At 38.4% G+C, this 60948-nt stretch overlaps 3 protein-coding genes and 1 long non-coding RNA gene across 5 annotated transcripts; 1 reads left to right on the plus strand and 3 right to left on the minus strand.

Annotated features, from left to right (window-relative positions):
- Positions 1-4298: 4298 nt before the first annotated feature.
- On the minus strand, positions 4299-9484 carry LOC130745442 (rab GTPase-activating protein 22-like). 2 transcript variants are annotated; one of them, XM_057597718.1, is made up of 5 exons: positions 9063-9484; positions 7023-7158; positions 6883-6932; positions 6256-6309; positions 4299-6119 (listed from the first exon to the last, which is right to left on the minus strand). In XM_057597718.1, the coding sequence occupies exons 1-5, from the start codon at positions 9251-9253 to the stop codon at positions 4874-4876; spliced, it is 1677 nt and encodes a 558-aa protein (XP_057453701.1). In that variant the 5' UTR covers positions 9254-9484; the 3' UTR covers positions 4299-4873. The 2 variants fall into 2 exon arrangements, with proteins under 2 accessions (XP_057453701.1, XP_057453692.1); XM_057597709.1 differs by having other exon boundaries at positions 8735-9484.
- Positions 9485-16944: 7460 nt separating this feature from the next.
- On the plus strand, positions 16945-28992 carry LOC130744636 (protein FAR1-RELATED SEQUENCE 5-like). The gene is made up of 4 exons (XM_057596806.1): positions 16945-18915; positions 28315-28572; positions 28658-28726; positions 28825-28992. Exons 1-4 carry the CDS (start codon positions 16945-16947, stop codon positions 28990-28992), a joined length of 2466 nt encoding a protein of 821 aa, XP_057452789.1.
- Positions 28993-48025: 19033 nt separating this feature from the next.
- On the minus strand, positions 48026-49236 carry LOC130745505 (uncharacterized). Its single transcript, XR_009021795.1, has 3 exons — positions 48861-49236; positions 48353-48420; positions 48026-48267 (listed from the first exon to the last, which is right to left on the minus strand). It is a non-coding gene; the product is annotated as an uncharacterized LOC130745505 (long non-coding RNA).
- Positions 49237-49334: 98 nt separating this feature from the next.
- Positions 49335-51045, minus strand: LOC130745487 (transcription factor MYB8-like). The gene is made up of 2 exons (XM_057597784.1): positions 50809-51045; positions 49335-50254 (listed from the first exon to the last, which is right to left on the minus strand). Exons 1-2 carry the CDS (start codon positions 50939-50941, stop codon positions 49560-49562), a joined length of 828 nt encoding a protein of 275 aa, XP_057453767.1. The 5' UTR covers positions 50942-51045; the 3' UTR covers positions 49335-49559.
- Positions 51046-60948: the final 9903 nt, after the last annotated feature.

Below are 60948 nucleotides of genomic sequence, written 5' to 3' on the forward strand. Positions count from 1 at the left end.
CTCAGGGCGTAACAAGCTAACACCAAGCTGGGAAGGACCTTTCTGAATCAAGGCGGAAGTGGGCGCCAGAGCTTACAAACTGGAACAGCTTGACAGCGGCCAAGTTCGTCACACATGGAATGCCTCCAGGTTGAGGCAATATTTTAGTTAAGTCAAGAAAGTCGCACTCTTTTTTCCTCCAAGAAGGTTTTTAATGAGGCGACCTATGTAAATGAAGGGAAGAAACTCCCATGTAGAGATCAATAGATCTCAGTTTTATTTTAAGTAATGGAGAAATTGTTTTACAGTTTGATGTTTGTCACAAGTGGCGAGATTTAACTCATAAAATTTTCTAGTTGACTTTATTCTATGGCATGACTTAATATGGCTAAAACTTTCGCAATTAGAAAGTGTCGTCACTGAGCAACACAGCCTTGCCACTAGAATCCAAGCCCCGTCCGTAAAACGACTAAGGCCAGTAAAATGTGCCTAAGCCTTGGGAAATAAACCGAGCAATAAAAAGCCCCTCCGACGGCGGGCCAAGTCTCAGAAACATGCCAAAAGTAAGTATAACATTAAAGATATTCAAGATATTTAAATTAAAAAAAAGGGGCAAGGCCCATTACAGAAAAAGGGGCGGAGCTCGAAACAACATAGTCCAAAACACAAAAATAAAGGAGGGCGAGGCCCATAACAAAAATAAGGAGTACAAATTCAAACTTGATCTTTCTTCGCCCGCCAGGGTATCCTCCGACTGTTTCTTAGCAATATCAACACGCTTGGCAGCGCTCTCGGCATCGGCTTTCAGGCGAGAGTAAGCAGCCTTCGCTTCTTCAAGCTTCAGCTGGGCACGTGATTTTTCAATCTCCATGCCCTTCAAGAGTGGAAGAAGACCGGCGGCACAGCTGGTAGCGGCGAGGGCTTGATTCACAGCAAGGGTCACAGCACCCTGGACCCCCTGGTGGGCGACCTCGTGAGGAATTTGGATATTGAAATTCCTCTACATAAAATGAAGGTTGTTGTGTTGAACTTGGCGTCAAAAACGCTATGAAGGGTTCCAGGCTCACTCCCGGGCACAGTATCCCTCGCCGACTGAGGGAGAGGACTCGTCGCTGCAATCAAATTGGTGAACGCCCCAGGAGTCTGATGTTTTGACGGGGGAACGTTGACACTTGATTTCTTTTCCCTTTGAACTTTAGGCATAGACTCAGTCAGAGTTGTCTGCTTCATATCACTCTTGGAGGCGCTGGACTTGTGGTGCTTGGGTTCCCGGTCGTCAATCAACGGCGACTTCTTCCTTTCGCCTTTGGTTTCCTTCTTTTCATTCTTCCTGTGCCCCTTGGCAGTCTCAACTTGGCTGGAGATGAAGGCAGCCATGCTGGCAGGATTGACGCCACCCTTGTTCTTGCCCATTTCAGCTATACATGATATAAAAAAAAAGACGGTTAATAAAAGGATCAGATGCGAGAAGAAAATTTTCCACAAATTCTTTGGCAAATTCAAACTTACTAAAAAACTCTTGAAGTTTCTCATCCTTGGCGGCTTGGAGTAGGTTGCAACAGGAAATTTGAGGAAGGGTTAAGATGTACAAGGCGACACGTTGCTCAGCCTCGGTCAATGCCTCGAGCACAACGGTGATGTTGCGGCGAGGATTGACGGTCCAATGTAGGGGGAACAAGGGGCGATCCTTCGAATCGAGGATGAGATTGGAAATATCAGGAGAATGAACGACCTTGAAGAATTTCTTTTGCCAATGTTTGAAATTACTTTTCAGAGGCTTAAAGATGGCCATGTTATAGCGGGCCGACAAGGGGACGAAAGAGACCACAGAAGGTTTGGCGATGCAAGTTTTGTAAAAGAAGAAGAATAAATGGTAAGTAAGCATGACACTCAGTTGTTCACACAACAATTCGAAACAACGAATGAAACCCCATGCGTTTGGGAGGAGTAGACAGGGGGCGACATTCAGAAAAGTAAGAATATCATAGATAAAAGGAGAAAAAAGGAGTTTTATGAAAAGCTCGGTAAAAATAAAGCCATGAAGATAAAACCAAGCGGGCGAGCCATCAGCTCCCGAAGGTTTGAGTGTAACGACATCATTGTCATCACAAGGGACGATGTTCAGGGATAAGTCGTCATTTGCGCCAGTTATGCGGTTCACTTTGGTAAAACCTTGGGCGGTAAGGCGATTGTTATTTAGTGATTGAATACTATTCCAAATGGAGCGAAAAAGGCATTTATCATCCATACACTTGGAGTTGGTTCGCCACCCGGGCGAGGTAGAAGGGTTGTCAGATGAGATGTGGGAGGTTATGGAACGAGTTCTCTCAACGGAAGGGCTAGGATTAGAAGGCGAGTTGGAGTACTCAGAGTCAGAATCGTCCAAAACGACAACTTCATGACTAACGTTAGTCTCTTCATCATCAGAAGAGGAAGAAAAAGACAGAGAAGACAAGGTTTCACTTTGTGTAGACATTCTAGGAAATCTCATAGAATGAGGATGAGGAACTAAAATACAAAAAGAGAGGGCAAAAAAGCAAAAGTAGGAAGGGAAAACTGACCGAAAGTGAGGGAGGTAGTAGGAAAGCAGCTAGCAATGGTGGCAGAAGAAGCACGGAAGTCACCGGAGCAGAGAGGAAGAGTCACCGGAGACGGAAGAACTTCAAGTACTCACGGAAGGAGGCAAAAATTTAAAAGTAAGCGAAAGTGAAAGAAGAATATGCAACTCAAGTTTGTGGGTCTTATAGAAGAAGTGAGAAAGGAGAGAGAAGAAAAGAGGAAACGGCACGTTCGGGATTCGAGGGTTTTCACGAACCGAGGCAATCCCTCGAATCCCGCATGAAAAGACAGCGACAGTTAATGCTAATGATGGAAATTTTTTGAAAACGGTGAAACGTGTGTCAGACAAAACGATGTGGATTGATGACGGCGGGCAATATTAGCGGGCGAGTTCGGTGCCAATTTCTAAAAAGACATTTCAGCCTCAAAGAAGTTAAAGCTTCATATCTTGTGGGCTTGTGGGCTAGGTGAGCGCCTATGGACAGCAATGATTCAATTCTTTTTTCTGACTAAAAGACATTTCAGCCTCAAAGAAGTTAAAACTTCATGTCTTGTGGGCTTGTGGACCGGGCGGGCTAGTACAAGCCCATAGCTCCACCTGGTAAGGTAGATACCCTTTGGGCGGGTATCTAAGGCAGCGAATGGATGCAAAGTGAAGGTGTGGGCCCCGACTCATAGATGTGGTCCCAAGTTCATTTGTCTTATTTACACTTGTATTATATGTATTTATCTTATTTACATTGGGATTTGGGCCTTGGATGTAATGCCCAAGTCCAAGAATATTCTAGATAAGGACCACTACCACTATAAAAGGGGGGTCCTCACCTTGTACTAGGGACATTTTTTATCATTAATGAGATAATTCATTTATTCTTACATCATTCACATATTTTAGGCTCTACTAGGGTTTTGTAAGGACACTTTATATCCCCTTATACCTTAGACCAGAACATGGATGTCAAAGAGCATAATAAAAAGTTGTCCTCGCGCCCAAGAGAATTGAGCCTCATTGGCCCAACGTAGAGCAAATTGGTGGATTTGCCCACCCCCCGCCTGGGCCAGGCTTGTTTTTTTGCTGAAACTTTCTTTTATTTTTGCACCTTACCTGAAAACTCCTTATTTTTCACATGTTCACCGTCCAGCCTTAAAATCTCTGTTTTTGTTGAATGTGTTTGCCTACCTTGAAACTATAAAGCCTCATTTTTATTACCCAAATACAACGAATTGATTTTCGCAACTCAGCTTGTTTTGTTCCAGGTTCTTATCGTGGTGTTGTTGCAGCTGTCAAGGTTGTTGTTTGGCGTCCAAATATCAAACAATCAACGCTCCCTTTAACACGTTTTCAACCATTTCCTCTATTATAATTATTTTGGTGTAATTTTCTCTATTATTGATTCCACGTTCGGCTAAAGTATATAGGACTCACTATCAATTTAATAGGTCTCATTAAGTTTAATGAATAAAATAGTATGTGAAAGAGTGTTATTAGATAAGACATATGGCACGAAAAGAAGCAATCCACAACAAACCTAGGCCGATTAATAAACTAAATTGCCAAAGTATGACAATCAAATTTATGCGGCTACCATTAGAGCAGGGTGTTATGCACGTTAAATAAGCTTAGTGGCCAAATTATGGGGCCATTGATTTGTACCCCTAAAGTAACTACATATCCCAATGAAATCCTCTGATCCTCTCAAACTCGCATGACCTGTAACTTGGTCAGCACCTAAAAGAGTCAAAGGATTCATGAGTTCAGATTCAGTCAAAAAGGACAACATTTCATAATTGTCAATGCCTCTCAGCCTCTTCTAACAGTTACATGCACCTACCCACCTGCTTTATGGAAAGGTGTGCTCATAGATGTGTCTCAATTCTCAAATCAAAATCAAAAACAGAAAAAGGTGGAGCCAAACAGAGAAGAATAAATAAAAAAGAAGCAAGTAAATCTAGGTAGTAGTAGTTTACTTCAATCTCCACACTGTCATAAATATGAAGTGGCAAATTTCAGCAAGCTGCAGGCTTCGTTGTAACAAACCAAGTATTTGCAGTGCTTATTTTTTAGATGCAAAGGAGAAACCTGACGGTCTGAAAATAACTATCTTCTGACAATATTTAAACTAGCTTGTTCGGTAACATGTTTTGATTGGCGGTGACACAATCCAAAACACGGTTACTCCAGAAGTAACACTTTGTAACTTCTATGTGTTTTGATTGGTGGTGACACAATCCAAAGCACGTAATTCCAGAAGTAACACTTCGAAACTTCTCTTCATAAGTGATTATGGTATTTCCCACCGGAAAACCAAGCGCTATCAGTTAACAACTGCAGTCATCAGAATGATGCCTCTATTTTCATTTTGTCATGAAGGGTGACCACCAAGTTATGGGCATCATCCAGCAGCTTCCAAACATCAAGATGTCCTGCCATGCCATTGCATTCCTTAATGATCTCATCCATGCTACAGTACTTCTCAATGATCAATTTCCTCCTCTGTAACACTGAAGCTGCTATTGCAAAAAGCAACAAATCATCTGTTGGCGGGGCGCGCTGCCTGATTCTGCTCCATGCTGATTTTCCAATACCTGCCCTTATTGCTGCTTGATCTGCCCACATTACTTCCCAAAGACAAAGAGTCTGTTCAAATGTCAACTCCCTTCTAAACAATACAACCACCATCCGATATACGAAAAAGCAATCCTCGGCCTGGAGCTTCTGCAAATGCCTGAACAGGTGGCCATCCTTAAATTTGATTATTTTTGCAACTGTATCAAGTTGCCTCCTAATACCCACCTCATCAAGCCTGAAATTCTGCCTAGCCTTCTTCATAAATCCAACAAAACACCAGAAAGCCTCGTGATCTTCGGTCATAACACTAATAATGGGAGATAGCAGATCGCTCATACCCTGGCAGTAGCCAATTTCAGGGTCGTACAGTGCATATGCTTCAAGGATAGCAACTAGTCGAGCAGCATGAAAGATTCTGCCAGGTTCTAGGTGACCATAATCCTTCAAGCCAACAGCCTCAGCTGAACGACGTGCCCTACTCTCCGGTACAACAGCTTGGGTGGGATTGTACGACATCCATTCTGCATTGGCACGTACTGCATCAAGCCGGATGATCCGTTGCCATGTGGCGAAGTCTTCATTAGTTCGTAGTTTGGATGGGACTTTCATTTGAGAGGGAGAAGAACTTTCCTTAGAAACTGTCCTGGAATCATTCTCTTCCGGACCCTCATCAGAAGGAAATGTCTGAATTACCTCAGGACTTTCAGAGGAGTCTGAATCAGTGGAATCAGTATCCAGTGTAGAGGCATCAGCATTGCCGATGTTAGTAGCATCATCCCCTTCCAAGAGGCCTCTAGATGGATCATCTGAATATTCAACATCTGGGCTATGTTCCGCACTAGAAAGGGACTCTCTGGCACTTGTTGCATCTTCAGAACTAGGAGAACCAGAATCTTGAACAAGACTTCCACCATCACCTTCATAGCTGATTTCACCTATTTCATCAAACTTAAAGCTCCCACTAGACTTTAGCAGTTGCCGGCATTGTCTGCGGAGTTTCTCGTATTTCTTCCTGTGTTTGAAGAGGCAAAAGAAACATTATATTAAACCGAACAAACAGAAGTGGGAAGTACAAACAAAAAAAATCTAAATATTAGAGAAACATGATGGATCAAGCCTGGATTTGCGGATCAAACTAGCATACTCACCTATTTCGAGTTCTTATAACATCTCTTTCTTCTTTGGTACTGTCCAAGTCATAGCTGTTTAAATGTACCCATAATCAGTAACCACATAAAAGTTTGAGTAGGCAAATAAGTATACGAGGAAAAGAATGGGTGGGAAAAAATTTAACAATATAGAATAAATAAACTATAACGTGACCAAATATCCTGCCTAATGCATAAAATGAAGCAAAAGAATCAAGTTTGATCTATTGAAAAATGAAATATAAAAAAAAAAAATCAACCAAGCTATGAAGCAGACACTAGAAATTTCAATAGAGGACAATATGAGAATGACACTTCAAAACAGGAAACTTCAAATTTTGCTACATGTGTATGCCCATTTTGTATGTCATTTCTGTCTAAAACTCAGAAATAAAGATCACATTGAAATGAAACATGAAAATGATGGGCTGCTAATCCATATGTTAAAAAAGAAAAAGGCGTCTAGACAAGTAAGGACACAACAATGAAGGAAATGAAGCAGAATATGGGACACAACAAAAGAACAGAGAGTTTACAGCAATATTTCCATTATTTCCAATATAACTGTACTGTTCTTTGCTACTCAATAGATTTTCAGTTTCTATCAGAAAGATAAAACATGCTTACACTCCAAGTAGGAAAGGCCAAACTTCAGCTCTTACGCTAGGTTCAACACCCTGCATTAGACATTTAAAATGTAATTAATTCCAAGGAGAAACTCCATAAAGTACAAATTAATAACTAAATAAATAGATTAGTAAACTCACTCCACTGCGAACTTTTTTCAGGAACTTAAGTCCACCATCACGAATTCTCCCATCTTGGGTAAATAAGCTGTTCCATTGCTGAGGTGAAAGGGCGTGTTTTCTTTTCCTACGTGACCATGGTGATTTAAGACGACCCCTGAAATTTAGCCACAAAGAAATACCAATCAGTCCTTGCTTGTAAATGAGTTTCAGATTAGAGAACAGGCAGAAAAACAGCCATTTAAGAAATTAAGGGGGGGCAGAAAAGCACATAGAAAAATAGATTTTCAGATTAAAAGCACATCACAGTGCTCCAGTATAATAGATAAGCATATTCAAGCCAATTGAGGCCTATTTTCCTCATGGCCGAAAAACTCAAGCAAGCATATATCGACATCACTACCATTCTGTCACAGGATTCACACATATTTATGTCATGAGTGTTCATAGATTCTAGAGCAAAATGCGTTCTCACAGAACTATCTAATTTCCTTAATGCTAAAAGAATTAAATGCATCAGCACGAGAAACCCTGAATTATGTAGTTAATATTGTATCATGCTGATATAAATTTACATATGAAAATGAACAACATCAAATTTGCGTATAGCCAGGCTGCTTAATTCAACATTGGAGTTCTTGTCCAGTGAGCATTTCAGCTCTGACTTCAGTAATACTATATCTATATGTAATACTAAAGTTACTCAATCCAAACTTGAAAAATCAAAACATTTGATTCCCTTTCCAGTCAGGATATCACAGCATGACCATTGTTTGTTTAAATTTTAACTTCATAATTATTTAATTTATTCTGAAAGGAAGGAACCAGACTATTCCAAGTAAAAAATTTATGGGCATGATTAAAATTCCTTGAAATTTCAAAAAGGATAAAGGCAGAAGACATAAGTTTAAAAAATGGTCCTTGAAGACTTGAAAACATCAACATCCCTCAGACATATATCCAGAAAGAAATCTTGAACATCAAGGCCTCAAATTTGTAAAATTTGATTCAACTTTTAGATTGACAGACAAGTCCTGTAATATTTTCTACAAAATTTTCAGAAGCCAAAAACTTAATTATTCCAGAGCATCAATCAATTCCTTCTCCAAATGAACATATATATTCTAGCATAGATCTTCCTTTCTAGCTCAGCAAGACACACTTCTAGAAGTGGGGGCTTTGATAACTGATCAAGACCACCAAGTTAAATTTTCCCTAAGCAAGGGTGATTTCACAAGCAATTTGACATGAAAAATGGGAACCAGCAGATTTAAAAGTTCAAGCCAAGAGGAAAGGAACTTCAGATTGAAGAAACTTTCCAGGGGAATACCCCCATCAAAACCCAAAATAAGGATCTGTCTCCCTCTCCCTCTCACTATCTCTTCCGTATCAACCCTCCTCCTTCCTCATCAATCATCCTCCCCAACAGAAATCAGGGATTTTGGTGGGTTTTCTCTATAATTCCCACAAATCAGACTGAAATGCTGCCGGCTAAGAAACCCAAAATAGAAACACACACAGGGAAGTGTGTGTGCAGCAAGCACAAAAACGCAAAACACAGAAGCTGATCAATCTAAGCTGACACTGATAGCAAGATTGGGGATGCCCAGAAGTTGAGATCTGACACGAAATAAACAGAAAATGTAATAGAAATCTAAGAGCTTCAAAACAAAACCAAAAGAAGAAAAAAAAAAAGTGAGAGCAAGATGAAAGAGAGATGAAGAAGAACTCACCGATCAGTGGAGGAACAAGACGCTGGTGAGGAAGAACTAACAACAAACAGAACCGAACGCAAATGGATCCACGACGACGAAGATGATGATGATGACACCGACGACGCCGACGATTGCGACGACGACGATGAGGAAGGAGAGGAATTGGAAGACGACGAAGCTGAATTGATACTTCGCCTAAGAGGATTCATCTATGAATTTCGGAAAACAATGTCAAGTGAAGGAGAGTGAGTGAGTGAGCGAGCTAGGGTTTTTGCGATTGCGATGCTCTCTCTCTCTCTCTAGAATTCGCTCATTGGTTTTTGTTTGATTTTGATTTTGATTTTACCTCCTTGCACCGTAGAAGACGACGGCGACGAGAGCGAGGCCAGCCAAGGCCGTGAACAGCACCGTCTGAGTAGATGGCGCCGCCGTCGCGGCCATGAGGGAGGAGAATCTAACACCACCACCACCACCACCGCCGCCGGAGATGAACGGAGTGACGTTGTTGTTCGCGTTCAAGAGGGTGGTTATGCACATGGAGAGAAACTGCCTGAAATGCCCTCACCGCGATCCCTCTTTTCTTCTCCTTCTTCTTCTGATTCCGCCACAACTTGTTGTTTCATAGAAGGAAGAAGAAGGTTTGCTTTGTAATTGTGTCTCTCTAAACCGCCACTAAAATCATAGAGAGAGAAAGAGAAGAGGAGTGAGAAGCAATTGGAAGAAGAATCTACTATTCTCCTCACACTTTGTTGTTGTTGATAAAGGAAAAGAAAAGTGCTTTGGGCTTTTACTTTCATAGTTGGGGAAGGAGCCTTCTAAGCATTGCTAAAACGTTGCCGTTTTGGTTATCTTTCAAACCTCTCAAACTAACCAACCTCTTTCTCTTTTGAGTGTTGTTAATTAATGGAGGTTGGTTTGGATTAATTACTTAATTACTTATTAATAATTATGTTCAGGTAGTACATCCTTTCCATCATTACATCAATAATAAATTAGTAAATTACTGCTTTCTAATCCATTCCAGATTTCTAATCATGGGTCAAAAACTTTATTACGAGTAAAGGCAATTAGTGTTGCGTACCTATGAGAATTAAAAAAAAATCTTATCTTAATAAGATAAAAAAGTTGATCAAATATTTTTTATACAAGTAAAATATTGCCGAAATTTATCTTTAATTTAGATTTTAGATTTTAGATTAATAAGATAAATTAAAATAAGTAAGGAATGTTATTCAAAGGTTATATGAATGTTTTTGGTGTATATTTTACATTCTCACGAATATTTAATTTCTTTAAGAGTTTAATTTCTAGGCACCTTCAGTGTAAATTGTAAAGTTTTTTTACACCGTCAACCAATCAGATTTTAAGAATGTAAGAAAATCTCTATTTTTATTTAATTTCATTAATTGACGTGACTCATTCTTGAAATCGAATTGGTTGACGGTGTAAAAAAAACTTTACATTATCGGTGATCATTATTTTTCTCTTTCTTTAATACAAAAGTTAATAAAATTAAAATATAAAACATGTGATAGAATACGGTAGAAATGGAAAATTGTATTCCAAACAACGTTCATTAAAAAAATAGAACATTTTCACATAAAAATAGAACAAAATGTGTGTAATACATAAAAAATATGTGGGTAGATTCTTAATTTGTCATCTTTTACCTTAGAAATCCCCGAATGATAACTCAAGTGATAAAAAAACTAACTGAATAATGCAATTTATCTCTCTGATGTAAAAAAAAATTACCTTAAAAATAGAAATAGAACAAAATGTGTGTAATCCATAAAGACATGCAGAGGTTTTGAATATGACTTAGTCAGGAGCATATAGTTAGCAAAAAAATTATTTCTTGTTTTCTACTCATACTCATACATTAAAATTAGTCTTTTGCTATTGTTAAGGGCCAAGTTATTGAAGAGAAATTCAATTATTCAAATATTTGAATGAGGTTACCGGGCCATTGTTATAAACTACTCCAATAATAAATGCGTAAATTATGAAATTAATTTGCCTTCTTGCCAATTGTAAACCTCAATGTCAGTGCCATTTGTTTCAAAAAAAAAAAATTGTCAGTGCCATTTATTTTGTCTCACGCCATGTTCTTGATTTTAAAATTACATGCATGCTGAGAGCAATCATGCTTAAAATATTACCATAGCATGTGGTGCTTATTTTTATATGATGAGGGTTTTTAAGAATTTAACAATTAATTGAATGTAAAGTTTTTCTTGGTGTTGAATGTAAAGTTTTTTATATGAGATTAATGGATATGCACGTCAGTGCAAAGAATTTTTACACTGATGTCCAATCACATTATGCTATATAGGGTTAAGTGGTTACAAATCTTTTTAATTTTAATTAGTAAATTAATAAATTACTGTAGCGGAAATCAATTGGGTGCATGTGTAAAATAAGTTTACACTGTCGGTGCACCTCTCATTTTCTCTTTTTATATTGTGTTTCACTAACTGTTATAGGAGTTAATGTAAAATTGTTTATGGAGTTAAATTATATTTTTTTCTACAATTATAAACTATTATATAAGTGGATCTTGCAACTTTTTTATTGCGCATTTTAATAATAACATTCGGCATGTAATCTTATTCTTATTTTTTTTACAATGTAATCTTACTCTTAAATTTATCATCAATTATTAATATATACAATGGTGGTTGTGAGTTATCTTCAACTTATGTCCAAATAGGAGTGAAAATAAGTCAAAGCAGGTTTTGCGCGATCTAAGTCTAATCTGCATTATAATTTTATAGTCCAAACCTGACCACCTAGTCATAGACGGAGATTCCGATCTCCTCCGCTATGACTCCTCCAGGGCAAAGTGCATTTCGTTATGCACTATGGATTTCACGATTTATGCCAAGTTTCTAGATACCTAGCAATAATATCGTTGATACCCAAGTTGTTTTGTTACCGGATAAAGGAGGTTGTTGTAGTAGTGACCATTCTCGGGTCTGTTCTGTCATCAGCCACGTCGATGGCTTCAACATACGGAGGAATGGTAATCACGGTTGTCGTGGAGGCGGTGGCGTAAGTAGATTGTAGAATTGGTGAAGTGTGAACTAGCGATGGAGTGGTTGAAGTGGTACCCGAGGGTGGGGTATGTTGTTGCTCAACCTGCGATTGCTTGTAGGATCTCTTTAACGTCCGGACCATAATTGCATACACCAATTTCGATCGTGTGAAGGCAATAAAATTTAGCAATAGCGAGACAAGTCCCACTGGGCGTGCCAATTTGTGGGTTCACAAATAGTTTTTGGGGACTAGGTAGTCATTTGGGTCGGGTGGGAAACCAACGTAGTCATTTCCTAATCAAACGATTACTCGAGGAAGGGACTTTGTTCCTCAATATTGCAGGTTCCTAAGACACTCCAAAGAGCTCATAGAAATCTCTATTGAAGAATTTGTATCAATAGGATAAATACTAACTAAGGCTAGACGAAAATGGATAAAGAAAGGCTTAAATCGGCTGAAAATAAATGGCATGAATCTGAATAATTAATAAAGTGTTCGAAAGATAAATGGCTGAAAGGATGTAAATGAGACTTAAAGGGTGAAAAGTAAAGGCATGGAAATGTAAAGGATAAAAGGTACATGCGTTGTAGTTTTGATTGATTGATGAGTTGGGTGTTTTACAAATGACCCTTCCTCTATTTATAGATACAAATTCGGCTATCCTTCAACGGTTAATAACTTCTGCCACTACCCGCGTTTCCCAGCATAACTACATTTCGTGGGAATGCTTGAAGTTATTTCCTCTGATCAGTCTAGAAGCTTTTGGTTAAGCCGAGCTTCCTGCTTCGGCCAGTTCTTCAAGTTTTAACTGCTTCCCTTATCTTCAAGGGATGAACCACTGGATGATTTTTTGCATGTGCAAATCTTCTAGAACCCTTGAAAAATATCTCTTTTGTGGGCCTAAGGCATGTGTACCTTTCTCCAATTTTGTCCAAGTTCAAATCTTTAGACGATCTCTGCTTTGCTCAGTCGACTGCTTGCTTTCTTCGGCTAAAACCTTCCGCGGCTCACTTGCCACGCTGGCACGCGATATGGTTCGATTATTTTCTAGCCGTTACGCATTTTTTAGTGCAAACAGCGGCAATCAGAGCTTCTAGCCTTGCGACATGGAATGTGGTTGCTCGCGATCATCACAAGATCCTCATGGCTATAAGCACTATTTTCTTATCTTCTGTGGCTTATCCTATTTTCGCATAAGGCTAGTATCTTCATTGGGCACTATCATGGGTGAAGGACTTAGGTCTACTAGACATCATTGTTTTAGTCGGATTGTTTGGTGGTGTTTGAGGGATGACAAATGTGTGCTTCTAACGGTTCTTATTTCAAGACCATCAACAAAGATTGTCGAGCGTTAGCTCTTGATTTTTCTTCTATTAGTTTATCTTTTAAAAAGAGTGTCAATTATGCTGCTAATTTTACAAGCATTTTATCTCTCCAAATTGTACTTGGTTGGAAAAAGGCGTTTTGTTTTGGCTTCTGTTTTGTCTTCTAAATGTTTCAAATTTAAACTCAGAATATGTGGTTAGTTATGCTAACTAAAGTCGGATAAGAAAGATGAAAGAAAAAAAAAGTCTTAAAAGACAAATGAAATAGTAACCGAAGCACCGCAAGTATATTCTTCCAAGCCCAATATCTGGATATCATAGTTTGGCAAATATTAGCCATTATTTGTCAGTGCAATCCCAAGCCGATGAAAGGTACAAGGTACTGTCAAAATGTATTTGATTAAAGACAATGTACAATAATAGGAACATTTCACATCCAGTCAAAAAGGAGTTTGAATTGGTTTCATGAACACCACCGACTTGTCTAACAACCTTAGGCCACCTTTGAAAACAGATGACAGTGCCTTTTTTTTTTTTTATAAGCACAGATGACAGTGCCTTTGTAGAAAGGTTAAAATACTTGAAGATTTTTGCTTTTCAGTGATCTACAGCAAGTGTAATTAATAATTAGCTATGATAATTTGAAAATTAGCTGACCAAAATTTATTTGGTGGGGACTCTTTAATGAGCTAACCGAGTGATCATTTCATTCATTTACTACTTAAATTATTCTTAATCTGAAAAAGGAAAACTTTGTACTGTTTTGTTAGAAAAACATAAATGCATGGATAAGTTTCAACTATTTGTAATTGCCATTTAACTAACTAATATATTTAAAAAATTAATATATTTCCCTTAAAAAGTAACTAATATAAAAAAAACTAAAGAGATTAATTTCTATGCACCGACGGTGTAAATAAGTTTTACACCATCATTCAATCACATCCCTTCATTTTGTTATCTCATAATTAATTTTAAATTTAATAATATCTAAAATAGAAAATGGAAGGTTGTGATTGAATGATGGTGTAAAACTTTTTACACCGTCAGTGCATAGAAATTAATCTCAAAACTAAAATATTAGTCAACAAAATCATACGCAGTTTTAATTATTCAAAGGGAGATTATGTGAAAAAATGAAATAATCACATTTAAGTAAAATTATTTTCTGAGAAGACAAAACAGAAGCCAAAACAAAACGCCTTTTTCCAACCAAGTACAATTTGGAGAGATAAAATGCTTGTAAAATTAGCAGCATAATTGACACTCTTTTTAAAAGATAAACTAATAGAAGAAAAATCAAGAGCTAACGCTCGACAATCTTTGTTGATGGTCTTGAAATAAGAACCGTTAGAAGCACACATTTGTCATCCCTCAAACACCACCAAACAATCCGACTAAAACAATCCGACGTAAAACTATTTAATTAATAAAAACATTTCAATAATAAAAAATAAAATTAGTATTAAAATCAATTATGGCTCAAGTGGTAGATGTATGTCTTATTCACCTTAAGTAATTTTGATGGAAGAAATACAATGCACATAGTATATGTATATGAGGCTACTTTTTAACAACCAAACCATTAATTTTTTTTTATGGAACCAAACCATTAATTTTAAATGTGATAAAACTTATATAATTTTTCAAAAAAGTTGAGAAAAAATAATATATATCTTCATTATCTAATTTTTTAATTCTTAAAGAGTGGGTGAGGATATGATATTTCATACTCTCGCGTGGGTGGGCTCCAAAGTTTTCCAAGTTTATTGATTTCCCATCAATTGCATGCCACTTTGAGATCCGACAATGGCCTATAGAAAACTCTCTCCGAATGCCATGTATTTTGCATTCCATAATTTTATCATACTTGCTGTCTGCAATTTCATTTCTTCAATGGAGGCCTTTCGTTTGTTAGCCAAAGCAATCCAACATTGTCATGATGAAGAGACATCTTTAATTAAATTAAAATACCGTGTAGTGCCCTTTCTATACACAAATCTTTAGGATGACATATGACTCATAACCCCATGTTTTCTCTCTAATAACAGCAACAATGGCCATGACAATATATCAACCGGGGCAAGCTGAGAGGCAAGCTGAGAAGTTCATATACATAAACATATAGGACAGACACACCATACTTGTGACGGTTTTGACATATGATTAATTAAGGCGAACACCACTCTGACACACACGCATATATACGAAGATTTTTAACCACCACTAGGAATGAGAATGGGTAAGGTCTGGGTAGGGTACTATAGTACCCATTCCCATACCCGCATTTTAAAAAATTATCCGTACCCGTCCTCATACCCGCGTGGGTAGCAACTTGAATGCTCGTCCCCGTACCCTCTGGGTACCTATATGCCCGTACCCGTGCCCATTACTCGCAATTTAGCTAACCAAAATATATTTTTCACTATTTTTATTAATAGAAAACAAAAAATACAACTAACTTTTTAAATAAAAAACACTAATATAAATACAAAAGATTATCTACGTAACAAATAAAATCAAGCAACTAAGAATATATTTTTTTAGAACGAATAAGCAAGAAAGATATAACTTAATTTTTAATTTTTAATTTATAATATAGTCCTAAAGTTGTAGGTTATTAACTTACTTATTTAAAAAATAAATGGGAGTAAGTTAGCAATGATTATGAATACTATAAATAGTCACCTATTTTTTAAAATAAGTAAGTTTGAAAGCTTTGTTCATATAATTCTTTGTCAAGCAACTTTGTTTTATGAGTTATTAGCATAATTTTTTTTCCTCATCAAATTACTTTTTTTGGTTTATTCGTTTTGTTTTATTATTTTATGAAAATAAAAGATATAAATAATATGGAGTTGTGAGACTAGAGTAATAGAGCTAAAAATTACTCAAAGTTGAAAATTGGAAGTTAGAGCAAAATTTGCATCAATTACTTATGAGTTGCTTTGAGCTTCTTAACACTTTTAATCCACGTGCTAAAAACTAAAAGTTAAGATGTTAGTGATGTATCATGTATGGATACTTTAGATCACCTATTCATTTCACAATTATGATAATTCTCTTTTTAAAATTGTTTCAAAAATAGTTAGGTAAATTATGTGGTGCCTCCCTATTTTTAAGGGTGTGGTGCCTCCAACCCTTTTAGCAAATAATATGCTGCCATGTGTATTAGTATTTTCAAATTTTATTTTTCTGTTCAAATTTGAATTGTTTTTTAGAAAATCAAAAATGTTTTATATTTTATTTTCAGAGGGGTCTTTTAGCAATTGTTTGAAAGTTGTATATTATCTTTTAACCATCATTGAGAATTTTTACCAAGCTTATTCGTATTCTGAGTTCAACCCATTTTCTTCTTCTTCTTCCTTGAACCCTAAATAGTATCAGCTTCTTCACCTTCTAGCTTCTTCATCGTTCGTTTTTCGCACACGAGGACCATTGTCGTCATCAGCTTCTTCACGTTCCAGCTTCTTCATTGTCGTTCGAGCTTTTGTATCTTCCATCTCGATTTGCCGTCAACAATCAAATAGCACGGTCCGTTTCTGAATCTGGGTTTAGTGTGTTTTGGTTCTAAAATCGCATTTTCCTAATCTATTATTCGTTGCTGTTGTTTGATTTCAAATTCAGGGGTTCTTATATTTGTGGGTTTTGAATCTGGGTTTAGGGTTTAAATCGCATTTTGGGTATTGTGCTTTTGGGTTTAGGCTTTTGAATCGGTGGGTTTAGGGTTTAAAAAATCGGAATGAAATTTTTTTCGTTTAAGGTTTACAAAATTGATTTCGTTGTTTTCGAAAATCAGGTTTTGTTTACTTAAAATCTTTGTGTTGTACTTATTTATTGGTTTCGTTGCATAGGTTTGCTGCCATGGCAGATGTGAATGAATATTTCTCTATTGACTTGTCTAATGATGGAGGTATGAGTGAGGATGAAGATTCTGAGGCTGTGGCTGATGATGGCAATAATGAGAATTCTAATCCAGATCGTTGCAAATTAATCCCTGACTTGACAGCTGATGAGATAAGGGAGCTGGTGTTTTGTTCTGAGAAGGATGCTGTTGAATTTTACCAACACTATGCCCATTTCAAAGGTTTTGGTGCAAGGAAAGATGATGTCCGTCGTGATCGAAAGGGTAATATTATTAGTCGTCAACTGGTGTGTAATAGGGAAGGTGAGAGACATGAGAAGAATTTGAATAAGGTTAGCCGAGTCAAAGAAGCAAAGCCTATTACCAGAGTGGCTTGCCCAGCAAAGTTTCGTGTCCGTTTTCATGCAGACTCAAGCAAGTGGAAGGTTGTGCTATTTGAACCAGAACACAATCATGGGTTGACACTTGCATCCCACGTTCATTTAATGCCCTCATTCAGGGGATTGACTGATGGTGACAAGGCTCAAGTAGACAGTCTAAAGCTGTATGGGGTGAGAAGTTGCAACATAATGGGGCTTTTGATGGGTCAGAAAGGTGGGCATGAATCGGTGGGTTTTCTGAAAAAGGACTTATATAATCATGTTGATAAGAAGAAAAGGATAAGTTTAGGTGCTGGAGATGCAGCCAGTGCATTGAGTTATTTGCAGCGTAAGGGGGAGAAGGATCCCATGTTTTTTTTCAAATTCACAAGATCAGGTGAAGAAAATCTTGAAAACTTGTTTTGGTGCGATGGAACAAGTCGCCTTGATTACCAAGCGTTTGGAGATGTCATTGTTTTTTACAGCACCTACAAGAAGAACAAGTACAACAAACCGGTTGTTATCTTTTCTGGCTACAATCATCACAAGGAGACTACAATTTTTGCATGTGCCTTGGTTTGTGATGAGACCATTGAGACTTACAAATGGGTCCTGAAAGCCTTGGATGAAGCTATGTTTGGAAAGCAACCCAAAGCTGTTGTGACTGATGGAGACAAATCTATGCGTGAAGCAGTAAAGGTTGTGTTTCCTAATGCTACTCATAGGCTTTGTGGATGGCATATTCAGCAAAACTGTCTTGAGAAAATTAAGATTCCAGATTTCTTGAATGAATTTAAGACTTTGATTTATGGGAATTTCACTCCAGAACGTTTTGAAACTAAATGGCTGCAAGTGATTGAAAAGTATGGTATTGGTGAGGAAAAATGGATTAAACAGACGTATGAAACTAGGCAGATGTGGGCAACTGCGTTTATGCGAGAGAAATTTTTTGCCGGTATCAGGACTACCTCCCTATGTGAAGGCATTAACTCATTTATTAAGAGGTATGTGCAGTGCAAAAATAGCATCCTTGATTTCATTTATAACTTTGACAGAGTTGTGGAGGAGTATAGGCATAATGAGTTAGCCTCTGATTTCAAGTCAAGTTATGGTGAGCCTGTCTTGATTACTGCTTTGAGTCACATTGAAAAAGGAGCAGCAAAGTTGTTGACATTGAATATGTTTAGGGAAGTGAGACATATGATTCAACGAGCACTTAACCTTAATCTTGTTGAACGATCAGAGATTGGTACCACAGTGATGATAAAGTTTAGCATTTGTCGTCATCCAAACACTCAGTTCTTGGTCATTTATGACAAGAATCAGAACATGTTTGATTGTGATTGTGGGTTTTCTGAATATGTTGGCATACCTTGTTCTAACATTATATGTGCTATGAGAACTGAGAACATGAATGAATTCTCTGCTAGTATTGTTTCTAAAAGGTGGCTGAAGACTGCAAAGGCTGATTCATTACAATCTATCCCTGCTATGGAGGTTGATACTGATAGAATGAAAATGCTGCGTAGAGGTGCAATTTCTGCTGCATGCAACTTTCTGAGTGAATATGGTGCTGATGACTCTTCTGATTTCTCAAATGTTGTAATTCAGGTTCCCTCTGATACGATTGTCCTGCACGATGCTGGGACAAGAGGTTCGACAACCGCTTAACAGTAAAACAAAACTTAAGAACAGAAACAATAACACACAGTAATTGTTAACCCAGTTCAGTGAAAAACTTTCACCTACGTCTGGAGGGTTTGCACCCAAAGAAAGGAAATCCACTATCTCAAGATTCATGAATTACAGACACTCATGAACAACTCAGTTCATAGTTCACTTCCTAATCTACCCAGTGTATTTCTACTTAGAATCTCAACCTAAGTATGAGAGCCCCTCTCACTTTCTCTCAATCACTGCCACAGTGATTGGTGAACACAATGAACAATCTGAGTTTGAATGCAATCAAACAACACAGAACCCTTCTTTCCTTTATAGAATCAGTGAGCAAAGAGGATTCACAGTTAACAAAGGACAAAGCACAAAAACAAATCCTAAAACACTCGATCTCTCTCTCTATCAGCTTCAGTCATCTTCATGTTTTAGGTCTTCATCCTTTTATAGACTTCAGCAGCGGTAGCATGGGCTTTAGAGTCGGCACGGGCTGAAGAAACAGATTGCAGTAACAGCAATTCAAAACGCAATCTTGATAGATTCGGTTTCTTATTGCACAAGTAAAGATAGAAACCAATCTTTTAACAAAGATTATTTCAACAAATAACAACCCAACAAATAAAACCCTTCTGGAATAGCTACTTGCTCCTCAAGTAACTCAAAAACATATCTTCAGTAAATCTTCAGAGGGCCCACAACAGAAACACAAGTTGAGGACTGATGCCCTAGCTTCACGGAATCAGATGCCATGGCATCTGCTTCGACAATCGGTTGTTTTGACAAAATGCATGGCAACATGTTCCAACAATCTCCCCCTTTGTCAAATTTTGTCTAAAACAACTCACAACCAGAGAGGATAAAAACTAGAGAATCAATTCTCCCCCTTAAACATTGATCCCCCTCACATGATGCATCCATACCAACAACTTAGCATACTCGGAACAAAAACCACTTAGCATACAAAAACACTAACAGAAGTACTATCAATCCTTAGCATATGATGACTTCACAGTTGATCAGCTTGAACTTCAACAAACCAGAAAACTAACAGAAGTTACTTGCACATAAGCTAGCCTCATAAAGCTAAGCTAAGCTAGCCATATAAAACCAGAAGATGCAACTTGAAACAAACAAAGCCATTGTCTTGAACTTGTCTTCAGAACAAAGCTAACACTGGCAAAACACACAAAATCTTCACAGAAGCAAAGCAACTTCACAGTAGTAACATAGGTCTTCATAGCAGTACCACAAAATTTTACAGACCACATAGCAGATAGAATCTTCAATATCAAAAGAATCTTCAATCTCAAACTACTCCCCCTTTTTAGCACAAATTTGCAAAGGGTGCACGAATACATCCATAAACAAACGAAAAGAGCAAAAGAACATAGCAAACTAGTCTTCAGAACCGGACTCCTCCCCAGACCCATCTGCACTTTTCTCTGCACTCTCTTCAGATCCTTCCTCCTGAGCAGCTATAGCAGCAGCACTTTGCTCACCTTCATGGCGTTCTGCTTCCTGCAGCTTGATTAACAAAGCATCAACCTTGAGCTTCCTGCCAGTGCTCACCCTGATGGTCTCCTGCAAAGCCTTGGAGACTTCCTGTAGTTCAGCAATTATGGCCTGAGTGCTAGCTTCAGTCACAGGAGGGGCAGATGTCCTGCTGGTTAGCAAGGCAATGTCTAGAACATGTGGTTCCAGAAACAAGCATTGATCTAAGGTGATTGGAACTCCACGAGACACAGCCACATCATCAGCCCTAAGTATCTGAGGATGCTGCTTTAGAATGATCTCAGTAAGAAGTGAAGGAAATGAAACAGGCAGCTTCACAGCACAGGTATCAGCATGCTTCAATGTCTGCTCAAACACAAAAGTTCCAAAATCAAAAGCAATAGACTTGCCAATCCTATAGATCAATTTGGCAAGCGTTGCAGAAACACCAGAGGTATGCTGAGTAGGAACCCAATTCACAGCACCAATCCTGTTAAGGATAGCATACTTCACACTGAGATTTCCAGTAGACAACAACTTCTTGCTTGGCCACTTCTTCACATAACCAGCAGTAAGTTCCTTGACCACATCATCCATGGACACTTCTTCATCAACAAATTCAATAGCACTTCTGCCAAGTGCTTGATTGATCACAGCAGGTGAGAACACAACACACTCAGCCCTCACATAGACTTTCCTGAATTCTGCACTATCAGGAAGTCCAACATCAACAGAGAGATTCACCAAGAACTCTCTCACAAGCTTCTCATAGCACCTTCCAACATTCTGAATAGTCTTCATCAGACCTGCTTTCTCAATAAGTGCAATAACATCTCTGCATTCAAGAACATCAGAGTCAACTTCCCTTTCCTTGGCCATTCTCCTCTTGCAAACAAACTTCCACTTCTGAACATTCTCTTCTAAGTGAAAGGACACTCTATCAATAGGAACAGCAGGAACATTCTGAGGAATACGCTTACCAGAAAACTTCTTTTTCTCAGAAGATCGAATGTCCTGGACATCGACTTCAACATCTGACTCAGAGTCTTCAACTTCAACTGGAATCTTCCTCTTCTTCTTCTCATTTGGAGTCTTGTCTTCCTTTTGCTTTCCCTTACTCTTCACACTAGCCTGTCGTGACTTGTAGGTTATAGGTGTAGACTTGGATTTCTTTGATGGAGTAGGAGTGACTTCAGGAAAAGAAACCCTTCTTTTCTTCTTCATCCTCGCAGCAACACTATCAGCAAAGGACTCAGTCAGAAGAACATCATCAGAACCATCATCAGAGATGTCCTGAACAGAGGCTGGAGCCTGGATTGGTTCTTCAGAGTTGATACCCTCAGAGTTACCATTCTTTGGATCAGCATCCTTCGAAGAGGATGAAACAGAGATATCAGGCTGGGTAGCATCGCCTGAATCTTCATGAGAAGTGGAATCCTTTCCAGGATTTTCTTGAGCAGAACTTTCCTTAGACCCAGATGTCTCAACATCAGGCACAACATCAGGGGGCGATTTCACAGGAGAATCTTCATCATTGATTTTCTCTTCATCAGTAACTTCTTCAAGGATAGGAACATTTGTGGGTTTGTTGTTCTTGACCTGTGATTTGTAGACCTTACACGTTGGGTTTCTTGATCTCATCTTCTTGGGAGCTTTCTTGGACACAGAAGATGGTTGAGAAGAATCACTCTTCAAACCCATACACTTAACTCCTTTAGCAGTTCTTTCAATCTTGGCCTTGACAGATTCCTTCTTTCCTGAACTTTGAGACATGATGAATCGAGAGCAATTACAAACAGAGTACAGAACAACGAAACAGAATTGCAAATGAGAGATGACAAGTCTTGAAGAAGATAGATGCACAAGCGGTTGAGAGAACACAATTTGTCCGTTGGAGGTAGTTATAGGATAAGTGAACCATGAAGTAACGTTCTCTCTGCTGATGTCACAACGGCAGCTAATGATGACCAAGAAGAAACTAACCGTTAACACACTGGGGCACGCTAATTGCTGCGCATCAGAAAGACAAATCCCTAGACTTCCTCTTAATTTTTCAAAAGTGATTGCATCAAGGGGTTTTGTGAAAATATCAGCCAATTGCTTGTCAGTTGTAACATGATCCAAATTAACAACTTTATCCTCCACCAAGTCTCTAATAAAATGATGTCTAATGTCAATATGCTTGGTCCTGCTATGCTGTATGGGATTCTTAGAAATATTAATTGCACTGAGATTGTCGCAGTACAATGTCATGACATCCTGTTCAACATCATACTCCTTCAGCATTTGCTTCATCCACATGAGTTGTGTACAACTACTTCCTGCTGCAATATATTCTGCTTCAGCTGTAGACAATGAGACACAATTCTGCTTCTTGCTAAACCATGAAATCAAATTATTCCCTAGGAAGAAACATCCACCAGATGTGCTCTTTCGATCATCTGCACTACCTGCCCAATCTGCATCACAGAATCCAACTAAAGAGGAATTTGTATCATGAGTATAGAGAATACCATAGTCACTTGTGCCATTGATGTACATGATAATTCTCTTGACTTGTAGCAGATGACTTGCTTTAGGAGCTGCTTGATATCTAGCACAAACTCCGACAGCAAATGTGATGTCTGGTCTGCTAGCAGTGAGATACAACAAGCTTCCAATCATACTTCTATAGAGACTTTGATCAACATCTTCCCCCTGCGCATCCTTGGAAAGTTTGATGTGTGTAGCAGCAGGAGTTCTCTTGTGACCAGCATTTTCAAGGCCAAACTTCTTGACTAACCCTTTAGCATACTTACTCTGTGATATGAACATAGAATCCTCCATTTGTTTGACTTGTAGTCCTAGAAAATAATTCAATTCACCAACTAGGCTCATCTCAAATTCAGATTTCATTTGTCGGACGAAATGCTCCACCATTGAGTTCGACGTTCCTCCAAATACAATGTCATCCACATAAATCTGTGCTATCATGAGCTTACCTTTGTCATTCTTCACAAACAGAGTTTTATCAATTCCACCCTTACTGTAACCATTGCTTACAAGGAATTTAGTTAACCTTTCATACCAAGCCCTAGGTGCTTGCTTCAAGCCATACAAGGCCTTCCTCAACTTGTACACATGATCTGGATGATGTGGATCTGTAAATCCTTTAGGTTGTTCAACATAAACTTCTTCACTCAAATAGCCATTCAGAAAAGCACTCTTCACATCCATCTGATAGAGTCTGAACTTCAAGAGACAAGCAACACCTAACAAGAGTCTTATAGATTCCAGTCTAGCTACTGGAGCAAAGGTTTCATCAAAATCAACTCCTTCTATCTGAGTATATCCTTGAGCAACTAGCCTTGCTTTATTCCTTGTGACTGTTCCCGTTTCATCTGATTTGTTCTTGAAGATCCACTTAGTGCCAATGATGTTTACTTCTTCAGGTCTAGGCACTAACTCCCACACTTCATTTCTCCTGAACTGCTCTAGCTCCTCTTGCATAGCATTTATCCAGTATTCATCAGTGAGAGCTTCATTGACATTCTTGGGTTCTATCTTGGAGATGAAACAACTGTGAGCAATTATACTTCTAGATCTGGTAGTCACCCATTCTTGAAGATTACCTATAATGTTTTCTTGAGGATGATTCTTCTGAACCCTGATTGATGGAGCTTTGTTTGATGTGATATCTTTGTCTTCCTTTTCATCAGCACTTGTTTCTGACTCATTGTCGAGGGCGGTTACTGGAGCATCGGCTGGAACATCAGCACCATCATCATCTTCATTCAAAACTGCTTCTTCCTTCTTGCTTGGTTCATCATCCACAGTCACATTCACAGATTCCATCATGGTCCTTGTGCGAGAGTTAAAAACTCTATAAGCTTTGCTGTTCATAGAATATCCCATGAAAATTCCTTCATCACTTCTAGGATCAAGCTTCCTTTTAGGATCACGATCTGCAAGGATATAACATTTACTTCCAAATATGTGAAAGTATTTTACAGACGACTTTCTTCCTTTCCATAGCTCATACTGTGTAGAGGATGTCCCTGCCCTGATGGTGACTCTATTATGTATGTAACAGGCAGTACTCATAGCTTCAGCCCAGAACTGGTGTGGAATCTTCTTAGCATGTAACATTACTCTAGCTGATTCCTGGAGAGTTCTATTTTTCCTTTCAACTATTCCATTATGCTATGGAGTGATGGGGGCAGAAAATTCATGGCTAATACCTTTTGTTCCACAGAACTCCAAGAATTTTGAATTCTCAAACTCTCTTCCATGATCACTTCTGATTCTTACAATCACACAGTCCTTCTCATTCTGAAGTCTCATACATAGATTCTTGAATATTTCAAAAGTCTCTGATTTTTCTCTCATAAATTCAACCCATGTATACCTTGAAAAATCATCTACACAGACAAACACATACCTTTTTCCTCCCAAGCTCTCAACCTGCATGGGACCCTTGAGATCCATGTGAAGCAATTCCAGAACCTTTGTCGTGGTCTGATGCTGGAGCATCTTGTGTGGCACCTTGGTTTGCTTACCAATCTGACATTCTCCACATAGCTTTCCTTCTCCCAAGCTCAAATTGGGCAATCCCCTTATTGCTTCATCTGCAAGAATCTTTTGCATGCTCCTGTAGTTGAGATGTCCTAGTCTTTGATGCCATACATTCACCTCATCTTCTTTAGTTAACAAACATCTGGAAACATGAGCTTTTTCTTCTGATGTCCACATATAACAGTTGTCTTTTGATCTGACTCCTCTCATCACAACTCTCTCATCATCAGTGGTCACAACACATTCTATCTTATTGAACTTCACATCATATCCTTGATCACACAGTTGACTTATGCTGATTAGGTTGGCTGTTAAACCATTTACAAGTAACACATTGTTCAAGTTAGGAGATTCTGTGCTAACAAGCTTTCCTACTCCCTTGATCTTTCCTTTAGCTCCATCTCCAAAAGCAACATAGTTGGTGGAGTGACTTCTGATGTCTTGCAAGAAGCTCTTGTTTTCTGTCATGTGCTTTGAGCAGCCACTATCAAAATACCAATCTTCCTTTGATGATGCTCTGAAAGACGTGTAGGCTACCTGACATCTGACTTCACCCTTAGGCTTCCATTGCTTCCTCATCTGAACAGGCTTTTTATCGTGCATCTGAGGATAACCATATAACCTGTAACAGTAGGGCTTTATATGACCATTCTTACCACAGTAGTGACACTTCCAAGGTACAGTTTTGTCAAGCTTAAGCTGGGGTTTCACATGCAGAGGTATATGTCGAGGCAATGAATCTGGCAACTGATAATTTCTGGGCTTCTTGAATTCAGTTTCTTTTGCTGCAGACACAAATTTCTTTGAACCTTTCTGATTTTCTTTGTTTGCTGTTCTATAGTCAAAGCCAATTCCCTTCAAACTCCCTCCTTGCTTGCTAGTTTCTTTCAGAATTTCATCAAGCATGTCAGAACCACTGTTCAACATTCTAACAAATTTGTGAGTAGCTTCAAGCTTTCTTGTCAGAGTTGTCACTTCCTCTTGAAGTCCTGCATTAATCAATAGTAGATTAGCCTTTTCCATAACATCAGCATTATTAATCTTACTTTGCCATTCCTCCAGATCTTCCTTCAGCTTTGTGCTGAGCTTTTTCAGCCTTTCATTCTGAGAGACAAGTTGTTCTATCTCACTTTGCTTTTCTCTCACAAGTTTACATGCTTCTTCCCACTTGATGTGTAGCAGCTTGTGAGTCTCAGCCAGTTCCTCATCTGTAATGTCCTCATCACTTGTATCAGACTCATAGATGGTTCCAGAGAAAGCATTGACTTTGTTTGCAGATATCTCCTCCTCATCTTCAGTGTCTTCATCTGACCAAGTTACCATCATACCTTTCTTCTACTTCTTTAGATAGGTGGCGCATTCAGACCTGATATGGCCATATCCTTCACATTCATGACACTGCACTCCTTTATTCTGACCAGATCTTTCTTATTCTTTGGTCTTCCTCTGTGAATTAGAAAACTTGGGTTTGTTATCGAACTTCATGTCCTGAACATTAGGCCTGGTTCTTTTGTCAATCTTTCTCAATGCTCTGTTGAATTTTTTAGCTAGCATGGCCAGAGCCTCAGAAAGATTTTCACCCTCACAGTCTTCATCATCACCTTCATCAGTGTTCGACACAAAAGCAATACTCTTATTCTTCTTCTCAGATTTTCACTCAGTTTCAACTCAAATGTCTGCAAAGAGCCAATCAGTTCATCAACCTTCATGTTCTCAATGTCTTGAGCCTCCTCAATTGCAGTGACTTTCATAGCAAACTTCTGAGGAAGAGATCTCAAGATCTTCCTTACAACCTTCTCATCTGACATAGGTTCTCCCAAAGCAAATGAAGCATTAGACAAGTCACGGACACGCATGTGAAATTCTGAAATAGTCTCTTCTTCAGTCATCATCAAATTTTCAAATTGAGTAGTAAGCATCTGAAGCCTTGACATCCTTACTCGAGTAGTTCCTTCATGTGCAGTTTTCAAAATTTCCCAAGCATCCTTTGCCACAGTACACGTATTGATCAGCCTAAACATATTCTTGTCAACTCCATTAAAGATAGCATTTAGAGCCTTTGAATTTCCAAGAGCAGCTTCATCTTCAACACTGGTCTATTCTTCTTCAAGTTTTTTCCACAACAGTAGTAGAGGTGCCTTCAACCTCAGCCTTAGTGGGGTGCTTCCAACCCTTGACAATAGCTTTCCAAGTCTTGTTGTCAATTGATTTGAGAAAGGTTGTCATGCGAACCTTCCAGTAGTCATAGTTAGTACCATCCAGAATGGGTGGCCTATTGACTGATCCTCCCTCCTTGTTATCCATGAGAACTTGAATAAAACTCCCTGGAGCTCACCCAACCAGAACAGGGTGCCTGCTCTGATGTCAATTGTAATTCAGGTTCCCTCTGATACGATTTTCATGCATGATGCTGGGACAAGAGGTTCGACAACTGCTTAACAGTAAAACAAAACTTAAGAACAGAAACAATAACACACAGTAATTGTTAACCCAGTTCAGTGAAAAACTTTCACCTACGTCTGGAGGGTTTGCACCCAAAGAAAGGAAATCCACTATCTCAAGATTCAGGAATTACAGACACTCATGAACAACTCAGTTCATAGTTCACTTCCTAATCTACCCAGTGTATTTCTACTTAGAATCTCAACCTAAGTATGAGAGCCCCTCTCACTTTCTCTCAATCACTGCCACAGTGATTGGTGAACACAATGAACAATCTGAGTTTGAATGCAATCAAACAACACAGAACCCTTCTTTCCTTTATAGAATCAGTGAGCAAAGAGGATTCACAATTAACAAAGGACAAAGCACAAAAACAAATCCTAAAACACTCGATCTCTCTCTCTATCAGCTTCAGTCATCTTCATGTTTTAGGTCTTCATCCTTTTATAGACTTCAGCAGCGGTAGCATGAGCTTCAGAGTCGGCACGGGCTGAAGAAACAGATTGCAGTAACAGCAATTCAAAACGCAATCTTGATAGATTCGGTTTCTTATTGCACAAGTAAAGATAGAAACCAATCTTTTAACAAAGATTATTTCAACAAATAACAACCCAACAAATAAAACCCTTATGGAATAGCTACTTGCTCCTCAAGTAACTCAAAAACACATCTTCAGTAAATCTTCAGAGGGTCCACAACAGAAACACAAGCTGAGGACTGATGCCCTGGCTTCACGGAATCAGATGCCACGGCATCTGCTTCGACAATCGGTTGTTTTGACAAAATGCATGGCAACATGTTCCAACAAATGTTATCGAGGACATATACAAGCTTGTCATGAAATTTCAGAAACGTCGCCATCCCAATTCTGCTGCAACCAATTTATTTGTCATTGGTGACCCAGTTGTTGTCAAAACAAAGGGCGCTCCAAGGAAGAAGAAGTATAAGAAGACGAAAAGGCTATGCTCTAATTGCAGAAAAGGTGGCCACACAATCAGGACATGTCCTACATTATTTGAGGGTAATGAAGTTGGAGAAAGTTTTGCAGATGCTGAAGAAGATGAAGATTCATCTGTTGAAATTGATGGTGATAACACTGCTGATACTGTAAGTTGTTTGTATAATTTTTGTATTGGATTATTTTGCAGCCAATTACCATGTGTATGACATTAATATTTTAAATTGTATACAGCCTGTGCCATCATTAGGAGGAGATAATGGAGGACCCAGTTCAATGAGTAGAGTCAAAGCCAAAAGAAAGGCATGTTATATGTCATATTTACTATGTTGTATAAATTTGAGTGGCATGTTCTGTTGTAAAATTGTTGTTTATGGTTTATATTTGGCTGTGAATTTTAGGTGGGAGATAGAAGAACCCAAAAGGATGTTAAACGCAAGACTGGAAGTTCCCAAGCTATGGTGTCACCAACTATTGAGCAACCTCGAGCTGATATTGAAGCCCCTCCAATGAGTTTCCCTAGTGGGTTCAATTTGTTTCCCCAATTCCCTGCGAGCCAGATTTTATAATCTTTCCATCCTTTTGCTTCATACCAACAATCGCCTTATGGCACTCAGTAGAAGACTGAATATTGGATGTGGCTCTGAATTTTGCTTGGAATTGCTATTGCATTGTGTAGCTTAAACCATTAATGGACCTGTTTTTTTTATGTAATTTTTGCTGGGAACTAATATGGCTATGTTATTGAAGTCCTGGCTGATTTTGAAGTATTTTTTGTTTATGAAGTCTTGAACTTATTATGATTGAATGTTGGACCAATGAATTTTATTGCCGAATTATTAACTCATAGTTTTTGAGTTCTTTCATATTTGGACCATGCTTAGTTTAAAATATTTCAGGTACCATCTTTGTGCCATATTTATGCAATCCAGTACTTATATAAAAAAGACCAATTTTATAGTTTGTTTGCAATAATCTGTACAAAATGGGTTAAAAAAAGAAGAACATGAGATTTGAATCAGGGACATGTAGAACCAACATAAAAAATAATTAAAAACTGATTATATGAGGATTCGAACCTAGGACATGTGGGAAATATAGGATGCTACTAACCACTGAGCTAGAAGTAATTATTGATATGAAACTATAAACATATATATTTAATGAGTTAATGCGAGTATTTAATTGAGTTAAGACAGGTCAAACTTATTGCTCCGCCGCTCTCCATATTATGTCAAATTTAAACTTATTGAAGCTTCATATTAGGCCTTTATCCGTCTTAAGCTTTGCCGAGACTCTTATTGCTCCGCCGCTCTCCATATTAGGTCAAACTTAAACTTAAGTAAGACCGAAGCTTCATATTAGGTCTTTATCCGTCTTAAGCTTTGCCGAGACTCTTATTGCTCCGCCGCTCTCCATATTAGGTCAAACTTAAACTTAAGTAAGACCGAAGCTTCATATTAGGTCTTTATCCGTCTTAAGCTTTGCCGAGACTCTTATTGCTCCGTCGCTCTCCATATTAGGTCAAACTTAAACTTACCGAAGCTTCATATTAGGTCTTTATCCGTCTTAAGCTTTGCCGAGACTCTTATTGCTCCGCCGCTCTCCATATTAGGTCAAACTTAAACTTAAGTAAGACCGAAGCTTCATATTAGGTCTTTATCCGTCTTAAGCTTTGCCGAGACTCTTATTGCTCCGCCGCTCTCCATATTAGGTCAAACTTAAACTTAAGTAAGACCGAAGCTTCATATTAGGTCTTTATCCATCTTAAGCTTTGCCGAGACTCTTATTGCTCCACCGCTCTCCATATTAGGTCAAACTTAAACTTAAGTAAGACCGAAGCTTCATATTAGGTCTTTATCCGTCTTAAGCTTTGTCGAGACTCTTATTGCTCCGCCGCTTCATATTAATAAATAATGTTAATAAATAATTTTTATACCTATTTATAAATATTATTTCTAAAATAAGTTAAATATAAAAAATTAAAAAACATTTAACTTCCTAACCATGGTGCCATAAAGCTTCAAAAATGGAAGGTGAGGAGATGGTGAAGTTAGGCATTTTCGGTGGCTCCAAAATTGGAATATGGAGAGGCCGCATGCTTGATAGGGTTATGAGAGGGGGAGTAATGAGGAAAATTGATTGCAGCTTTGTTGTTTGAGCTTCCAGCCTCAAAACTCGTAAAGGGGTTTAGGGTTTCAATCAATTCCCCCTAGTACTATAAAATTGCTTCAATTATGAATGGGATTCAGAGTCTAACAAGCAGAGGAAGATTCACGGTCCAAAATCATCTGATTGATGTCTACCATGAAAACGAAAGGAGCCTCAGTTGTTCGACGAAGCCACCGGAAGCGAAATCGTCGAGAAGTGGATTGCATCTCCGTCAATTCTCCGGACTTGGATTTCACCGCCCCAAATCAGAACGCTAACCCTTCTTTGGTACTCATATCTTCGAGGTAATCGGTGTTACTCATCTAAAACTCTGTTTCTGTTCTATCGTGTTTATTTATTAGGTTTCGTAGGTTTTTGACATTCATATCTTATTTGCAGTAATCAAGATTCTGGGCTGCAGCTGAACATGAATCTTCCATATTGTGGTGATCAACAAGAAGATGACAAGAAAAAAAAGGTATGTTTTGAAGTAAAATGAATTACTTTTCACTTAAATCGCTTAAATTGCTCCAGTTGAATTTTCCGTATCTTATTCCCTTGCTTACCATAGTAGTATGCCAAATTAAACTTGATATAATGGATTCAAATTAGGAACCCTTGAATCCCTGCTTAAATTACAGCTGTGAAACCTATTCTGGCTAAAGGTTTAATTTTTTTTTTATATTTTACAATGCAGGGAGTGGTTAATGAAGAGAAATTTAATACGTTGGAGGCAAACATGGAAGCTATTATGGCTAGTATTGGGTGGTTGACACAGACAATGATAAAGTCCAAATGTGTCCAAATTCTTCCCACAGAAGGAACACAGTTAGATCCATCTTCATCAGTTGAACCAATACCTGAAGCGATAGAGAAAATCATGCAAAAGTTTGTTGCACCAACGGTTGAACTCGCAACACCTATTGCTGACCTACCAACACCAAATACTGAAATCCAAACTGAAACCGTTGAGATCGCACCAACATCTACAGAAAATCACAGTTCACTTGTTAGGAAGCTTTTCAGCCCACCTGTTACGTCACATGACACAAATCCAGGAAACCAAATTACCAATGATGACTTTCAATCCCCCAAAAACCTGAAAATAGTTACCCCTCATTATGTTCCACCGGTAAGTTATGTTTTTTCAAAATTTTGACCCATTAATTAATAACTTTACTTGTTAAATTGACTTTCATACATGTGTATCTTGTAGTTCCTGAACAAGATATTCAAGAATGAGAACACATGCCAACTATCTTATGCTGAGACGGTTGTGACATCTTATATCTTTAAGAAGGCCAATAAAGAGGACATGGCTTGGTAAAATGACTGAGTTTTTATTTACGTAGTTAAATTATTTTTTGATACTCAGTAGAAGAGCTAATTTAATATGCATGTTATGTTCATGGCAGGAAAGAGGCCTTGGTGAAGCCTGAAATCCCTTTCTCGGATGGAACCCATGGTGTGCTGCAGTGCCTGAAACCAAAAGGAGAGTAGGTGACGGATTTGCTTAATTTGCTCGCTTGCTTGTTGACCAAGAAGGAGAGGTCTTTTAATCAAAATCCACCCATATGGTTTTTCCCAACAAATGTTTCGGTAATATCATCTGCTCATTCTTAATGGCAAGTTCTGTTTAATTAAAATGAAATATATTGTTCACTGAAGTTGTTCTTTTCCACTGTAGCAAGCTATATTGTCATGGACTACAAACCCTACTTCTATGAAGATTTTAATTAAGGAAAATTTCATGGGGAAAGTAGACCTTCTTGAAAAGGTAACTCAATAATTGTGTAACATATTATTTCATTCAAAATGTAGCTTGTTTGAGCTTTATCTACATGGTTGCTTTCTGCCAGATATTTGTTCCTGTTAACGACGACAATAAGCACTGGTACCTTATAGTCCTGGACTTTAAGAATGAGCAAGTAGTGTATCTCGACAGCTATCCGGAAGAAGGCAGGATGCTTGCCAGAATTAGGCGTACCAAACTACTGGTATAACCTTATAATGAATTTACTTTTTTGATTACATGATTTGTGTTATTAATTTTGTTACTAACAGAAAACTTGTTGCTCGTAGTGTATTTATTTGGAAGAACTTCTGCAAGACCAGTCATTTTATCTCATCGATGATAGCCCTAAGCCTATTGTGTCTGAATTCAAAATGGTTATCCCAGAAGGGCTTATGGTTCAAAAGAAAGATTCGTAAGTTACATATAACAATTTAATTCTTTTATACTTTTGAAACCATCTAACTTACTGATTGAAAATTGTTTTCTGTCATGTAGAAACGACTGTGGAGTTTTTGTTGCAACTTGGATGAACCAGATGGGGATAAATGGATACAAGATAGAGGTTGATAACTTCACAAGATTGAAACTTGCTGTGGACCTTGTTCTCCATTCACATAATTTGCTTCAAGGAGTTATGCTATCAAAATCATTGGTGTACTACAACAGGATATCAGAAGCTGGAAACAAGAAGAAAGGGGTGCCAAAAACTTGCTGATTTTGTAATCTTGGTTATTGTTAGACACAATCTATGTTTTTTATTCCATGCTTTATCTTTGTGTATGCGCAAACGTGGACGCATTGAATCCTTTTTCAAGGCACTTGTAGTTGCCAAATTTTGTTGATCAGGTTAAGGCACTAGTTGCCAAATTTTCCTTGTTAAGGCACTAGTTGCCAAATTTTGCTTTTATAAATTTTTATGCGTTGGTTGTCTTATATCATGTTTATTAGATAATGTTTTCTTCAAATGCAATAATAGCTATAGCTTAAACAAGAACACAAGAGCGCAACTCAGTATTATATTTGGACCATTTTCTATTGAAAATAGAAACATGATTCATAGCAATAGAAAGATCAACCTAACTTAGACAAGAGCAACCTTATTTGGACCCATTTTCACTTAAAAACAGTTGAAAACATGTTTCATAGCGATAGTAACATCTTTTGTCATAGTAAATCATAGTAAAGTTTGACAAGAGCACTACTTACTCACTATTTTATTTGGACCATTTTTCACTTAATATAGCAAATGTTCTTGGTTCTTTTGTATGCTCTTTTGTCATAGTTTTATCATAGTCATTTTTGGAGTTCACTTTTAGGTTTCTCATCATCTACTTACACAGTTTCATTAAATTACTATGTAGACTAAAAATGTAAATTTAGATAAGTTAATATTTTAAAAAGAGGACTCATGTGAGCACTTCTCATAAAAGAGTTAATAATTCAAAAAGAGTACACATACATGTGACCACTTCTCATAAAAGGTTTTACATATCCAAGCTTGTGTAAATCACTTAAACAAAATAAGTAGCACAGCAACTACCAAAGAGGCAACAACAACGATGAAATACATTTGTTCCCTTCTGTAAGACCTGGATTTTCAGAACAAGTTAAGTTTCCGACTCACGCGTAGGATCAGTGTAAGCGTGACAGGAGTTTGATATTTGAGGAAGATTAATGAAGAAGAAAGTTCAGGAATTGCTTGAGGAATGTTGCGTAGTTGTTTTCGGAGTTAGTGCGAGTCGTCTGCACACTTGCCTTAGGGCGAGCGTGTCCAGAATAGGCTATTTCGCTCTTAAAGCAACGTTTTGAGTGAGATTTCGAACTCTCGGAAAATTTAAAGATTCTCTTTATTTTTCCATCGACCAGCGTTTCATTTCGGAACTCTGGACTGTACGCACGATAGGTTTCACTTTTCGGATGTCCGCCGACGCTAATTTCTTTGCTTCGAAACCCTATTTTCGAGCAATGGATGAAGACTTTTTCTATTCGGGACTTCTAACGAAGATTCCGTCCGCGTTGCCAGACTTGTTTCGACGTTTCCAATCTTTCTTCAGTAGGAAGTTTTGTCGTTCGGCGATCACAGCAAAAAGTAGTTTTTCAGGACAGATTAACCGACACCGCTTTTGAGTTTTTCGATATCGTTTTTCCCAAATCCTAGATATTTGTTTTGAGTTCTGGAATTCCGACGCCAGAATCTCTCTTAGAATTCCACGGTGATCGTGCTGCAAAAATCGGAATCGCGAAATTTTCATTTTCCCGCGATTTCGCCTGCCTATAAATAGGCGAAAAAGCAAATATCCTCTTCATTTTCACCATTTTGGCCGAGGATTGTAGAGAGAGAGGGAGAGGAGAGATTTTCGCGAAACCTTGACCAATCTTCGTGCAGTTCGTCCCTACTTCTAGGTATCAAGGTAACTAACACGATTCCTACCTCTGATTGTTGTTTCTGTTGCGTTTCTGAAGTCGTTTCTGTGCTCTAAGTTTTGAGCTTTTTCTAAAATTGTCCGATTTCTCTGATTTCTCGCTTGGGTTATGTTCCTTATGTTCCCCTGAGTCTAAAACCTCTGTCAGTAAACTCTGATTGCGATTCAGTTGTCCAGGATCTGAAAAATTGACTCAAAACTCTTTTTGTCTCACATTTCGAAACTTTATTGTCGTAAAGCTATAATCTGACTTCGTGCCTTTAGGATTTGTTGTCACGGATGTCATGAGGATCGTTGCTGTCAAATCTGTTTTCAGAACTGATAACTTTGAAGTTTTGAGCCTTTATTTTGGACCAAAATGCCCCTACGTAGTCGTATTTCAACCCGATTGTCCGAAAATTGTTCTGACAGTTTCTTTGCCTTAGTTTTACCCTAAAACTACCTTGTAAACTGATTTGATCGAAGAAAAAGAGCCGAAGCCCTTTTCTCCTTTTGGCCGTGGGTTTTCCTAAGGGGGGGGGGAGTTTTTCGTTTTCGAAAACTTGTCCTTTCGTACCCGTTTGTCGTATTCTGAAGCTTTGATGCTTTGTCTATCGTTTATGTATTGTTTTGCGATCGAACTAATCGATTTTGTTTGGATTCTGCTTTGTTTTTCTCCGAGGTTCGGTAGAGGGAACTTTGGAAGGCTCAGAGCAATTGTTTGGAGGACAACCTTGATTTCGAAGCTGGAACAGCTCGAGGTTAGGGCAACTTACTATATATTAGCTATGAATGCATGATAGGCGTCGATCAATTCGACTTATGCTTTACTTTGATGTTGATTATGTTGATGAACTGATGTTGTGATGTTGTGCTTTGTTGGATTGTGCGTTTTGACGCGACTTCGGAGTGGAGATTCGTTGATCTGGTGATCTTTGATGTTTCGGGTTGGATGAGCAACCCTAGGCAAGTTCAAACGAGGGGTTTGGGACTTAGCCATTTATTGGGATTCGTTGGTTTACTTAGACTTTCCCCGGGAAACTTCTTTTGGGTGGTTGGTTTTCGGAAAACCTAGAATGAATAGAATTTTATAAACTAGAGACTTTGGGAGACTTAGACTTTGAGAAATAAACTCATAACCTGACTAATTGAATTCGAAACGTTTTTACTAAATGAGTAGTTATAGGAGAACTAAAGGGGAAAACATTTACGAAAGACGGGGAAAAGTCGACCTTTGTTGTGGGTTGGGAGAGTTATCGGAATTGGGGAAAGCCACTAAGGTGAGCTATGGTGATGATTGAAAGTCACCGAGTACTCTAGTACTCTTGGGGAGTGTTGTGGAGCCGTGTTGCATTGACCGACACCTAGTGCTCTTGTTGTTTGGGCCGTGTTGTATTGACCGACACTAGACCCTTGTGTTTTCTTGTTGGAGTTGTGTTGTATTGACCGACACTTACTCCGAGTTGTGTTGTATTGACCGACACTAACTCATTGGGTTTGGTTGAGATTGGGTTGTGAGCTAGACACTTTCGTGGTAAGGACGATTCGTTGTTTGGCTAACCACGTTGCATTCAATCGGGTGAATAACGGGAATGGTTCACCTGTGCATATCATGGTGAATAACGGGAATGGTTCACCTTGCATATATGATGAATAACGGGAATGGTTCATCCAGGATGGATTTCATCCAGGATGGATAACGGGAATGGTCCATCCATAGTGAAAATGCTTCACTTGTGGCGAACGGGAAAGCGTCACAAATCCGGATTCATATTGTGCATTTCACGCATACATTCATGCTGACTGAGACTGTGTGCTGTTTGTTTATTGAAGCAATGTTAGAGCCATAACATGCTAGGATTACTTATATGCTTATATAACAACTTATATATATATCCTGTCACATGTTGTGTGTATATGTACTTATTGCTGTGAGTTGACCCTAGCGCCTTGGCTTTGTTTGTATGTTTGTCTTTGGGCGGTCGGCCTGCTGCCAGATGTCGATGGCCGACTGGTTCTCGACGGTCTCTTCCTCGGGGGGGATCACATATGAGTTGCTGGATAGGGATGCCCCCACCGCTTGGGTGATCGATGTGGCTGGTCACCGGGCGACGTATAGGGGAAGGGTCATGGAGGACCGGACGGATGAGCGAGGACGCCTGACGAGCGGAGTGCTACGGCGTATGGAGCTGAGTTTTGACTTGCCGCCCTCAGTTCATTGTGGACCAGGCACTGGACATGCACCACCTGCACCACCTCCGACTTCACCTTCTGTTGAGGAGGACCCAGAGGAGATCGAGCCTGCTGCTGCTGCTATATCTGTTGTGCCACCTCCGGTTACTGCCATCGCTTCTACCGACGTGGCGTCGTCCTCTAGGCTCGTACAGCCGAGGAGGGAGTCTGTTGTCCCATCTGTCTCACGTCTCTTATCTTTCTCTTCACCGCACGGCTACCGTGTGGACCCCTTGATGAGGGTGGAGGAGGAGGATGTTCTCACAGGAGAGGTGGATGTGGAGACCGGCTCGACTAGGGCGGTGCGCAGGACAGTGAGGAGGGAGGTTATGGATTTGGACACCGAATGATTACGGTGGATTCCGACTCTGACTCCGAGAGCAGTGGGGAGAGCTACTCGCCGAGCAGCGATGAGGAGGAGGATGATTGGTGAGCTGAGCTGGGAGGGTAGGTTAGGATTAGCGACATTTTTTGTGTAGAGCTCTGATCGTCAGTTTCTTTTTGGGACAGGGTAGGTTCCGATGTGTGGCTTTTTGTGTGGTTCTTTTGAGGAGGATCACAGAGAGTCTATCGGAGTATAGGGGTCTTCCTTTCAGGCCATTTTTGAGTGCCGACTTTCTCTTGGATAACTGTATTTTGATACTTTTACTCACAGTTCTGGGTTGTATATTTGCCTGCGGGCGTACTACTTTGGAGTCACTGCGGCTTCGCGTGACATGGAGTGCAGCCGAGGCTGTACAGATGTATATATTTGTATATCGGTTAGTTTAGTTGTTGGGTGTTGTCTCTACTTCTTTATCGCTTTGAATTTAAAGAAACAAAAAAAAAATTACCTGTTTTCCGCGTAAAGTTTATTTTTGGTTACTAAAGTGACACCTAGAAGTCGGGGTGTTACATTGTGGTATCAGAGCTTAGTCGAGTCTTTTGGGAGTCTTTGGGGAATAGGTCTTCTGTGCTAGGTTGTGTGACTCTGCAAAGAGTGAAAATTGATTGTCTGCAGGACGATTTTTCGTTCTAATTGATTGCATGGTTGTTTAACCATATGTAATAGTTTGGTGCTATTCTACGATTAGGACTAACAGTTTTCTTGGGGGTAACAGACGATGGTGAACACGAATCAGCTAGCGGAGATGATGGCCACTATGGCCCAGGCAATGACTAACCAAGCGAATGACAATGCTTTGAGACGTGCTGCGGAGGAAGCGCGTGATCAACATCAGCGTCAGAGGGAGGCGACTTTGGATCAGAACAAAGGTTTGAATGACTTCAGGAGACAGGATCCACCTAAGTTTTCGGGAGGTACTGACCCGGACAAAGCGGAACTCTGGATAGAGGAGATTGAGAAGATCTTTGGAGTGTTACAGACTGCTGAGGGAGCCAAAGTGGGGCTGGCAACCTATCTGTTGTTGGGAGATGTTGAATACTGGTGGAGAGGCGCCAGAGGAATGATGGAGGCAAATCATGTGGAGGTGAACTGGAATTCTTTTCGAACTGCTTTTCTCGAGAAGTATTTCCCAGACAGTGCTCGTGACGAGCGTGAATCACAGTTTCTGACTCTGAAACAAGGAAGCATGACCATTCCGGAGTATGCTGCCAAGTTGGAGTCTCTGGCAAAGTACTTTCGGTTTTTCCGTGATCAAGTTGATGAACCCTACATGTGTAAGAGATTTGTGAGGGGATTGAGGCTTGATATTGAAGATTCGGTGAGACCATTGGGGATCATGAGATTCCAGGCATTGGTTGAGAAGGCAACTGAGGTGGAATTGATGAAGAATCGGAGATACAACAGGGCTGGAACAGGAGGACCGGTAAGGTCGACACCACAGAGTTTTCAGGGAAAAGAGAGGTTTCAGGCGAGGAAGCCATATCAACGTCCTGCGGGGAGAGGGTTTACCCCGGGATCTTACAAGCCTATGGCTGCTGCTACTTCTGGAGGGTCGGGAAGCCGTACCCCAAACCGTGAAGTGACTTGTTTCCGTTGTGGAGGAACGGGACACTATGCCAACAATTGCACGAGGCCACCAAGATGCTACAACTGCAATAAATCTGGGCATCTGGCTACGGAATGCAAGGCACCGAAGGTTGAACCGTCTGTGAATGCTGTTAGTGGGAAGCGCCCAGTGGCTAAGGGAAGAGTGTATACAATGGATGGAGAAGAAGCTGAAGGAGCTGATGGGTTGATCAGAGGGGAATGTGAAATTGACGGTAATCTTCTAACTGTACTCTTTGATTCTGGTGCAACTCATTCATTTGTCTCTAAGGATTGCGTATCAAGACTGCATCTGCCTATTACTACTTTGAGTTTTGATCTTATGGTAACTACACCTGCTAGGACACTAATTGCTAATGCCGCATGCATGCACTGTTCAATAGTATATAAAGATAGAACTTTTCATGCCAACCTAGTATGTCTACCCCTTAAAAACCTAGATGTAATCCTCGGGATGGATTGGCTATCCCACTACCATTGTCTTTTGGACTGTAGTCGAAAGAAAGTGGTGTTCCCAGACTCGGATCTTTTCGAGTATCTTTCTATTAACCACATTAGTGCATCGTTGAGCGAGGGCACTCAGAAGTACTTTTCATTGCTAAGTCTGGAGGGGAAGAAGGAATCGGATATTCAAGGTATTCCGGTGGTTCGAGATTTTGCGGATGTTTTTCCTGGAGATGTACCTGGACTGCCGCCTGTACGCGATGTGGAGTTTGTGATCGACATTGTACCCGGAACTGGACCGATTTCGATTGCACCTTACCGTATGGCACCTGCGGAGTTAGCGGAGTTGAAATCTCAGTTGGAGGATCTTTCAGCAAAAGGATTCATTCGACCAAGTGTTTCACCGTGGGGAGCGCCAGTGTTGTTAGTTAAGAAGAAAGACGGAAGGTCGAGATTATGTGTGGATTATCGACAACTGAACAAGGCGACGATCAAGAACAGATACCCGTTGCCGAGGATAGATGATTTGATGGATCAATTACGAGGGGCTGCTGTATTTTCGAAGATAGATTTGAAATCAGGCTATCATCAGATCAGAGTGAAGACTGAGGATATACCGAAGACTGCATTCAGAACACGCTACGGACACTACGAGTACCTAGTGATGCCGTTTGGAGTGACAAATGCACCTGCTGTTTTCATGGATTACATGAACCGCATCTTTCATGAATTCTTAGATCGGTTTGTAGTGGTGTTTATTGATGATATACTGATATACTCGAAGGATGCAACGGAACATGAAGGACATTTGCGCCAAGTTCTACAAGTGTTGAGAGAAAAGAAGCTGTATGCGAACCCTTCCAAGTGTGAATTCTGGCTGAAGGAAGTTAATTTCTTAGGCCATGTTATCTCAAAGGAAGGCATAGCTGTGGATCCGGCGAAAGTAGAGACTGTTTTGGCTTGGGAGCAACCGAAGACAGTGACAGAAATCAGAAGTTTTGTGGGTTTGGCTGGATACTATAGACGCTTCATTGAGGGATTTGCTAAGATTGTTGGACCTTTGACTCAATTGACGAGGAAGGATCAACCTTTTGCATGGACAGAGGCGTGTGAAACAAGTTTTCAGACTCTGAAGGAATGTTTGACGACGGCACCTGTGCTTATTTTGCCGCAACCGGAGGAACCTTATGAGGTTTATTGCGATGCTTCGTATCAAGGCTTGGGATGTGTGCTGATGCAACATCGAAAAGTGGTGGCGTATGCTTCGAGACAGTTGAAGACGCATGAGAGGAACTATCCGACTCATGATTTGGAGTTAGCTGCCATTGTGTTTTCGCTGAAAATCTGGAGACATTACCTCTATGGTTGTACTTTCACGATATTTAGCGATCACAAGAGCCTTAAATACTTGTTTGATCAGAAGGAGTTGAACATGAGGCAACGAAGATGGATGGAGTTCATCAAAGACTATGAGTTTACGTTGCAATATCACCCTGGGAAGGCGAATGTAGTTGCTGATGCTTTGAGCAGAAAGATGCATGTCTCGTCAATGATGGTTAAAGAGCTGGAGTTACTGGAACAATTTCGAGATATGAGTCTAGGTGTGACACCGTCTGAGGGAAAGTTGAAGTTCGGTATGATCAGAATTGCCAGTGGACTGATGGAAGAGATTAGAGAGCAACAACTGCAAGATGAGTTTTTGCTGGAGAAGAGGAACTTAGTGATTCAAGGGAAAGACCCGGAATTCAAGATCGGAACTGACGATATCTTAAGATGCAAGAACAGAGTGTGTGTACCCAATAATCCAGAATTGAGAAGGCTGATCATGGATGAAGGGCACAAGAGCAAATGGAGTATTCATCCGGGAATGACCAAGATGTATCAAGATTTGAAGCTGAATTTCTGGTGGCCAGGAATGAAGAAACAAGTGGCCGAGTATGTAGCTGCATGTTTGACTTGTCAGAAGGCCAAGGTAGAGCATCAAAGACCTGCTGGTATGCTACAGAGTTTAGACGTGCCAGAATGGAAATGGGATAGTATATCCATGGATTTTGTGGTGGCTTTGCCAAGAACACAGAAGAAACACGATTCGATTTGGGTGATTGTAGATCGTTTGACCAAGTCAGCGCATTTCCTACCAGTGAGAACTACCTACAATGTGGAGAAGTTGGCCGAGATCTATGTGGCGGAGATTGTGAGACTACATGGAGTTCCGACAAGTATTGTGTCTGATCGGGATCCAAAGTTTACTTCGCACTTTTGGGGAGCTCTTCATGATGCGTTAGGAACCAAACTGAGGTTGAGTTCGGCGTATCATCCACAAACGGATGGGCAAACAGAGAGAACTATTCAGTCGCTAGAGGATCTACTACGGGCTTGTGTGTTAGATAACAGAGGAAGCTGGGATGATCTTCTGCCATTGGTTGAATTCACCTACAACAATAGTTTCCATGCGAGCATTGGGATGGCACCGTATGAAGCTTTGTATGGTCGCAAGTGTAGGACACCGTTGTGTTGGTATCAAGATGGGGAGAGTTTGTTGATTGGGCCAGAAATGCTGCAACAGACGACGGAGAAGGTTAAGCAGATCAGAGAACAGATGAGAGCTTCACAGAGCAGACAGAAGAGTTATGCTGATCAGAGACGTAGAACCCTAGAGTTTGAGGAAGGTGACCATGTGTTTCTACGAGTTACTCAGACTACGGGGGTTGGACGAGCTATTAAGTCAAGGAAGCTTGCGCCAAAGTTTATTGGGCCTTATCAAATCACTCGACGTGTTGGACCAGTTGCATATCAGATTGCACTACCACCATTTCTTTCCAACATTCATGATGTATTTCATGTGTCGCAGTTGAGGAAGTACATTCCAGACCCGACTCATGTGATCGTGCCAGACAACGTTGAACTGAGGGATGATTTGACTTTTGAGACACCGCCAGTGAGTATTGGGGATAGAAGGGTGAAACAGCTGAGGGGAAAGCAGATTCCGTTGGTAAAGGTGATATGGAACAAGGATACGGGGGATGCTACATGGGAATTGGAAGATAAGATTAAGGAATTGTACCCCGGACTTTTTGCTGAACTCTGAGTTTCGAGGACGAAACTTTCTTTTTGGAGGGGAGTATTGTAAGACCTAGATTTTCAGAACAAGTTAAGTTTCCGACTCACGCGTAGGATCAGTGTAAGCGTGACAGGAGTTTGATATTTGAGGAAGATTAATGAAGAAGAAAGTTCAGGAATTGCTTGAGGAATGTTGCGTAGTTGTTTTCGGAGTTAGTGCGAGTCGTCTGCACACTTGCCTTAGGGCGAGCGTGTCCAGAATAGGCTATTTAGCTCTTAAAGCAACGTTTTGAGTGAGATTTCGAACTCTCGGAAAATTTAAAGATTCTCTTTATTTTTCCATCGACCAGCGTTTCATTTCGGAACTCTGGACTGTACGCACGATAGGTTTCACTTTTCGGATGTCCGCCGACGCTAATTTCTTTGCTTCGAAACCCTATTTTCGAGCAATGGATGAAGACTTTTTCTATTCGGGACTTCTAACGAAGATTCCGTCCGCATTGCCAGACTTGTTTCGACGTTTCCAATCTTTCTTCAGTAGGAAGTTTTGTCGTTCGGCGATCACAGCAAAAAGTAGTTTTTCAGGACAGATTAACCGACACCGCTTTTGAGTTTTTCGATATCGTTTTTCCCAAATCCTAGATATTTGTTTTGAGTTCTGGAATTCCGACGCCATAATCTCTCTTAGAATTCCACGGTGATCGTGCTGCAAAAATCGGAATCGCGAAATTTTCATTTTCCCGCGATTTCGCCTGCCTATAAATAGGCGAAAAAGCAAATATCCTCTTCATTTTCACCATTTTGGCCGAGGATTGTAGAGAGAGAGGGAGAGGAGAGATTTTCGCGAAACCTTGACCAATCTTCGTGCAGTTCGTCCCTACTTCTAGGTATCAAGGTAACTAACACGATTCCTACCTCTGATTGTTGTTTCTGTTGCGTTTCTGAAGTCGTTTCTGTGCTCTAAGTTTTGAGCTTTTTCTAAAATTGTCCGATTTCTCTGATTTCTCGCTTGGGTTATGTTCCTTATGTTCCCCTGAGTCTAAAACCTCTGTCAGTAAACTCTGATTGCGATTCAGTTGTCCAGGATCTGAAAAATTGACTCAAAACTCTTTTTGTCTCACATTTCGAAACTTTATTGTTGTCGTAAAGCTATAATCTGACTTCGTGCCTTTAGGATTTGTTGTCACGGATGTCATGAGGATCGTTGCTGTCAAATCTGTTTTCAGAACTGATAACTTTGAAGTTTTGAGCCTTTATTTTGGACCAAAATGCCCCTACGTAGTCGTATTTCAACCCGATTGTCCGAAAATTGTTCTGACAGTTTCTTTGCCTTAGTTTTACCCTAAAACTACCTTGTAAACTGATTTGATCGAAGAAAAAGAGCCGAAGCCCTTTTCTCCTTTTGGCCGTGGGTTTTCCTAAGGGGGGGGGGGGAGTTTTTCGTTTTCGAAAACTTGTCCTTTCGTACCCGTTTGTCGTATTCTGAAGCTTTGATGCTTTGTCTATCGTTTATGTATTGTTTTGCGATCGAACTAATCGATTTTGTTTGGATTCTGCTTTGTTTTTCTCCGAGGTTCGGTAGAGGGAACTTTGGAAGGCTCAGAGCAATTGTTTGGAGGACAACCTTGATTTCGAAGCTGGAACAGCTCGAGGTTAGGGCAACTTACTATATATTAGCTATGAATGCATGATAGGCGTCGATCAATTCGACTTATGCTTTACTTTGATGTTGATTATGTTGATGAACTGATGTTGTGATGTTGTGCTTTGTTGGATTGTGCGTTTTGACGCGACTTCGGAGTGGAGATTCGTTGATCTGGTGATCTTTGATGTTTCGGGTTGGATGAGCAACCCTAGGCAAGTTCAAACGAGGGGTTTGAGACTTAGTCATTTATTGGGATTCGTTGGTTTACTTAGACTTTCCCCGGGAAACTTCTTTTGGGTGGTTGGTTTTCGGAAAACCTAGAATGAATAGAATTTTATAAACTAGAGACTTTGGGAGACTTAGACTTTGAGAAATAAACTCATAACCTGACTAATTCAATTCGAAACGTTTTTACTAAATGAGTAGTTATAGGAGAACTAAAGGGGAAAACATTTACGAAAGACGGGGAAAAGTCGACCTTTGTTGTGGGTTGGGAGAGTTATCGGAATTGGGGAAAGCCACTAAGGTGAGCTATGGTGATGATTGAAAGTCACCGAGTACTCTAGTACTCTTGGGGAGTGTTGTGGAGCCGTGTTGCATTGACCGACACCTAGTGCTCTTGTTGTTTGGGCTGTGTTGTATTGACCGACACTAGACCCTTGTGTTTTCTTGTTGGAGTTGTGTTGTATTGACCGACACTTACTCCGAGTTGTGTTGTATTGACCGACACTAACTCATTGGGTTTGGTTGAGATTGGGTTGTGAGCTAGACACTTTCGTGGTAAGGACGATTCGTTGTTTGGCTAACCACGTTGCATTCAATCGGGTGAATAACGGGAATGGTTCACCTGTGCATATCATGGTGAATAACGGGAATGGTTCACCTTGCATATATGATGAATAACGGGAATGGTTCATCATTCGGTGAATAACGGGAATGGTTCACCAAGGATGAATAACGGGAATGGTTCATCCAGGATGGATTTCATCCAGGATGGATAACGGGAATGGTCCATCCATAGTGAAAATGCTTCACTTGTGGCGAACGGGAAAGCGTCACAAATCCGGATTCATATTGTGCATTTCACGCATACATTCATGCTGACTGAGACTGTGTGCTGTTTGTTTATTGAAGCAATGTTAGAGCCATAACATGCTAGGATTACTTATATGCTTATATAACAACTTATATATATATCCTGTCACATGTTGTGTGTATATGTACTTATTGCTGTGAGTTGACCCTAGCGCCTTGACTTTGTTTGTATGTTTGTCTTTGGGTGGTCGGCCTGCTGCCAGATGTCGATGGCCGACTGGTTCTCGACGGTCTCTCCCTCTGGGGGGATCAGATATGAGTTGCTGGATAGGGATGCCCCCACCGCTTGGGTGATCGATGTGGCTGGTCACCGGGCGACGTATAGGGGAAGGGTCATGGAGGATCGGACGGATGAGCGAGGACGCCTGACGAGCGGAGTGCTACGGCGTATGGAGCTGAGTTTTGACTTGCCGACCTCAGTTCATTGTGGACCAGGCACTGGACATGCACCACCTGCACCACCTCCGACTTCACCTTCTGTTGAGGAGGACCCAGAGGAGATCGAGCCTGCTGCTGCTGCTATATCTGTTGTGCCACCTCCGGCTACTGCCATCGCTTCTACCGACGTGGCGTCGTCCTCTAGGCTCGTACAGCCGAGGAGGGAGTCTGTTGTCCCATCTGTCTCACGTCTCTTATCTTTCTCTTCACCGCACGGCTACCGTGTGGACCCCTTGATAAGGGTGGAGGAGGAGGATGTTCTCACAGGAGAGGTGGATGTGGAGACCGGCTCGACTAGGGCGGTGCGCAGGACAGTGAGGAGGGAGGTTATGGATTTGGACACCGAGATGATTACGGTGGATTCCGACTCTGACTCCGAGAGCAGTGGGGAGAGCTACTCGCCGAGCAGCGATGAGGAGGAGGATGATTGGTGAGCTGAGCTGGGAGGGTAGGTTAGGATTAGCGACATTTTTTGTGTAGAGCTCTGATCGTCAGTTTCTTTTTGGGACAGGGTAGGTTCCGATGTGTGGCTTTTTGTGTGGTTCTTTTGAGGAGGATCACAGAGAGTCTGTCGGAGTATAGGGGTCTTCCTTTCAGGCCATTTTTGAGTGCCGACTTTCTCTTGGATAACTGTATTTTGATACTTTTACTCACAGTTCTGGGTTGTATATTTGCCTGCGGGCGTACTACTTTGGAGTCACTGCGGCTTCGCGTGACATGGAGTGCAGCCGAGGCTGTACAGATGTATATATTTGTATATCGGTTAGTTTAGTTGTTGGGTGTTGTCTCTACTTCTTTATCGCTTTGAATTTAAAGAAACGAAAAAAAAATTACCTGTTTTCCGCGTAAAGTTTATTTTTGGTTACTAAAGTGACACCTGGAAGTCGGGGTGTTACACCTTCTCTTGTAGTCAGAGATCAAAGCTTCTGCCCTCTTTAATCCTTCAAAGCAATCATCAACTTGACCAGGAGTCACAACAGCAGTCATGGGGGCTTCAACAACTTGCCCATGCCCAGGGGGATCAAGCCAATCATAATACCCACAAGCATGCGTATATTTAAGTTCATAAGTTATAAATTCCTTGTTGTCAACTGAATACATAACAAAAACTCCCTATTTACCTTGTAAGGACATTGAAAATATCTTCGTCCATAATTACTACTAGACCATGAAGTCTTTAGGGCTGGGGTAAGGCCGCAAGTACAGAGCCTTCCATCAGCAATCCCATTTCTTCTTTGTGTCGAAGAGAATGATTGAGATGCCATATATTATACACTACAGAAATATACTAATAAGTCAATAATTGAAACCTTAATAACATATAAAGACATTGATTAACTAAGATCCATAAAACACCAAGTTGCACAAAACATATCCAAAAAGGTCTAACAAGCCAAGGGCATCAAGCCAGTCCAAAAGTTGCACAAAACAAAGGCAAAACATACAAGGTCCAAACTGAAAACATTAATAGGAAATCAACAAAACATGAAACTCACTACGGCTGCCCACGGGTAATGCTAACATTAACCAAATTGTTGTGAGTGCTAACTGGCCTAAAGTGCACAACATCCCTATACTTCAACTCATGATCCTTCACATATTGATACCAATCCTTTGCAATGTGAATTGGAGTATCAATCTTCCTTGGATTCCTTCTTTTCAGCAGACAACTATAAGTTCTACCCCTAGGGGTTTGTAGAACGATATTCTCCCAGTTTGCCTAATATGATTCTCCACATACAACTTAGGCAATGCCTGAAAATAAAAAAATAAACATTGTATTAGATTGTAAGATATCACATACAGCAAATGAAATTTTAAAAACAAGTAGCACTACAATTTAAAAACAAGTACTTACCATTGTCTGACCTCCACCAGAATCAGAGCTGCTAATGACCTTATCAAAATTATGAATAACCCTCTCCACACCATCATCCTCCTCACCATCACTCAATTGCATAATTCCATCCCCCTCCTCCTCATCACTTAATTGCACAATTCCATCATCCTCCTCATCATCACTTGATATCATAATTACATCATTCTATTCAATGTTATCCACATCCATAAACTGCCCACCAACATCAGCTACTGGAATCTCCCCACCAACATCAGCCACTGGAACTGGAACTTCCACACCATCTTCATCCTTATCACCAACATCAGCCACTGGAACTGCAAATTCCCCACCAACTTCAACCTTACCACCGACATCAGCCATTGGAACTTCCCCACCAACTTCATCCTTATCACCAACATCAGACACAACCACCTCTTCACCATTCTTACCTGAACTCCCAACATCAGGTTGCCTTACAGAAGGGCCAGCACCATAGCTTATTTGATTCATCATTCTATCAAATATCCTGATAGAAAACTTGTTCTTTCCACAATAGGAGAAATCTACCCAATGATTTCGTTTCAAATCATACATTTTTACAAACTTGACCACAACATCAATGAGCAAACCTCCATTATTACCCACAACCAACTGAAAGGTGAACTCCCCCCTACAGGATCCCTAACCACAACATGATTTCCCAGCATAGATTTGTATTGTGCAATAAACTCTAATGGAACTTCCACGTCATCCTAATGTTTTTCCAATAAAACTTATTAAAATTGATGTTTAAACCATATAACTATACCAACACAAATGGAAGGAGCTAAAAATTACCAGGTTTAACTTTATCACAGTATTGAAACCAGGTGTGTAAGGGCCATAAGCACTTGTTTGACTCATCTCTTCAAAAACACAAATAATTAGTTCAAAGCATAGATTAAGAATGTGAACACAGACGTTTAAAATTCAATATCAACATAAAAATATGGTTCAATCCCACCAAAAAAGAACACTCATGTTATAAACAAGGTTCCATAACAAATCTACATACCATAAATAACATAAAAATCAAACTTTTAATGTAGACAAAGAAAGGGGAATGACATGCATGTGATATACAAGGTTGATTTTCAAATCTACAGCCTATTCAGAATCATTGTAATTACAAGTTATGAAAAATAACTGTAAACATCAAAACATCAAAACTTTAACTCAGACAAAGATATGAGAACGATATCAGAACACAAACCCTGAGAAAAAAACCATTCTTTCATTAAGATCCAAACCCTAGAAGAGAATACTCGAAGATCAAAACTACGAAAAGAAAAGATGAAGAACATACCGTGATGTTGAAATCGTGAAGATCGTCGGCACCTTCTTCTCTCACGTCGTCGCGTTCCACCGTCGGTCCTCGTCGTCGCGTTCCACCGTCGTTCCACCGTCGGTCACCGTCGATCACTCTCGTCGTCTCCGCCACTCAGTCTCTCACACTTCTCTTTCTCTGGAATGTTCTGCTTTGGGAAGGATGAAGATGGTGTTGAGAAATGATGAAAATATTGAAGTGTATCAGTTATCAAAGCAGAGGGAACATCAATAGTCATATCAATTCAAATGAGGGAATTACTTTTACTGTGGTAACTAATTAACTGAGGGACCTGTTAGCAAATTAATAAATATTTTATTTTTATAAAATCATATTTTCTGAAAATCATTTCCTATTATTTTAATTCATTTCAGAAAAAAAAAAAAAAGTCAACTTATTTAATACATGCCACATTTTTACTGGTCCAAATATATTGTGTAGATGGCGGTGTCGTCTATCTACTGATCAATGAGCTGGAAGGTAAGTGCGTGAGAAGCTAAGCTTCAAAGTACAAACATTTTCCATTGGCAGTTTGGTACTATAGTTTATTTCTTAAATTGTTGGTAAAAGATTGAGACCTTTATTCATTCACATGCTGATGCCGGAGCCAGCAGAACTTATTTTATTTACCCCAACATTAATAATTTTTACCATCATTAGCTAACTTAATTGGTACATTTACGCTAACAACGATTCAGCAAAAGAATCTAAATCATGATCATGGTTCTCTTCAACCTTCAAGAGCTGCAAGTACTCTTCATACACCTTCTCAAGTGTCCCATGATCTGGAATAACAGAGGAGCATTCCATTTCACCAAAGAATCCAAACCCATTATCATCATTTTGATTTTCTCCCTCCAAGTTCACCTCTTTTTCTTTCTCTTTGCTTGTTGATGCTGCAGCACTGTATGAATTAATGGAATTCAACGTCAATGTGCTATCCGTTCTGGGAATGGAGGATAGAGATGTTACCCTTGTGGGTTTTGGTAGATAAACTAAGATCTTCTTCTCTGACTCTGCTCTGTTTCTCTCTGACTCTGACTCTGCTCTGTTCTTCTTCTTCCTCTTGTCACTTCTCTTCTTCTTCTTCTTTTCTGACTCTTTAGCAGGATCATCTGGTAGCTTCTTGTGCGTGTTTGGATCTGTACCTTGATTTCTGAGCTTTTTACAGAGGTGGGTATTCCAGTAGTTCTTTATCTCATTATCTGTTCGCCCGGGTATTCTTCCTGCAATGAGTGACCATCTATTTCCAAGAAGAGAATGCATTCTGATTATAAGGTCATCTTCATCAGGAGTTATGTTACCTCTCTTTATATCTGGTCTCAGATAGTTCATCCATCTCAATCTGCAACTCTTTCCGCATCTTAGAAGCCCTGCACCCAGCACCAACTTAATAATATTTACTTTATCTAAAAAAGACAAATTAACTTAAAAGAAAAACTAAATCAAATGAGCTCAAAGTGGAGTTAACTCAAATGATTGAAGGTGGAAAACAACATGAATTAAAATGTTATTTTCATGTTATAATTCTTAGAAAAATATAACATAAACTATTTCTGTATTTTCATTCAGCATTTTAAGCTTTTGCGATACTTTTCATGCTATGCTGCTAGAACTTCCATGACCAATGTTCTATGACTATCAAATATATGTTTTTGTGTAATGGTGAAACAAAGAACAAGAGTAAAAGAAACAAACCACATAGCCCTTTACAAATTAATTAACTTATCACATAACCAATTTTTGATGGAAAATAACAATAATACAGAAGATCTGAGGGAAAAAAGAAATAGTGTCATGAATGAATTAATAATGCATGTGTAATTTAGAAGGGTAAACAAACCAAGAACAGAATATGAGAGATCAATCAGAAAATATCATAAATGTGATAATGAGCAAACAGGACAGAGAGATAATGAAGTGTTACCAGCTCTTTTTGGTAATGATCTCCACTGTCCTTCTCCATGATCTCGAATATATTTGGTGAGAAGTGCATCTTCACGAGGAAGCCATGGACCTCTATGCAGCCCAACTTTAGAACAACAAGGAGCTCTTCCCATCTTTGAACACTACTACAAGACCAAAGGGAGTGTATATATCGTGAAGATCCTCTACCTCATAATTAGGAAGCAGAGCATCTCAGATTCCCTACAACACCATGTTCTCCTTTTAAACGTCTAGGCCGCCAGACACATAAATATATTTTTATTTTTATTCTATACACCAGGACAAAACTGATAGTTGTTAAATTTTTAATTCATTTATTGAAGTCAGCATGTGGCTATTCGATCTATATTTCAACTCTCAATTAATTTTGTATAGAAAAATGCTAATAACACTTTTTTTTTCTAATCTCACTTGAACACTTTCTTTCTAATTGATTGAATATTATGTGGAGTTCAAGAAAAATATAACTCTAATTATAATTTATTGGAACTCACATAAATCTTTGAACAAGTAAAACACATTTCTTATGTACCTAGCTAATATATGTAACCACGTAATAAGGGTGTGATTACGCGGTTACTAATGATAAATATTAAATAGGGCAACTCGTAACTATAATCAGGGCTACAGATGTTTATATAAATACATAAAGGCTGAGTTTTGAACTCATCTGTGATTTTTGGCTTAGTCCCTTAATATTAACTTTGTGAACAATTATATATAAATAATTGTTATTTCATGCAACACTCAACAATACGACTTTACGACGAACAATGCTTTTGAACTTTAAAGTTAGTATTGAATAACTAAACTTTGACTTTTTTTAACAAGGATGGTGAGATAAAATACCTTTAGACTACTCGAGTAGGGCGTCAATAGCATGCTAGGGAGGTAGAGGCCCACTCTTGGAAAAGAGTGCCGGAGAATCTTTCTGGTGAGAATTGCTCACCAACTAAAATTTTACGGCCGGACCTCAAAGGATTCGAATCCTCAACCTATAAGAAATTGATAATTAAACCTAGAACCTAAGCAACTAAACTTGACATTGGGTTAGAAAAGTTATGATCCAACAGTAACAATGGAGGTTGTGTCGTTTGTCATTACTATATATTTTTGATAAAGAACATCATTTATTTAAAATGAAATTTTCAAATAATACTACCTTCGTTCCTTATTAACTGTCCACTTTGATTAAAAAAATTTGTTCTTATATATCTATCCACTTAGAGTTTCAAGAAAGCATTAAATGATGTTTTTCCAAACAACGCCCTTGCAGAAATAATAAATGAGGAAAAATAAAATGCATTCTAAAGGGTGAATAGAAAAATAAATAATATTTTTATGAAAATTAACAAAATTAATAACATTTTTTAATATTTGTGTTTCTTTTCTCTTTGGACAATTATATAGGAACGAAGGTAGTACAAGTCTACAAGAGCTCTATCTTTAGGAAATAAATAATTATATTTGGTGAGAATTTGGTGGTTTAATTTTTAGGAGAGAGTGTCCTAATAAAATATAGAATATAGGAAAATATTTATTTTTAATTATTGCATTAACTATAATAGTAATAACTATAATACCACGTCCAAAAAAAATACTCCCTCCGTCCCTAATTATAAGCTAACATTGAGACTTTTTTTGTGTCACTAAATATAAGCTAACCTTGCAAAAGTTAATATTTCTTTCCATATTCACCCTTGCATTTATTGATAGTGAAGCACCACCATTAGTAGTACAATGATGAAAAAGTGTTATCATAAATAGGGGTAAACATAGAAAGTTGTACATTTTTTTTGAAAACCAATGCATCAATTAAGGCTTTCTTAATAAGTGTGATTTTTACAACTTTAGCTTATAATTAGGGACGGAGGGAGTATAATAATCTTTATACCATTTATAGATCTAGGCACGATATTCAACAACCTTTCGTCCTTTCTTCTATCTGTCTTTCTTTTCTTGTATTTTTTTTTTCTTCTATTATTGATTGCTTTTTTTTTCTCCTAATAGTTTAAGTGAGTCAAACTCAAGTCATTACCATAGAATAAAATAAGGGGTACACCCTCCAATCACATATATAAGTAAAAAACACTTTTTTAGGTTCATTCATTTAATGAATGTACCTAGTCATTAAAACCTAAAAAAAGTATTTTTTGCTTATATATGTGACCGGAGGGTGTACGTAGCAAGTTGGTTTCTAAAAGTATCCAACGCCGTGGAATTGGTATTTAAATTTTAAAAATTCAGTCCGCAGTCTTAAATGTGGCAAATATAGGCCGAAGTAAAATTGTCATTTTTTAAAAAATGTGTGGAGGACTCGAATCTAGAATTTTGGAGTAACAAAATAAGTCATTTGTCAATTGAACTAAATAATCGAATGGTTATAATCTACACTCATTTTTATTTATTTAACATCTAACTATTCTAAAACACAATCTCCTAATCTCCTAATCCCGACACACGAAGTGAACCATGATGTTCTAGATCCTTCTCTTCAGGGTATTCAACACGAGTCACAGGGTGGCGGTCGAGGTGCTTGAACAATTGGAGGGCTTTGGGCTGGTGGCTCAAAGGTGCTCCAACACCTTGTTGATGAGCCCTAGGTTCCACTTAGGGGGTTTTCTAGGGCTTCGTTGAGGGATCTAGGGTCTGATTTGAGGATTGATTTCTCTACGTTGTTGTCCTCTAGTTTTACTTTATTAGGTTTTGGTCTTTATAAGCAATTTAGTAAATAGATTTTTAAAAAACTTTGAATTGAAGAAAATTATTGAAGTTTATTTCTTCTCGTGAATGTTGCACACCCCCTCTATTTAGGTACTTGGACGAATCACTACCTTGATTTTATAAAGAGTTTCTTTACTCTTCTAAAATATATTATTGCTTGACTCAGCAATCTCATTGATTGTGCCATTGTGGTGTCTTCATTTCCATTCCTATCCATATTTGTGTTTAATTTATTTCTTTGAATTCTTAAACGCAATCCTTCCAAGGAATGACATTTGGTACAAGGTTTGGAAATACATTTTTGGGAATGTGAAGGTAGGGAATCATATTCCCATGTTTGTTATAAGGTCGAAAATTGGATGTCCGGGCATAAAACATTCCAAGGAATGATATAACTTCATTAACTTCCGTCATCTGATTCTCATGAAATGAGTTGGGAATCTTGCATTCCCATGGGAAAGTGAATGTAATTAACTTCCCACTACTCACAAATTCCATCATTTTTTTATCATTTTGAATTTTTAAATTAAATAAAATTTAAAAATATCTCCGAGAATCTTAAATCCTAACCAAACACACTTTAAGTCTTACCCAGGAATGATATTCCCAACAATCAGACTCCCATAAATATTATTCCCGGGAATGTATTTCTCAACCTTCTACCAAACGCCCCTTATATTGTACGTTGTGACTGAAATTAACCCTAATTAAATTACATTTTTAGGCAACACGGGTCAAGTTTTCATCAACAATTGATGCAGCACTTGATGATATTTTTTTAGTTATTTTGGTTATGTGTGTGTTTTCATCTTTAGGTATAGTAAAATTTTACTTAAATGTATCCCGTGATTCATTTTCAATACTAGATAACAATAGGTAGATGGGGCTTGAGGTTGTCTAAATGGTCTATGAGAAAGTTTAAATTAAATAACTCATCATCCAATCACATTAAGATATGTAAGTTGAAATTTCTATATTTTATTTATTAATTAATTTATAAAAAATTATTTTGGTCTATTGAATTGTGAGTTACTAACCCACATGGATCATTTAGACAAATATAATTCTTCTTAAATCAGGTCGAATCACTAGTATTAGTGAGAAAAAAATGTCCAAGACTATTTAATGCAATAGTAAAACTTGGTTTTCGTTTTGTATGGTGCTTTATTATCATGTGGCCTAGCACTAGTTTTTTTTTTTTTCAGTTTCCAAGGGTATGCTTTCATCTTATAGGTGATAGTCTAATTTTTTGAGATAATATTAGACTTTAACACTATGTTTGGTGGAAGAGAGATAGGCAAGAGAGAAATAGGAGATAGAGATAGGGGAGAGATAAGATAAGCACACTTGTTTGATGGAAGGGATGAGGGAGATAGAGGGTGAAAAAATGGTGGGACCCATCACTTTTTTTGGGTCTCTCCAAATTGAAGAGAGATTGGGTTGGTGCTTGTTTTTTCAGAATTTCGTATTTTTCTGGGGGTCTGAAACCGTCAGAATCTAATTCCAAACTGCCAGAAATCGTTCATTTTGACCTGTCATATTTTTTAATCATTTTATTAGTTTACTGGCGGTTTGAAACTCTCATAAATGTGTCAGAAACCACCACCAGTACACCAAAAATAAAATAAAAGTATTTTTAAATAAAGAAGGTATATCTCTTTTTTCTCTATCTCTCTTATCTTTTTATCATACCAAACAACCTCTAAATATACTCTATTTCTCTCTACTCTTTCTTCTCTATCTCTCTCTTCTCTACCAAACAAAGTGTAAAATAGAAACTCCTCCAAACCGAAATTTTTTTATACACATAGATTCGTAACTCGAACTAAAGATCACATATTAAAGAGATCCGAGCCTCATGCACTTTGGACCAACACATTGTTGGTTATCATGGCCGGATGGCCCTAGCTAGATATGGGCCCCAATACATCAGTGTCTACATAGAATGAGTAGTAATTGCTTATTATAATTAATGATGACAATTGCCAAAAAAAAAAAAAATTAATGATGACAAGTCACTATGGTACGTATTGTACAGACAGACGATTTCACCAAAGCAGCTTCTACCAAGATCTTTGCCTCATTTACTTCCTCGGTGCCTAGGGATGGCAATGGGTAGGGTTTGGGTAGGGTACTATAGTACCCATTCCCATACTCACGTTTTAAAAACTTACCCATACCCGTCCCCATACCCGCGTGGGTAACAACTTCAGTGCCCATCCTCGTACCCTATGGGTACATATATGCCCGTACCCGTACCCAATACCCGCAATTTGCTTAAATAAAATATAATTTTCCGTATTTACATTTTCAATGAAAAAAATAGATGATTGCTATTATAAAATGGAAACACATTAATTAAAAATATAAAACATCTTCCAAATACATTAAGTATAAATTCAACACCTTAGTTGGAAAGGTATGATCTTAAATCTTCTCACAGTTATTAGAATGAGCTTTTCTAGGATGAAAACTTGGTAATTTCCAATAAATTTCTTGGTAATTGCTAATCAATTAAAACAAATTGTTTTTTTTTTCAATTCTAGAGTCATAGTAGTTAAGATCTTTGATTCTTCGGTTTTTATTTCCTAACCAAATTCAAATTTAAGATATACTTCTAAGTTCTAATTTAACAAATTTTCAGTTTCAAATAATTTATCTCTTTATAATAAATTTTGAAATGTCAACACTCAACAAATTTAAAAAAAATTTAAAGGTATTGTTTAAATTTAAAGAGAAAATTTTACGGTATACATGTTTTTTTTTTACAGTTACGGCATATAGGTTTTATTAATATATATATATATATATATATATTTTATGTGTATATAATGTGTGCGGGTATGGGGTGGGGTGGGTACCATAGTACCCATACCCGCACCCGTACCCACTCAATTTTGCGGGTAATTACCCATACCCAGCCTCATACCCATATAGCGGGTTTTTACCCTACCCATCGTGGGTATTTTTTACGGGTACCCACTGGGTCTCGGACCCATTGCCATCCCTATCGGTGCCACCTAATATGCACCACTTTTTAGTGGTGCAACCTTCCACCACTATACCAATTGTCCATTTTCCCCTGTTAAAAAAATTATGGTATTATCAGGTGGATTTTGATGGGATTAATTTTTTGAATAGGGGTAAAATGGACAATTAACATAGTGGTGCAAAGTTACACCACTAAAAAGTGGTGCATATTAGGTGGACCCTACTTCCTCATGGTGGCCATGGTGGGCATCTTCCATGTTATTAGAAGAAGCATGTGATGATAAAGTGTAATTTTATCAATTTAATTAGATCTAGAATTATGATAATTTATACACTCCCTTAATTCATTGTGTCAAATATTATAAAAATTTAAATAATGTTTACATTATCATGGTTCTTAATTTTTCATATATTTCAAAAATGTTATACATGTGATAATAATAATATATATATATGTTCAATAATTTTTAAATGATGCGTATATATAGTGCAGAAAAGAAAAATTAAATAGGGTAGTTTTGTCGCATATCTAATGATCAATATTCAATGGGATGGAACTGATGGAACTGGAAGGTAAGTATGTGAGAAGTTAAGCTTCAAACTTCAAACCTTTCTCGTACGTTGAAGGATGGAAGTAGACTTTTCTCGCAATTTGGACTTTACAATTTATACTAGTGATTATACTCGTGCATCGCACGGGATCTAAATCATTAATTTCGTTGAAAAAATTACGATTAATTTAATCCAACTATGATTCCTTATTTTATTATTACACAGATCCCACCATACCACATATATTTATATTATTCATTTTTTAAATTTAAAATTTAAAATTAAATCAATGCTGCAACTAAAAAATATTTAATTAATGTTTATAAGAATATAATTTAAAATTAGACTTAATTAATATTTAAATTCGGGCAAAGAGGTTCGAAGGAGACGCAAAACCAGCTCTAGCTGGTCAAAACTGAGTACATGAACTGGAAATAAATTGCATGACTTCAGCATGGAACACTTGAGCACACCACGATTTAGATTCGATGGAATTCAACTTAAAGTAGTGTTATCTTAATTTTCGATGGAATTCAGCTTTATTCACATTAAGAGATTCATATGAACCTATCAATGAGGGTAAAACATCCAAGTCGACAATGGATAAATCATAAAAATTAAAAAATCTACAAAACAAACATCAATAAATGCATTAACCAAAGCCAAACACAATAAATACAAAACATATTTTTAACACTAACAAATGAGATACCTTCCAAGTTCAAACGGATAATTCAATGCAGTCTGTGGTTAACCCTTTTAATCAAATTTCAGCTTTCTAAAACAAACTATGTATATATTTCCATAAAAGCATATTGATAGCACACAACTTAATTACCATAGCAACTGAAAGTTAGCGAGCTTTAAATGAATTAAATTTTCATTTAAGAGATATCATTTCTAATCAACACCCACAACCCAGCCAACCATGTCAAAAATTGGGATTCTCAAAACAATTTCATCCTTGGGATACCAAGCATTGCCTAAATGAAAAGGAAGAGAGCAAAAAGAGTCCCTGAAAATGACCATAAATTAATGTGTTAGAATGATCAAACAACTCTAAAGGGGACATCAATTTTTACAATATTTATATAAAATTTGAAGACCAAAATAAATTATACTCTATGGCTAATTAACATGATAAGTAACTTACTTTAGACCAGAAAAAGTGGAAAGAAGATGAAACATGTTTTAAAAAAATGGTTAGACAGTTATTTAACATTGACAAAGAAACCAAGAGAATAGTAGGTTCTCATAGTGCACATAAGAAATGTATAGTGGCAAAGAAACTAAAAAGGAAGAAGTTAAGATCAACTCCAAATAACATACTACACAGTTTGAAGAGAATGAGGAGACAAACTGGAAAAACTTGTGGAAGTTCAGAATATTTTGTTAGTCATTGAGGAACACTAAAAAGAGAAATGAAGAAACTGAAAGGAAGAGGGTTTGGATAAAGTCATAGCTACTTTGCTAGTCTGAGTAACATATGATGTGCGGGTTGCTCAATCAATAACATGACCTAAGTGGCTAAGCACCAAGATGATGCGCAAATAATGAGTTCAAAATTCTACAACTTGTACTAAACATTAAGTTATCCTATCGAAATCACTTTTCCTATAAATGAATCTAAACATAAATCAATTCACTTTCAACTCACTTTTTACCATCATCAGTTTTACCAAAATCAATTTTATCCAAAACTTATTCTGACAACACTGATCCAAACACATGTGAACCTACCTGATTTATTTTCAAAATCACATCTCCACAGACGTGTAAATCTACCTAAGTTTCCTACTATGTAATGACTCTTTATTTCTTTAAATGATATATATTATTCTCTTTTTTCGAAAGAAAAAAAATCTACCTAAGTTTCCAAATACACATTAAACAAATAATCAACAATAAGCATAATTACCTTTGGGTTGAAAAGAGAACGTCTCAAGTTGGAGAACAACCATCACATATACTATTGTGAGAGGAGCCATTGCTGTGAGCTCTTGTCCACTCTTGGTTTTGTAGAGCACTCCGCACTCCTTTGATTGTCCCATTTTCTTCAAGTAAAGACGTAACAGTTCCTTGTTCTAATTTGACACTGCACAAAATTGGAAGTAAGAAGATGTAAATGTAAGATTCAAAGAATTTTTTTTAACTTCAAAAGAAATGATTCCTTCAAGGAATGAAAATATGATAAAAACATGTACTTTGGAAGAGATGAAACATTCTCTCGCATTCTCTGAATGAAAAGGCCTTTGTGAAAACTTCCCCAGAGATATCAGAGTCAAATTTTTTCAAGGGATAAGAAAGCTTGGTATTTTCCCATCTTATAAAGTGTATATCCAAAAACTCTCTAAGCATCAATTTCATCCACACAATATGCAATTAATCATATATTAGTGCCTGCAATTCACATCTGCCACAATTATAATAGCATATGAAATGAAATTTACCCAAATTAGTTCTGATGCAGTACATAAGTTGAATGAGGCATCATACTAATGTCTTCATTTGTAGAATGATATAGTACATAAGTTGATCCAGTTTCATTCATTAAATCTAGGGTCAGTACATAATGAATCTTTAAATCAAACTTGAAACTACAAAATGAATCCTACACTATGGCTTCCTTGGTGGATCTCTTATGACATATTGTCAAACCTCCTAAGTCTCCTGTAATCTAACCTGTTAGAATTTAAAAATAACACCTTAAATAGAGTTCCTATAAAAAAATACCTATTCCATGAAAATTAGTGAAAACATGCATGTGAGAATCTCAAATTTCACACTGCAAGATAAGCAATGGGGAATAATGGAGGCACTTCCATTGCCTAAAATACTTTGATCTATGCTATTATAACTAATAAGTGACAGTTCTAATACTAATATCAATACAGGGAAGCAACCAAAGACACAAATACTCAAAAAATTAAAGAAAGGCTAGTCTCCAACAACACAAACACTGGCAATTTTAAATTAAAGCCATAAAACTTGTGAAATAACATGATGAATCACTGAACACTTAAATAATTGAATGATGCACAACAATAATAGAAAAGATACACTTAACACACCCCACCCACCAAGGTAAACCTGTCCTGCTGTGATGCTGGAAAATTATAAAGATCCATGTACATTGAGTTTTCCAAATGTAAATAAATAACTTCATAATAGAGTACATTTGATTTTTGAAATTCAGGTACCATGAAGTACTGATATACTATTAGCATTATTTTGACATGACAAATCCAAATGTCCTTAGGTATATACATCTTACATCTTGTTTTACATGATACACCAACATATCAGATGAGATCAATATGCAACACCCCAATTATCCGAAGACATTTTATGCAAGATTCTATTTTAGCCCCATAAATTATTATAAGACCTTCAATAACTATTTCAGATTAATCTAGAGAGTCCCCGTAGGATAGCTCAAGTGGTAGGAGCTGTGGACATATGGGTTGGGTATGGGGAGGTCCAGGGATCGAATCTTGGCGGGTGCAATTTATCTTTCCAATGTACAAAAAAAAAAAGATTAATCTAGAGTACAACTGCATGAAACAACATTGAGAATACCACCATACAGAATAAATATTTTGTAGTTTGTAGTACTTTGTACAATAGGCTAAAATTAAAATTACAAAGAGGCTGACGTTGAACCCATAACCTGTGTAAGGCGTGTTTCCACATCAACAATCTTGAGTGCAATTCACATGGATGATGATGAGGATCCACTGCCAAATCTCACAGCAATTGGGCTCCTCACACGGTAAGTTTCATTACTCCACTCAATGGACCCAAAACTCTGAGAACCACCATACCCAACTGTAGTGAGAGTGACCTCAAAAGC

This window comes from Lotus japonicus, chromosome 1, assembly GCF_012489685.1.
Source record: "Lotus japonicus ecotype B-129 chromosome 1, LjGifu_v1.2".
NCBI lineage: Eukaryota > Viridiplantae > Streptophyta > Magnoliopsida > Fabales > Fabaceae > Lotus > Lotus japonicus.

Coding starts and splice junctions, on each gene's coding strand:
- LOC130745442 (XM_057597718.1), bottom strand. CDS start 9,253: ATGTGCATAACCACCCTCTTGAACGCGAACAACAACGTCACTCCGTTC. Junction 6,933..7,022: donor TGAAAAAAGTTCGCAGTGGA/GTGAGTTTACTA, acceptor TGTCTAATGCAG/GGTGTTGAACCTAGCGTAAG. Junction 6,120..6,255: donor GTTATAAGAACTCGAAATAG/GTGAGTATGCTA, acceptor CTTCAAACACAG/GAAGAAATACGAGAAACTCC.
- LOC130744636 (XM_057596806.1), top strand. CDS start 16,945: ATGGCAGATGTGAATGAATATTTCTCTATTGACTTGTCTAATGATGGA. Junction 18,916..28,314: donor TCTCAAATGTTGTAATTCAG/GTTCCCTCTGAT, acceptor ATGAAATTTCAG/AAACGTCGCCATCCCAATTC. Junction 28,727..28,824: donor GAGTCAAAGCCAAAAGAAAG/GCATGTTATATG, acceptor TGTGAATTTTAG/GTGGGAGATAGAAGAACCCA.
- LOC130745487 (XM_057597784.1), bottom strand. CDS start 50,941: ATGGGAAGAGCTCCTTGTTGTTCTAAAGTTGGGCTGCATAGAGGTCCA. Junction 50,255..50,808: donor ATCATTACCAAAAAGAGCTG/GTAACACTTCAT, acceptor TGCTGGGTGCAG/GGCTTCTAAGATGCGGAAAG.